At 39.5% G+C, this 61,228-nt stretch overlaps 2 protein-coding genes across 3 annotated transcripts; both read left to right on the top strand.

The window, feature by feature from the left end:
* Positions 1–533: 533 nt before the first annotated feature.
* On the top strand, positions 534–3,832 carry LOC123249799 (ribosomal biogenesis protein LAS1L-like). The gene has a single exon (XM_044678914.1). The coding sequence runs from the start codon at positions 534–536 to the stop codon at positions 3,111–3,113; it is 2,580 nt and encodes an 859-aa protein (XP_044534849.1). The 3' UTR covers positions 3,114–3,832.
* A 5,511-nt stretch (positions 3,833–9,343) lies between these two features.
* GTPBP10 (GTP binding protein 10) lies at positions 9,344–43,102 on the top strand. Of its 2 annotated transcripts, XM_044677938.1 has the most exons (10): positions 9,344–9,503; positions 13,122–13,315; positions 15,276–15,367; positions 19,597–19,741; positions 31,903–31,976; positions 33,687–33,739; positions 37,976–38,083; positions 38,950–39,027; positions 39,642–39,765; positions 42,783–43,102. In XM_044677938.1, the coding sequence occupies exons 1-10, from the start codon at positions 9,471–9,473 to the stop codon at positions 43,037–43,039; spliced, it is 1,158 nt and encodes a 385-aa protein (XP_044533873.1). In that variant the 5' UTR covers positions 9,344–9,470; the 3' UTR covers positions 43,040–43,102. The 2 variants fall into 2 exon arrangements, with proteins under 2 accessions (XP_044533873.1, XP_044533874.1); XM_044677939.1 differs by lacking the exons at positions 15,276–15,367; positions 19,597–19,741.
* The last annotated feature ends 18,126 nt before the right edge of the window (positions 43,103–61,228 follow it).

Here is a 61,228-nt window from a genome sequence, read left to right as displayed (position 1 = left end):
CTGCGGGAGCAGGCTGGGCGCCTTGGGCGGAGGGAGCGGGGACAGCAGCGGCGGCAGGTGGACCCCGGCCAGCGGCAGCCACGGCAGCGGGCGGACGGCCCCGGCAGCGGTGTTTGGAGGCGGCATTGGCGGAGACGGAGGCGGGTTCGGCCTCCCGGAGCAGGTGGCCGGCAGCGGCGGGCGGACCGCCGGGGCAGCGGCGGCGGTGTTGGCGGAGGCGGCGGCGGCAGTGGCGGCCGCGGCCGAACAGCTACCCTGCTAGCGGAATCTGGTACTGGCGGCGGCGGCTGAGGCGGCAGCGGGTGGAGGGCCCGGGCGGTAGTGGCGTGTGGCTTTGGCGGCGGCTGGACGGCCCGGGCAGCGGAGTGTGGCATTGGCGGCGGCGGCGGCCGAGGCGGCTGTGGGCTGACGGCCCGGGCGGAGGTGTGTGGCATTGGCGGCGGCGGCGGAGACGGTCCCCTTTGGCGGGCGGACCTCGGCGGCGGCGGCGGGTCAATAGTCCCCGGCGGGGGAACAGCCCCGGCCCCGGGCGGATGAATAGCCCCGGTGAAGGAGGTGGTGGCGGTAGCGGGGGCAGCGGCGGAGGCCCCCGGCAGCTGAACAGTCCCCGGCGAGGGAATAGCCCGGGCAGCAGCAGCAGTGGAGGCGCCGAGGGTGGTGGTGGTGGCAGCAGTAGCGGCAGCAGTGGCTCCCAGCGTGGACGAGCCAGGCAGCGGCCCCCCACTGTGCTGGCCAGCGGCCCTCGAGTAGGGCCACGCCCCCGAGCTTCGGCAGGTTCTCGGGCCGGGGTTCGCCCTAGGGAGGCAGCGGGCGCTACAGCGACTCGTCCTCGGCCAGCCCCTCGCCCTCGGCCCCCTGTGGTGACAGAAGCAGTTCCTCAGCAGACACCTCCTCGGGCAGCAGAGATTCCTCTTCCAGTTTCTTCCCAGGGGGCCAGTTTGCCAGCGACCAACTCACAGACCAGCATGGACGTAAAAGACGACTTCTGGGCCCAGGCACGCCGCCGCCGAAAGAAGGTGAGAACACCAGCTCCCTCGGCACCGGCCCCTCCACCACCAGCCCCACCCGCTCCAGCACTGGCACAGGCACAGGCACCGGCACCAGCGCCGGCACCGCCAGTACAAAGCCCGGCACCAGCCCCACCAGTACAGCCACAGGTGGCCCCAAAACCTGAACGGTCACCTACAGTGTCAGTTATCCGGTCAGCCACTGTGTCAGTTATTCGGTCAACTAAACAGACTCCTGCGAACACAGCCACAGCGCCGGCACCAGCACCAGCACCAACACCAGCACCAGCACCAAGGCCCCAGCCTAGGGAGCCTGAACCTGAGGCCACCAGGAGCCGCAGTGTGGTGCCCTGGCGCAGCAAAGCCGAGTGGGACCAGGTGATGGTCTACCTCTTCTGCTCTGACCCGAAGCTTCAACAGTATGCTCTGGACCGAGTGACAGCCTGGAAGAGCCGCTGCGGCAACAACCTTCCCCTGGCTGTGGCCTGCACAGCAGACCTGGTAAGATGCAAAGTCATGGAAGCCAACAACACTGTGGGCTCCCAAGAACTGGTCTTTCTCTATGGCATGGCCCTGGTCCGGTTTGTGAATCTCATAACCGAGCCCAAACAGAAGCTCATCAATATCCCCTTGAGACGCCTGGCACATGACATGGACATACCAGAATGGATCGTGAACCTTCGCCATGACTTCACACACAGGAAACTTCCCAGGCTGAATACTTGTCGAAGAGGCTGTGACTTTGTCTTGGACTGGCTTCGGCGAACCTATTGGTGCCGCCAATTAGGGAATGATCTCTCTGAGCCCTGGGACTCAGAAATGGATTTCCAGGAAACGGAGACGGATGGGGAAGAACGGGCAGTTGCAGAGCCTCACGTGGAGGACCATCTCTCTAAAGAGGCCAGGAGAGAAAGAGAACTTTATGAGAAGATACGGAGGGTGCTAGTATCCTATGAAGAAGAGCAATTTAGAGTGCTCCGAGAGGTGAGACAGCTGCCCAAGGCCATCAAGGCTTGGGGAAACTCATCCACCGAGGTGGAGTGGATGGTATCAAAAATGAAGAAGCTGACCCAGGACCATGGGCCTGTCGTGGTGGACATCCTGCTCAGTGATGGCTTCCTCATTCCCACAGCAGAGCAGCTGGAGGCTTTGCAGATTCAGCAAGCAAGAACAGTGAATCTGAACAACCTTACATTGCCCCGGTCCTTTTCCCACTTCTGGCAGCCTCTTTTGAAGGGCTTAGAATCCCAGCCCTTCACACAAGCTATCTTGGAGAAGATGCTGTCATTGCTTCCAGAATTTGGGGACACAGGGATCCGGCCAGCCTACCTCATCAGTTGGATAAATGAACTGCTAATGGTCTATGGTCCCTGTGTAGACCACTTCACTTCTAGCCAGCGTGCCATCAGAAAAACGTGGAAGGTTGTGTGTCACAACTTCTCCTTGGATTGGTCCCAAGTGCTCGATGTCTGCCTGGATTGTGCCTGCTGGGCTACTCTCCCCATCCTCCAACTGCTCCTCAAAACTATGGAGCCAGCCTTCCCCCTGGAAACCCAGGAGAACCTTATGTGTCTCTGTACCATCTACACCCAGGGCGGCAACCCCAATACCAACCCCAGGTCCAGGGATGGCTCTTTGCCTATGAGGAGGCCTGTCTACACTTTGGAAGATCTGCAGTGGCAAGTGAGGCAGACTATGCTGGCTGACCGGAGAAGCAGTTGCAAACCAGGGGAAGAGGAGGAGATAGAGACTGAATTGGAAGAGCTTTATGCCAAGACAGACTTTGACCCGAAATCTGTACGGAAGTTCCGCATGAGGGAGAGACCTGAGGTTCTAGCTGAAAAGCAGGCTGCATTGAAGGGCTCTGCTTGGCAGCTTTGCACAGATGATGTAGACTGGAGTAAATATCCACTGGGCAGGGTTCCAGGCCAGACAGATGACCCCAATGAACTCATGCTCGACAGCTACACTATGATGTCTGTTGTGGACCAACCTACAGTCCAAGAGAATGACAGTCTTAACTCTGGAGCAACCCACAACACAGATGGCTTACTGTGGACCCAGAGTGAACTACATCGCATTAAAAACAACATCAAGTTCTTCTAACTTTGGGGTGGGAAGGGTATTGTTCTCCTTTGTGTAAACACTCCCCCTCCCTTCTTCCCTTCTTCCCTTAAACATTGGAAACAAAGGTACCCCCTCAGTGGCTTTTGGTATAGCATCACGATGCTATCTAGTATTCCTGAGCCCTTTCCCACACCTTACCTAGCCTGAGGTCTCCCTTTAGACCCCAGGCAGCAGCCAAAACCTCCACTAGTTTATCCTAGTGACCCCTTACTCCAGAGCAAGTGTTATTCTGGCTCTGGTTGTTAACACTGAACCATGACTAGTGCCAACCACTTGGATAAAAAAATTTAACCTTTGATCCAGAGAAAAAAACAAATGAAAAAAGCTTGAAGTCATATGAGTGGCAATGACTGAAAGATGAAACAAATTTTAACTGTCTTATTTAAAACAAATTTGTCACTCAAAAAAATTTCCACTCCTTTGGAGCCACCATTCTTTTGTTGACAACCCTTCATACTTGGCTCCCTTCCTTTTTCCATCTTTTAATTACTTTTTAGTAGCCTTGGCATAATGCCACCTTCATAATTTCCACCTTTTGTCAACATTTTAAAAATATCATTCTGCCCAAATTCTTATTGCTGTCAATTGCTGACCTCTGGGCAATTAGGGAAGAATTCTCCCAACTTTCTCCATTTCCTTTTTTAAAAATTTTGTTTTAAATTCATTTTTATTTTCAGTTCTGAATTCTCTCCATCACCTACCCCTATTCATTAAGGAAAAAAAATTACAAATATATATATATATATATATAGTCATGCAAAATAAACTCCCACATTAGCCATGTTAAAAAAAAAAAAACAAAAAAAAACAAAAAAAAGAAAATGTGCTTTAGTCTTCATTGTGAGTCCATCAGCTCTTTATCTGGAGATGAATAGCATACTTTATCATGAGTCATTTGGAACTGTGGCTGATTATTGCATTGTTCAAAGTGCTTATGTCTTTAAAAGTTTGTCATTACAATATTGTTATTGTGTAAATTGTTTTAATTTTGCTCACTTCATTTTACCTCAGTTCATAAAGTCTTCTCAGGATTTTCTGAAACTATCCCTTTCATCAAGTGTGCCATCACATTCACCTATCATAACTTACTCAGCCATTCCCCAGATGATGGTTATCCTCTCAGTTTCCAATGCTTTGCCGCTACTGAAAGAACTATTATATGTATTCTTGTATGTTATGGACCCTTTGCCTCTTTCTTCCTAGTAGAGGAATTGCTGGGTTAAAGGATGAGCACAGTTTGATACCTTTGGGAGAATAGTTCCATTTTGCTTTGTAAAATATGTAATTGGGCAAGTTCATAGCTCCACCAACAATGCATTAGTGTGCTTCTTTTGCTGTAGCCCTTCCAACACATTATTTTTCCCTTTTTTGGTTATCTTAGGCAATCTCATGGGTGTAAGGAGGTGCCTCAGAGTTGCCTTAATTTGCATTTCTCTAGTTAGTGATTTAGAGCAGTTTTTTTTTTATATGGCTATTGATAGATTTCTTCCTCTGAAAACTGTATTCATATCTGACCATTATCAATTGGGGAATGGTTCCTTTTCTTGTAAACCTGACAGTTCTATTTTAGAAAAAAGATTTACCAGAGAAACTTGCTACAAAGATTTTTTTCCCCCAATTTTCTTGCTCTTCTAATTTAAATGCATTGGCTTTGTGCAAAATCTTTAATTTTATGTAATCAAAATTTTCCATTTTACCCTCCATGTACTTCTTGCCTGGTCATGAACTTTTCCCTTTTCCATAGATCTGACAGGAAATTTCTTCCATACTCTACTACTTGCTTATGATATCACTCTATATCTAAATCATATATCCATTTTGAGCTTATCTTGGTATATGATAAGAGATGTTGGTCTGTACCTAGTTTCTGCCATACTGTTTTCCATGTTTTCTAACAATTTTTTTTTGAATAGTGAGCCCTTGTCCCAATAGATGTGATCTTTTGATTTATTAAACACCAGGTAATTGTATTCATTTGTTTTTGTACTATATATTATATAATCTGTTCCACTGATCAACCCTTTATTCTTACCCAGTACCAAATTGTTTTGATGATTACATCTTTGTTGTGTAGTTTGAGATTTGATACTGGTAGGCCCTTTTCCTTCCCATTTTCTTTGATTCCCTTGATATTCTTAACTTTTTGTTCTTCAAGGTAAAGTTTGTTATTATTTTTTCCAGCTCTATAATTCTTTGGTAGTTTGGTATGGCATTGAAGAAGTTAATTTAGGTAATATAATTTTTATTATTTTGGCTCAGCCTACCCTTGAGCAATTAGTATTTTCCCCATTTATTTAGATCTGCCTTTATTTGTGTGAAGAATGTTTTGTAATTGTGTTCACATAGTTCTTGTGTGAGTCTTAATAGTAAGACTCCTAAATATTTATATGGTTGTTATATTAAATGGAATTTCTTTTTCTATATCTACCTGGATTTTGTTGGTAATATGCAGAAATGCTGATGATTTGTGTGTATATTTTATATCCTTCAACTTTGTTAAAGTTGTTAATTGTTTCAATTAGTTTTTAGTTGGTTCTCTAGGTAAACCATCAATATCATCTGCAAAGAGTGATAATTTTGTTTCTTCTTTTTGCCTATATGTATTTCTTTAATTTTTTTCTTGTCTTATTGGTATAGCTAGCATTTCTGGTACAATACTAAAAATAATAATGGTGAGAAGTCATCCTTGCTTCACCCTGATCTTATTGGAAAAGCTTCTAGCTTAACCTTATTACAGATAATGCTGGCTTATGATTTTAGGTAGATTCTATTTATCATTTTAAGGAAGACTCCATTTATTCCTGTGCTTTATAATATTTTTGACAGGAATGGGTGTTGTATTTTGTCAAACACTTTTTCTGCATCTATTGAAATAAATGTGATTTTTGTTTGTTTTGTTATTAATATGGTCAATTATGCCTATAGTTTTCCTAATATTGAACCAGCCCTACATTCCTGGTATAAATCTATACTGGTCATAGTGTATGATCTTTGTGATATATTGATGTAATCTTGCTGGTATTTTATTTAAAATTTTTGTATCACTATTCATTAGGGAAATTGGTCTATAGTTTTCTTTCTCTATTTTGACTCTTTAAGTATTGAGACCATATTTGTATTATAGAAGGAATTTGGTAGAACTCCTTCTTTACCTTTTTTTTTTCAAAAGTATATGTAGTATTGGAATTAATTGTTCTTTAAATGTTTGGTAGAATTCACTTGTAAGTCCATCTGGTCCTAGGGTTTTTGTCTTATGGAGTTCTTATTTAAGGCTTATTCAATATCTTTTTTCCAAGACAGGATTATTTAAGTATTCTGTTTCCTGTTCTGTTAATCTGGGCAATTTATAATGTTGCAAATATTCATCCATTTCATTTAGTTGATTTCTATCTGGGCAAAATAGTTCCTAATAATAATGTTTGAAGTCACCTTTTTCATTTTTGATACTGATAATTTGGTTACCTTTTTAAAATCAAATTAGCCAATGACTTATCTATTTTGTTTTCCAAGAAAACAGGTCCTAGTTTTATTTATTAGTTCCATTTTTTGTTTTTTTTTTTTACTCTAAAATTTGTTCATCTCTTTTGATTTTGGGAATTTCTATTTCATTTTTTAGGAAATTTTTTGTTTTTGTTTTTAACTTGTTCTTAGTTATATGCCCAATTACTAAATCTACTTTTTTTCTTTTATTTGAGCATTTACAGATACAAATTTTCCCTTAAGTACTGCTTTGACAAAATCTCACAAATTTTGCTGAATTATTTCATTGTTGTCATTTCCTTTAAAGAAAAATTTTTGTTTCTTTGCTTTGTTCTTTGACCCATCCATTTTTTAGGTTTAAGTTATTGTTTCCAATTAGTTTTCATCTATGCTTCAAAGGCCCTTTATTAAATGCATTTTTATTGCATCATTTCCAGAAAAAGGTGCACTTATTATTTTTGTTTTTCTCTTATTTGTGAGGTTTTCATGCCCTAATACAGAGTTATCAAATTCATGGCCTGCAAAACTCCTGAGTACAACCCTAGCCAGACTAAAATGTAATTGGGAAATGTCTAACAAAATAAATAAAAATACATACAACATAGATTATGTTAATTTGTGATTTTCTAAGTCAATATGCTATTTGGAGTTGTTTTTATTTTACTTTGACACCACTGCCCATATATATGATTAGATTTTGGAAGGTTCCATCCACAATCAAGAAACAGGCAGATTTCTTTCTCCTTAACTTGAAAATTAAGGTTCTCCACTTCAAGAGTTTTATTTTCTATTTCTTCCTGTAATTCACTTAGCTTTTTCTTTAAGAATCTAGATGTTAGGGGCAGCTAGATGGCTGAGTTAGATAAAGAGCCAGGCCTGGAGACAGGAGATCCTGGGTTCAAATATGGCCTCAGACACTATCTAGATTTGTGACTTTGGGCAAGTCACTCAAACCCCATTGCCTATCCCTTACTGCTCTTCTGCCTTGGAACCAATACACAGTAATGATTCTAAGATGTAAGTAAGGTAAGAGTTTGAAACAAGACAATATCTGAGAGGTAGTTTGGAAATCAGATTCCATGATCCACAGTTTAAAAAGTGAGAAACAAAAGCATCCTAGCATCCTTTCCTGCTAGGGTCCTGTTCTTTTGGCTTCTTGTTACTATGACCTGGTAGTTTTTTGCTGATTTGCCCAATCATTAATGTTCCACAATTACTTTGCATTTATTCCCTATCCATAATTGACATCAATAAATAGATTCTCTCCAGTAGAATATAAATTCTTGAAAGCAAGTTTTTTTTTTTTTTATTTTTGTCTTTGTAACTCCAGAACCTAGTATGGTACCCAGCACACAGTCAGTGAATACTGATGGATTGATAAATAACTATTAGCATAGAATATTATTGTATAAGTGCATTAAGAGTTTCAAAAGAAAGTGCCATGAAGGACATCAAGGGGAAAATGTTTTCAACTGAGGGGATCAGGGAAGACTTCATGGAGAAAATGGGATCCGAGTTGAGCTTTAGAAGATGAAAAGGGCAGCTAGGTGACTTAGTGAATTGAGAATTAGGCCAGGAGACAGGAGGTCATGTGTTCAAATGTGATCTCATATACTCCCTAGCTGTGTGACCCTGGGCAAGTCCCATAAACCCAGTTACCTAGTCCTTACTGCTCTTTTGCCTTGGAACCCAATTCTAAGACAAAGTAAGAGTTTAAGGAGAGGAAAAAAGAATCTAGATGTTGTGCCATTTAGTACATGTATGTATATATTCATTGTCTGGTACTTTCTAACAAAGTTTAGCTCCTCTGCCTCTCAGTTTTTGTTTTTTTTTTTCCATTTGCTTTATCTGAGATCATGATTGCTACCCCTGCCATTTTTAGATTTTGCTCTAGCCCCTGATTTTAACTGTTTCAATCCTGTTTCTTATAAATGACATTTTTGGATTCTAGTTTCTACTCCATTCCCTTATCCTCTGCCATTTTATGGGCATTTTACTGTTCCCTTGGTAAGAGTACTTTTTGCTTCTCACCACTGCCTCCATTAGTCTACCTTTTTTTTTTTTTTTAAACCCTTACCTTCCATCTTAGAATCAACACTAAAAAAACAGAAGAGCAGTAAGGACTAGGCAGTTGGGCTTAAAAGACTTGCCCAAAGTCACACAGTTAGAAAGTGAGCCATATTTGAACCTAGAACCTCCTATCTCCAAGCCTGGCTATCCATTGAGCCACTTAGCTATCCCCTTCCTTCCTTATTCTCATCTCCACCTCCTATTTTTCTCTTAACTTTTTTCAAATCAGCCCCAAGTCAGAGCGATGGACCGCCCAAAGAGGGGAATTATTTTGGAATTGAATATCAGTATATTCGAATTTTATGGTTTTTATGTTTCCAGCATTGGTAGTTACGGATACTAAAGCTTTAAACTGCACTGAGACTTTGGGGACACTGGTCAAAAAGGAATCTAGACTAGCACATAGAAGTAGGAGGTCTGGGGTGGGGTGGGGGTAGGGAACAAAAGCTCCGCGCAGGAGAGGGTTCTGGAAAGAGGACCCGAGGTGCAGGCGCGCCCGGGGGGCCACAGGGCCAGCTTTTAACCCCTCAGCGCCCCCGCAGTACTTCAGAAACCCGGACTCCAGGTTCACCGAGCCCCGCCCTCTGCTGAAAGAGGGCACGTGACCCGCTCAGGCTCTTCCGCGCCTGCGCCATGAAGGAACCAGCCAACCAGCCAGCCCGCCCGTAGAAACTTAGGAGAACCGAGTTCCGGGTAAGATTGGGCCGGGATTTGCCAGAGTTTAGCTGAGCCGCCCCTTCTCAGCCTTGGAGCCTGGAGCCGGGGACCCCAACCTCCGTCGCCACCATGGTACGCTGCAGCTGCTCGCTCCTGAGGAAGGTAGGTTCCTGGGCCCGCCGTGGTCCTCTTCCCCTTCCATCCCCCAGTTGGCTCCCCCTCCAGACCCCAGAACCTTTTCCCTCCAACTCACTTCCGCTCCCCTAGGCAGCCCTCTCCCCCTTTACTCCCCCTTTCTTTCCCTCCTTCCATTCCCCTTTGGACCTTTTCCCCCTCCCTGAACCTCCTAGAGAAGCGGAGGTTGTCTTCCCAGACTAGTTTAGCGGGAGGATTAAGGTTGTAGAGGGAAAGATTGGGCTTAGACAATGTTTGTGCCCATGTGATCTCCCTCCGTGCCTTGGGAGCTCCTTGAGGGACAGTTTCATTTTTGTCACTGGATACCCACAGGCCTGGCACACAGTAGATGATTAAGGAAATCTTATTGATTGAAAAACTAGGGGCTAGACATTTCTCACATTAAAACTTTGGAATTTGTCTTTTTAGTACTGAGTTTTTTGTTGTTGAGTCATTGCTCGCAACTCGATCTTGGTGACACCATTTGGGGTTTTCTTGGCAGAGATACTGGAGTGCTTTGCTATTTCCTTCTCCAGCTCATTTTACAGATGAAGAAACGGAGGCAAACAGGGTGAAATGACTTACCCAGCGAAACACTGTTAATAAGTCTCGGAGGTCACATTTGAACGCAGGTCTTTCTGACTAGGCTTGGTAACTATCACTGGCTGCCCTAAGGAGATTTTTTTCCCCCCCTGGAGCAAATGCTTTAGTCTAGGGTAACCCATTAACTGTTACTCCCAAGGTTATCTTGTCTGTGGTATTCTATCCTCCCAGTTGTAATTTTAGATTCTCCTCTAGGTCAGAGGGCTCTAAACATTTTGCTAGTTATTGCTAAAAATGTGCATTCTTAATTTACGTAGTAGGTTGATTTGGCTATATGAAGAAAAGTAGTCCAGTCTCATTTTTGCATAGTACCAGATTTAAAAATCACCACAGATGAAATCAACACTGCTTTAAAAAAAAAATCTAATGTATTAATGAAGAGATTTGTTTTGAAGATAATTCTGCCTTTTGGAAGTTGGGAGAACTGAATGCTAATTCTTATTTCTCCTGAACATGTGATCTGGAGCAAATCACTTCAGCTCTCTAAGCCTCAGTTTACCTCGTCTGTAAAGTGAAGGTTTTGGAGTAGATTGTCCTTAACAATCTCCAAAGTTCTTCCATCATCACCTTTTGAATATTACCTTGACTTTAAGGTCAAGCATAAAAATTTAGCTGTTGGTAGTGAGTTTTCTAATTCTGAATTTGTTGTACTACACAGACTAGCAAGATATTTTAATTTACGACTTTAAAAGGCAAGCACTTCTTTTACATAGGGAAAATTGAAATCAATGAATTTGTTAATGTCCCTAGAAGAGATTCTTTTCCCCAAGACCTCTAAACTCAATTTGAATCAACAGAGTAATGTGGTTATCAAAAATCAAAATTCAGTGTTGTAGAACATTAAAGAAGAAAACCTTTTACTGTCTTATTTTTGAACTTAGATTGCTTTCTTTTCATTTATGGCAGATCACAAGTATCCAAGCTGCCTTATTCTGTGATGTTCTTATCTGTGTCCTTCTCCCATGAATTCTCCACATAAATCCATAGACATCACTCAGTTTGTAGGTAGGAAGGAATAGTTTTCCTTTAGTTCTCTTGGCATTGCACTTTCATCAATGGAGCACACATACTGTCTTGGGTTATCTTCTGCTCTATGACCAGCCCATGTATTTTTCTTTTCATAAATAGCTCTGAAATTTTTTATGATGACTTTCATGCACAATATGTATTGGTAAATACTGCTCAAACCCTTCCATTTGCCCTTTGGAAGACTGTCAGCTTTAATTATTTTGAAACTACCATTTCATAATTAAGAGCCATATAGTGTAACTGAAAGAATATTGATGTTTAAAAGGCGGTTCTTTTGCTTGAGATTGAAGCTTGGTATTGGAGAGAAGTGACCAGAAAAAGAAGTGGTGGGGTATTTAAAAATAGACATGATATATATATTGAATCTTAAAGTGAAGGCATAAAGGAAAGCACACCTCCCCCTTTCTTCCCACCATACTGGGTTGATCCTCTCTGGAGAATTTATGGGAAACTATAGACTTCATAGGAAAAGGCTTGGGTAGGTAACTTAGAAGTACCTATGTAGAAAGTATCCACATGGATAAGATCAGATCCATCAAAGTATTAATGAAATATTTGGTATGTGAATATCTGGAGTGGGAATTTTGGGGGCATCTTGATATAGCAAGATGCATTCCCCTTAATCACTCAAATAATCCGAGAGGCCAGAATAAGATGCAGATATATGAGGCTTTATTGCTTATCATGCAAAGGATGGGGACATTGTGCTTAAGTCAGAGACCCAAAGGCAATGCCCAAAGATACAAATGAATTCCCCAATTTATAGGAAACTAATACAATATCCTCCACCTGTGCAAAAGAGTACCAATAAAGGTGTATATGAAAGACTGGGAAGGGGATGGGTAAAGGGAGGAGAGCAAAGCTCTACCTAATTAAGCTACTGATTTAAATTTAACCGCTACTTGGAGTTTCTATTGCTGGCCAGAAATACATTGAGAATAATACACTTAATTTTCACTCCATACGTCAGTAAGTGGGACATCCCTGTGAAGATACAGTATTATGGGCATTGGAAGATATGACCCTGGCATTGGGAGGAAAGGTCAAGCCAGGAGATAAAGAGATTTGTATTCTCATTTCTTCTGTAGACTTATAAGAACTGTTTTTAAAGATGTGCCCACACATGTTATGATAATCCATTGTTACCTATGATAACTAACTAAAATTTTTGCCTAACCTCTACCCTCAACACACTAAATGAGAAAAAAGATTTCAATGTGTTGTGATTTACTTCAGATCCACTTCTCTGAACCTTTGTTAGAAAGAAATGGATAGAATTTCTTTGAGAAAAACTATTTTACAAAGATGTATACACGTTAGATTTAAGAAATAATTGGGAAGAAATGAGATTTTAAAAAGAAGAAAGAGAACTTTCTTTCAGTATCCAATTTGTTCTTAGCATTCTTGTATGAAAGGAGAAAAAGATATTTCTCATGCAGGAGCTTACAGATCAGATAAACAGATATAATATGGTTTAGAGTTAATGATTGGAGCCAGAAGGTGCCTTAAAAATAATCTAATCCAAACTTCTTCATTTTATTGATAAGAAAACTAAGGTTCAGAGGGCAGCTGGGTAGCTCAGTGGATTGAGAGTCAGGCCTAAAGATAGTAGGTCCTAGGTTCAAATCCGGCCTCAGACACTTCCCAACTATGTGACCCTGGGCAAATCACTTGACCCCCATTGCACACCCTTACCACTCTTCCACCTAAGAGCCAATACACAGAAGTTAAGGGTTTAAAAAAAGAAAAGAAAAGAAAAAATACATATAAAAAAAGAAAACTAAGGTTCAGAGTGGATAAATGATGAACCTGAGATCACACTAGCTTTGTTATTAATTAGCAGAGACTAATCTGAACTGTGATCTTTTTTTCCACTACACTGTTATTTCTGTAAATTTGTTTCATATACAAATTTAGTATCCCAATTTGCAAAATCCTGTGTATCCAATAAATCCAAACTTTTTTTTTAACTAGTATGGAAACTTCATGGACAACCTAAGACTCTTTGCAAAAGGAGGAGCTGGTGGAATGGGTTATCCTCGATTAGGTGGAGAAGGAGGGAAAGGTGGTGATGTCTGGATTGTAGCCAAAAAGAAAATGAACTTAAAACAAATTAAGGATAAATATCCCCAGAAACGGTTTGTAGCAGGAGAGGGAGCAAATAGTCGGTAAGTACTTAATGCATGATTTGGACTTATATAATTGGACATCTATGCTTTTGACAAAAAATGTTACAACTTCTGTTTATCTTGTTTATCTGACTCAGTAGGACTTATCTTAGCAAAATTACACTCATAGAAGTTTGTTCTCAACTATATTCCTTAGCTTTTCCCCCCTCCAGGTAGGCCCATCTTTCCTCTTCCTGGAGGCCTTACTCTCCTCTATATCCCCTTCCCCTGAGAATAAGGGGAGAATGTTATAACAGCTCTTTACCCTTGATGACTTACTGAAAAATTATTTATATAAAGTCTTATTAAAGCTAGGCATTTTCATTTTAATTAATCCTATAATTAAGTAATGAAAGATTACTTCCTCAACTGAAGTTGAAGAAGCTCTCCCTTTGCTAGCCTCTCCTTAGTCATAGAGTGTCCACTTTCCTCTAGCACAAATTTGCTCCAAGAATATCTGTTCCAACACACTAATAGAGACCCAGGATTTAGAGAGCTGGAAAGGTTCTACCAAACTGTCAGAGGGGTCCATGACACAAAAAAAGGTCAGGATCATCTTCAAGGGCTTATCCTGCTCTTTACATTTGTTGTTGGTCCATTGGTTCAGTTGTGTCTAGACTCTGTGAGCTTCATGGGATTTTCATGACAAAGATACTGGAGTAGTTGACCATTTCCTTCTCTCCAGCTCATTTGACAGATGAAGAACTTTTTAGAGACCGAGTGCCCAAACTGCAATCCTCATGCCACATATGAACCCTCTGCCTTACCCCAGATCGTGCTCCCATTGGGCTGCTGGGCAGAGGGGTCCTCAGGTGCCTGTGGAGAGGGGGAGGGGAGCAGCTCCTCTGGCATATGTACCATAGGTTTGCCAACACAGATCTATAGTATCTTCATTCAGATCTGAGTGGATGTGTTTTAATCTACCTCCTTATTAGATCCTTCCAGCTTCGAGGAAGGCTGGCCGCCTAGACTGGCCAGACTTTGAACCAAGGGAGTCTTGGCTCAAAAATCCAGAACTTTTTTCCTATTATACTACAGTGCCATCTCCAAACATATGTTTTCTTTGCTCTTTCTCTCTTCTTCCAGTACCTGGGGAAATTACTGCCTTACCCCTCCAGCCCCCCAGACAAGAAAAATGGTAGCTGTTGAGATTTCATTAGAAACTTTTAAGTTCCTAAAAGAAACCCCATTGATATCAACCCCTACAATCCTTGAAAATATAGATGTCTCTAATTAAATTAACTTCTCAAGAGCCAGAATTTAAGCTAGATAAAAAACTATTCATTTTTTAAATTTTATTTAATTTTTAATAAGTGTATGTATGTGTAACTCATTGTAAGTGTTCAATATTTCAACTATATACATTGGAATGGGAATCAAATGACTATAACATTTGTTTCTCTTCAAATCAATTCAACAAAATTAAGTATTTACTGGCTGCAGAGAACTGTTCTGAGAGCTAAGGGGCATACAAAGATGTATAAAGCCATGTATTGCTTTCATGGAGCTTACAACCAGCAAGAGTATGTGCATTTCTCAAAGGGTAAGGACTATCTTGTTTTTATCTTTATATCCCCAGTTCCTGACATGAGTTGTTAAAGAAATGAATATTGAATTGAACTGATTGTACACAAGTAACTATAACACTAAAAAGAATGAGTATACAAGAGAGAAACAGTAGTCTTAAGAGCTCAGAAAAGATATTTTTAGCTTAGGGGGAATAGGAATCTAGAGAAAGCTGTTTGCCATAAGGAAATATATTCAGTTCAAATGACTGACTTAAAGTTCTTGGTAAAAATTTTAGATATCACTTCAAAAGTGCCTTCAGTAAAAATGAGCCTGAATAGATATGCATAATTAAATCTTGTTTGTAAACTAGAATGCCCACTTGAATTTAGTTTACTTGATCTGCTTTCATTTTTTAAAATTTGGGACATTTATATCTGTTTTTGCCTTTCAGAATCAGTGCCTTAAAGGGAGAAAAAGGCCTCGATTGTGAAATTTCTGCACCGGTGGGCATTATAGTAACCGATGAGAGAGGCAAAATTATAGGTGATTGTCCTAGTTTTAAGTTTTTGTAAATAGTCGAGGTATGAACATTTCCAAAAATGATTGTTATTTTTTCCCTTGTAGTCTCTGCCTCTTAGGGAGAAAAGAATCTAAAAACTTAGATTAAATGCACTGTCAAGGAATAGCTCTCTTCATTGATTTTGTTTGCATGCAGAAATGGGGAACATATTTAAGTACTAATTTCATTATGGCCTCTCTGTTGAATTCTGTCTTTTAAGTGTATGATATAGGTACAAATCAGATGTTGGATCCATAACTAAGAATCAACTTATAATGGACATACTTCCTACTATTCTCATCTCTAGTCACCTTTTCCATTTGGGAGCAAACAGTTCCTTTCGCCTTCATGCTACATACTGGATAATTGCTTATCCAGTCAATTCATTGATTCTCTTGCCTATTCACTGCACATTTTTCTTGACCTGTTGTATACTTAAGGACAGCTTTCAGCTCTTTAGCAGGCCCTCCTGTGGGTCAGTACCAAACATCTATCAGTCCTTCTCCAGTAACTATTTTTCAGGGGACATTCATCTTAGAATGTGACTGCACCCTGAAGGCTCCCTCTTTGGAGGAAACACCCACATGAACTCATCTCCATTTTCCTTTATTCCCTTTAGAAGTTACCTAAATTATAGACACAAAATATTCTTTCTAAGGCCTTTCCATGTCCAATAGTACCTAGATAATCTCAGCCTCCTCACCATTAGTCCTTGTATCTGTAATGTCATATACTCTGTTGGTTTCCATGCAAAATATGGTGTGTGGAGGGCTCCCAATGGAGCATGCCAAGCATCCCACCATCTAAGAAGGAAGCTCTTAACCATTATTGTGTTATGGACCTCTTTGGCAATCTAGTGAAACCTATATAACCCTTTTTAAGAGTAATAGTTTAGGGGGCAGCTGGGTGGCTCAGTGGATTGAGAGCCTTAGAGATGGGAGGTCCTAGGTTCAAATCTGGCCTCAGACATTTCCTAGCTTTGTGATCCTGGGAAAGTCACTTAAACCCCCTACCACCACCTCCCCCCATTGCCTAGCCCTTACCACTCTTCTGCCTTAGAAGCAATACTCAGATTCTAAGGTGGAAGGTAAGGATTTAAAAAAAAAAGAATAATAATCTAAAGAAATGCAAATTAATATAACTGAGGTTCTACCTCACACTTATCATATTGCCTAGTAAGACAAAAAGGAAAATGATAAATTTGGAAGGAATGGGAAAATTGGGACACTGATAAATGTCTTGAAAGACTTATGAACTGATTTAGGTATTCTGGAGAACAATTTGAAACTATGCAAAAATGCTGTAAACCTGCAACCCTTTGATCCAGCATTACCCTCTATTAGATCTTTATCTCAAAAAGACTTAAAGGAAAAGGACTCATGTGTACAAAACTAATTTATAATAGTTCTTTGTAGTCGCAAAGGTTGGAAATTGAGGCAATTCCCATCAATTGGGGAATGACTGAACAAGTTGTAGTATATGATTGTAATGGGATACTTTTGCACTATAAGAAATGACAAGCAGGATGTTTCAGAAAAGTGAAGTGAGCAGAACCAGGAAGGAGAACATTGTACACAGTAAACAACAATATTGTACATTGATCAATTATGAGCAACTTGGCTATTTTCAGCAATATAATGATCCAACGCAGTTTCAGAGGGCTTAATGATAAAAAATACTAACTGCCCTGCAAACAAAGAACTGATGGGATCTGAATGCAGATTGAAGCATACTTTTTAAAAACTTTGTTTTTCTTCTTTTTTTTCATTGTTTTTTTGCAACAAAATGTTTTGCATGAGTGCACATGTATAATCAAATTGCTTGCCTTCTCAATGTGGGAGAGGAAAGAGGGAGAGAATTGAATTGAGAACTCAAAATTGTAAAAATGAATGTTAAAAATTGTTATTACATATAATTGAGGGAAAAAAATTTAGTCCTCCCTCCAAAATAATATTTTTAAATGCATAAAATACATAGGATTAAAAATGAAACCAAATACTAGTGAAAGTAAAGATATAATTTTTTTTCCCTATCCAAATTCACAGCCCCCTTGATGTCTATCTATGGACTTGTGGAACTGAAGTAAAATATCTCTTGGGATGTCTTGACATTGCATAAATACCAGTAGAACACATGCTTCCTTTCTCTTGCAACACGACAGACCCCCAACTCTTTCTCTGTTCATATGCTTCTTTTATAGTACCATTGGTTTATTGGTACAATTCTGCAGCTCACTCATGTTAACCATGTGTCTCCATTGTCCTTTTGGTGATTTGTAATTATAATTCTTTGGAGGAGGTGGTATTCTATGCTTTATAGTCATATATCATGAGTAGAAGTATATTAGTGTTAGGAAATAGGCATTTGATTCAAAGATGAGCTTAGGGTCAAAATCTTCCTCACCTGTCCTTTTTAAATGATATGGGTAATATTGTTTACATGGAAGAGAAGAGAACAAATATTATTAAGCGCCTACTACGTTCTAGACACTGTTAAGGACATTACAAATTTTATCTTCTTTGAGTCTCTCAACCCTGAAGTAGGTGATATTTTTATCCCCATTTTAAATTGAGAGCACTGAAGTAGTTCAGAAGTGGAGTGACTTGCCGAAGGTCACTCAGCAAAAATCGGTCTAAACTTGGATTTGAACCAGGTGTTCCTGACTTCAGGCCCACCTCTATTTTCACTGCTATTTGCTGCATCGATAAATTTATTCTGCCTGTTGCCATAAATTTCATTGACATTCATAATCCTTTTAGCATCCTGATTTTGTATTATTTAACCACAGTTCCATTGACTTTCATTTTTACTTTACTTTTGTCATTCATAAGGACATTATCATCTTAGAAAAGTTCTGTGAACAAGGTTTCATTCGCCTTAGTCTAGTTTCAGCCATTCTACTTTTTTCACTCCTCTACTCTTACTAAAAAACGTTGTCCTAATCTACTAATACATCCCTTTACCTTTGACCTTTCCCTCTCATTTATTTCATTTCCTTCACTTTCCAGATTTCTAAAAGACATTGTCTACAACTTGTCCCTGCAATAGCCTCTTGACCATTTGACTGTTCCTTTTGCATTTTGATTTCTGTCTTCAATTCTCTCTCTGAAGTCATCACTGACCTTCTAGTCAGTCTTCATTCTTCTTGCCCTCACTGCTCTATTTGATATTTTGATTGTGCTATCTTCAAATTCCTTTCTCTCTTAGCACCCATGCCACTGCACTCTCTTGGTTTTTCTATCTCTACCTGTTTTTTTTCTATCTTTATTTCTGTTCCTGCAAAGTTCTCAGCTCTCTTTTTAATCCCTTAATAGTTTCTTCTTTTCCTCTACCATCCATTCTGGCTTGTATTTAACCTCCATGGTAGATAGCTTACAATCTGACTCTACTCTACTCATTTCAACCACCTGATGGATTTCTATAACTTAAAAATTCATCTAGGAGCCAAACTTCTAGTAATTTATATCTCCAGATTTGTCTGTATGCTGAGTTTGTCAACAACATTCATGCTAGAAGAGTAGCTTTAAATGCCTTGTCAAATCTTTGCTTCCCACTGGAATAGCCTTTAATACCAATGATTAGACACTTTAAGAATTAAGAATTTTATAGAGATTTTGCTGAACAAATATTTAAAATTAAATATATTCAATTTAGGTTATTTAATTCTTTTAATTAAAGCAGCTTCAGGTTTTACATGACCTAAGTTGCAGAAGAATTTCTTTTTTTTCCCCCCCCTTAGGTGTTTAGTCAAGGGCTTGTTAAAGTTTACTTTGTTTTGTTTATTGTTTGTTTGTTTAAACCCTACCTTCCATCTTGGAGTCAATACTGTGTATTGGCTCCAAGGCAGAAGAGTGGTAAGGGTAGGCAATGGGGGTCAAGTGACTTGTCTCTAGGCCTGACTCTCAGTCCACTGAGCTACCCAGGTGCCCCCTTAAGGTTTAGTTTGGACTATGTTGTTTTCACTTAGTTTTTTTAGCCTAAGCATATAACTGATATATTTATATGTGATCAAAATGTATATCAGCTTGGACGATTTTGTTATCCACATTTGTTTTCAAATTCTCCCTAAGAACCATATGCTGATAATAATTCCTTCAGTTCTAGGAATTGAGATTTATAGTTACAGATTTGTGGTAAATGAAAATATGTCATATTACTAGTAAAACTTACATATTGATCCTGACTGTAAAAATATATTTTGTTTTCTTTTTAGGAGAACTCAATAAAGAGGACGATAGAATTTTAATAGCACAAGGAGGACTTGGGGGTAATTTGCTTTCAAATTTCTTGCCATCTAAGGGCCAGAAAAGAATAATTCATCTTGATCTAAAACTTATAGCTGACATAGGCCTCGTAGGGTGAGTAACATTTATCTTTTAAAATATAAACCGGGGGGGAAATTGTGAGAATGAAAAATAATTGTGGATTCTTAGTTGGAATGAATATATTTAGTACTTTTCCATGACATAGATTGGAGTCTCACAAGGCATATTCTTTTATTGGGAAAGATAACACCTGGAATTAGAAGGTCATCAATAGTACAGTCTTAGTTTAGAAGAACAGGAGCAAATCATAATTCAGAATATAGACATAGGACCAGTGAAAGGTGAATTTGTTTCTTCTCTTGGTGATTCTTTGGTAAATCCAGAGTCCAAGAAGAGTCTGTGATGAAATGCATAATCATTATCAGGCAAGCATAAACGGTAATAAGAGCAAAGAAAGGAGGGAAACAAGCATGCAGTAAGGTTAGGTCCTATGCTTAGCACTTTATGTATATTATCTCATTTGATAATCACAAGAACCTAGTGAGACAAATGCTATTATCATCCTTATTTAACAAATGGGTTATGTGATTTGCCTACTGTCACCCAGCTAGTAAGTATCTGAGGCCAGATTTGAATTCAGATCTTCCTGCCTCCAGGCCCAGTGCTCCCTGTATTAAGCTGTCTAAGGACATATTTACAGTGTATTGGAGAGAGATGTGTTATACATAGAAAAGTGAGGTGCACATGCAGTATGATAAAAGCAAAGATCCAAAGGTATTTAGGAAAAATTCAATATTGGAGGAAATATACATTTCATCTGGGGAGATTGGAGAAGGCATCAGAGTCCAAAAATGGGAGAGCACTTAGACTAGGCCTTTAAAGGAAGAGAAAGATTTGGGAGAAGTTCATTTCAGATGGGAGGCAAAGACCAAAGAGGGACAATATGGGAAGAGATCAGGGAACAACTAACTAATAACCCAGTTTGTGGAGAACACAAACTGCTTGCAAGGGAATAAGAAAGGTTAGGAACATAAGTTGAACTCAGATTGTTGAGGGTTTTAAATGCCTCGCTAAGGAATTTATATTTTATTCTGCAAGTATTATTAGAGGGACATATTAAAAGGTTTACACGTGAACATCTAGAGAAGGAAACAAGGATCTAGCATCATTTTACATGTAAGAACACATCTTAAGAAACTAACCTTATTTACTTTTTTTGATAGGATTATTTAACTTATAGATTAAGTAAATGCCTTAGAGATAGTCTGCCTAGTTTTTTAGCAAAATATTTGATAAAGTCCCATCTGTTGTGCTTGTGGAAAGACATGAACTAGACACTAGTGCCCTATTCAGGAGTGACAGGCTTGACTGCACCCAGTGAGGAAGTGGAGGTCTTTGGTGAAGTGCCTCAAGTCCACCGCTCATGTAGAAAGTGTGGAGATCAGATGTTCTGATGTCACAGAGTTAGGCAGAGTGGCCGACGTGCTGAATAAAGGAACTAGGAGACCGACACTAGGATGGTAGACCAAATCGAGTCGTTTGAAATTGAAGATTTCATATCTATGTCTATTCACTTGCCTTCCAAAAGTCACATGTACAAGTGCAGGAAATTTGAAAAAGATCTTGAAATTCTAGTGTACCGCAAGTTGAATATTATAAAATTTAAATTAATATCAATAACGGTAACTCCAGGTTCTTATTTTTCCATAGAGTTTTATTAATAATCACTAAGATAGAGGAAGCAGATTAAAGCCCAATCTAACTTAACTGACCACTGCCTGGCTCTCAGCCAAGCTCTCCATCCATGTTCTGGGAAACAGAGAGGGGGTGCCGCACCAAAACTTTTATCCTCCATCCCCCCACACTCACCTCCATTCACATAGTGTAAGCACACAAATGGGATGCTGGGTAAGATGAGCTAGATCGGATGTGCTTTGGGGAGAGAATTCTATCTACACAGTATGAGGTTGAAAGAGCAGGCAATTAGGGGCTGCATCATGAGAGAGAGACCTGGAGGCCACCTAAAGCACACTTTTAAAGCACGTGTCCTGGAGAGAGTCTTGAGGGGTTGGGACAAGAAATATGGAAGCTCTGTTCCTTGCCATATGTGGGTTGATTGAACAAGCTGGAGGTGGTTAGTCTACAGAAAAGAAGTCTGATGTTAGGGGAGTTGTGATAGTTGTCAAATATCTGTCAGAAAAGAAGGACTAGACCTCATCCTAGGCCCAAAGGGGATAACTAGAAGCAGTGGGTGAAAGTTTCAGAAGCAGAGTTAGGTTTGACATAATAATAGTCATGTAAATAGATGACATTTATATAATGTTTTAAAGATGGTACTTAAATGTATTATGATGCTCAGTTGAGCCTCATAACTCTGTGAGGCAGGTGCTTCAGATAATAATATCTCCATTTTGGAGATAAGGAAAAACTTCCAAAGCAAGTAAAGCTAACCCAAAATAGAATGGGCATTCTAGGGACATAAGAATCTCCTTGCTAGAGCTCTTCTGGCAATAGCCATACTACAGTTTAGAGGGGATGCTTTTTCACAGATGGATTGGGTGAGAGGACCTTCAAAGACCCCTCCTTCCCTCAAAAGTTTTGAACTTGATAACATGAGCAGACTTGTGCCTCAGGTAGAGAAATGTGCCAGCTGTTTGACAGGGACCATTAGAGGTAATGAGGTCTGAATTAAAGCTCTGTGAGTAAAGATGAAGAATGGGGTGGTGTGAAGAGTGATGAAGAAGGAAAGTGAACAAATACTCTTTGGCTATAAGCCTTGGATGGCGGTGGGGGAAGTGGGGGTTGTGCCTCTGCTAGAGACAGGAAAGAGTAGGAGACACTAATATATTGTTGGTGGAACTGTGAACTGATCCAACTATTTTGGAGAGCAATCTGGAATTATGCCCAAAGAGTTATAAAACTATATACCTTTTGACCCTGCAGTACTGTAAGATTTAAAATTAAGTTTGACTCAATATCAGGGTTATACAAGTGAGATTTTAATCACTGTTTATAAAATATTAGCCTTAAGTAAAAAATGATTGTTGCAGCTTTTATTTACAACAAGGTAGAGATATTGAAAGTGGGAAATATAGGAAGGAAAAAGAACCTTGTCTAGCCTACTAGCCTAAGTGCTGCTCTGGTGAAGTCTGGCTCAGCCCTCAGCAGGGCCTCCCTTAAGTCCCAATCTCCACATGTCCTGGTGGTGTCTTCAGCCAGAAATCCACCAACACAAACCTCTTCCTTCAGCCCATCCAAGAAGAATCTCCCTTCAGATCAGCTCACTGACACAGCGTGTGTGAATCAGTCCTTGGGCTTGGTCTTTTATACCCCTTTTTCCCCACATCACTTCCTTTGTCTCCCCATCTTTACAGGAACCAATTGCAGTCTCCCATTTTGCCTAGCACTGCCCAAGGTGGGGCAGTGCTTGTGGCTTTGGGGAATGTGAATTAGTAAGTGACTTGTGAGCTCTCTTACCTAGTGACCTATCAAGTGCTAAGTATGGGCACTTCAAGTTCTTGATTTGATTAACTTAAAATAGACAAAGGAAGAGTTAATTCTATTTTCACAGTACCACTATTAGTTTTATTTCCCAAGGGGATCAAAGAAAAAGGAAAAAAAACCTATATGTACTAAAATATTTATAGCAGCTCTCTTGTGGTGACAAAGAACTAGACATTAAGGGAATGCCCATCAACTGGGGAATGACTGAACAAGTTGTGGTATGATTGTGATGGAATACTACTGTGCCATAAAGAAATGATGAGCAGATTCATTAAAAAAAACAGGAAAGACCCATATGAAATTATGAATAGTGAACTGAGCAGACCCAAGAGAATATTACACACAGCAACAGAAGTATTGTTTGAAGAATGGCTTGTGTATGTATGAGGATAAAGGAGATAAATTTTCTATGGAGATGGACACATCTCATATGATATGCCAGCATGCCTTTTGGGTAGAAATGACCAGCAGGGATGGGAAATGGAGTAAACTCAGATGAGAAATCAGGGTGGCAAATTGTTTCTGGAGTCATGTGCATTAAAGCAGTTGGTGGCATGGTACTCAAAGTGCTCACTGGGTCTGGAGTCAGGAAGACTCGATTTCAAATCTTGCCTCTGATGCTGACTGGCTGCATGACCCTGGGAAAATAATTTATTCTCTGCCTCAATTTCCTAATCTATAAAATAAGAATAATAATATCATAGGGCTATGGTAATACTCAAATGAGTTAACATGTAAAACTATCCTAGCTACTGTTCTTATTTATTATTGTTGTGGATGCAATAGATTATAACAGTTTAGAGAAGCAAGAGTGGTGTTAGAAAATTAGCCTTTTCTATCTAGAAGTTTGATAGTGAATAAGGAAAGAGATGGTAATAAAATGTGTCACAAACTTGAGGGAGGAGTTTTTGTTTTGTTTTTCAAAGAATAGAGAAGCCCTACCTATCCTAAAACCAGATCCACATACCCTGGTTTGGGGAGACCTCTTTTATTCAGAGAAATTTAGGAAGGAGCCTATTTTCAAAAGAAATTGAAGGCTAAAAGAGGTAAGATAGGGATGGACACAATTTGATCAGTTAGGTTTGGCAAGAGGTAGGGCCATGCCATACTTTTAGATGTGAGATGAGGCTGTTTAGATGGACTCAATAAGATCTGAGGTTTCAAAAATCAGAAACTAGGTAAATTATAAGGACAGGTTTCTGGAGAAAGATCAGTTCCATTTTGTGCATGAAGGAATAAAACATTTATTAAATACTGTGTGCAGAGCCCTGTGCTAAGTGCTGAGGATAGACCCTCCTCCCAAGGAGCTCATGTTCTCTTGGGTAAGGAAGATTTCAACTGCAGGAGTCAGGTGGAAATGACCTGTGGCCCTTAGGATTCCGTGGCAATGCAGAGATTAATGCTTTTCCTTTAATGTCATTATTTAGTGTCCCTATTCCCAGGGCCTGTGGGATCCAGTCCTTATCTATCTTTATTAGAGCAGTGGTGGGTGTGCCTGGTGGCCCATGCTGCCTCCTGGACTTTCCTTGCTGCTTTAGCTAGTCTGGTTGCTTGCATTGTCTCGGGCCAGGGTGCCTTAGAAGGTACAGATGGGTGACTGCTTCTCCCAGGAGCTGTTTCTGAGGGTGAAGGCAGTGGGGATTGGGCTGGAAGCAGGGCCAGGCATCTGGGGGTGCTCCCACTCCCAGAGCTGTTGGGCTTCTCTGCCTCTTGGGAGCAGTTGGTGGTGATGCTGATGAGGAAGAGGGGCTCCTTTTCCATGGTTTCTCCCTTTGATGATGGCTGTGAGGACTGAGCTGAAAGGTGAATCTACTGGTTTGGGGGCCCTGCTATTCTCAGGCCCTTTGAGTCAGGTCCTAGGCTGCCCTCATGGACATGGTAAACTTCAGTGCTGTTAGAATTCGAGAAAAAGATTCAGAAGGGAGTTGGATGGTGAGAGGGGTCAGGACTGGAGACTTAATTCAGCAAACATATTAAGTTCCTACTGTGTTTAACTCTTATCTGGTGCTGACAATAGACACCAAACAATCCCTGTGCTCTTCCCCTGGGAAGATCCTAGATGTGTACTGTAGTATAGAGAGAGGGGGTCATGTTAGTTTTTTCAAGCTTTGGCTGAGTTCTGTAATCAGTTAGGAGTTTGGAATCTTGAGGGAAAAAGTCAGTTGGTTTGGGAAATCTTGTGGAGAGGGTCAGACCAGCTGAGCTGCTTCCTTACCTATCTGTAGAATTGAAATTTAGCCTAGCTTTGAAATATTTATTTAAGAATTGTTAATTTAGAGAAACCTTTGTATTTCATTTCCTTTATTATTTCCTAACTTCCTTCCCTTACCTTATATGTCGGTGGAGTTAATAAGGAGGGTAAATTAGAGAGGAGTTCAAATCTGTGAAGGGTTTAACTATAATTTGTTGGTATTATATATATATATAGAAATTAGTCAGTCATCATTTATTCCCTTTAGATATCAAGAGCACCTTGTAAACTGAGTTAAGGCAGGTCCTTGCTCAGACTACATCTCTGTCTCCCTTCCCCCACCTGAGGTTCCTGAGACAACTGTTAGGGCTTCCTCGATCTACTTTCCTTACAAATCATCCTTTAAAGATAATAAACCCTTTTGTGTTTCAACAGACTTATTAGTATAATTTGTCAGTTATTAAGAGAGGGAAGAAGAGGGAAAGAACTAACATACTCTGGGCTTGAAGGGAAGCCAGGGTATTGTTATGAGTAAGATGAGATTAGCTAGTTATTAGGAATTAAGATGTACCTAGCCAGAAGGAGTTGGAGCTTGGAATTCCAGGTTGGAATGAAGGAGGAGGAAGTCTGTCTGTGCCCTGAGTGTGTGGACTCCATTAGTGGTGGGCAAAACTGTTGCCAGCCTGGGAGACCTCAGAGCAAAGGACACCCTGCTTCCTGTTTTCCCCTGGGATCCTGTGTGGTGTGGCATTTAAGGAAAGGACAAGATCTACAGAGCCAAGAGAAGAGGACAGTGCTTCAAGCAAACCCCTTTCTACTTGGTTCCTGAGACAACTTTAGCTCCTGGCATCCAGAGATCATCAGTGGATTGCAGTGAGAATCCCAAAGCCACAAAAACCCCAGCTGTACTCAAGCCTGGCAGGTTCCAGGTCTGAGGCAGAAACCCAGAGACTCCATTTATAGCTCCTTGGGCCCTGTTAGTTTAGATCACTTAGATAAGAGTAGAATAAATCCTCCCATTGCCCTGTGGTTTTATCCCTTAGATTTTAAGTATAGAAATCCTTTCCCACCTTTTAATCTAACATAATTAAAGCTGTTAAGTCCCTTTTACCTTGTTAGCCTGTTACTATACTCTGGTCTAGTGAAAGCTGGGTGACAGTTAAGATCAACTGCCATTCCTGTGGAGATCCAGTAAAACTCTGGTCTCTTCACCCTGATCCACTCTCTCATAAATCCTAAAGTGTGTTCCCACAACACTTAGTTTATTGTAATATCCCTGGTGACCCCATTACCTTACTTATATTTTCCTACAGTTTGGCACTACCCAGATGGGTGGATAGAGAGACAGACAGGAAGTGAACAGTTGGCCAGCTAGATTCATAAAGGAAGTAAGAGGGGCTTGAACATTCCAAGAGGGAGCTCAGTCATTGGGTGAGAGCTGAGAGTTCTCAACCAGTGGTGAGCTGCTTAGAACTTCTCAGCCCCCACCCCAGGCCATTCATAAATCTCTGTGGGTAGGGGAAAATACTATCAAGCTTGGTGCTGCCCCAGAGAAAGGGATTTTCTTCATTTCTTTTGTGGTTTTGGTGGTTTTGTTCTCGGTTGCTGTGTTTAATTGTATTTGTATTTAATTAGTTGTGTTAGTAATTGTTATTAGTCAGAATAGTTACTAATAATGCAATAGATTTTGTTGTTAGTTGGCCTGTTTGGGGAATGATGGGCACAATGGTGGTTGAAGATTGGATAGACTATGTGTTTGTGATATTATGGAAAGGTGTCTGGGCTATTCCTTACCTGTGGTTTAGAGTTATACCCAGGTATTTTAGAGGGATAATGGACTTGGAATTTGCAAAACCGATTTTAACAATGAACATATTGGATCTATTGTGTCACATGCCAGTTCTGATTCTGACTGGTTATTTTGTATACAAATTGAGGTGGATATTGTATCATATTGGGTATTGTATTAAAATCATTGTGACTTGGTGTTTCAGGGATTCTGAAACCAAAAAAATGTTAAGATTATTGCAAATTAAGTTAGATAATTTGGAATTATGTATGCAAAACGGTTCTTTCTCTGGTCAATCCTTTGGTACTTCCCACACTGGCAACATGACTGAATATATGAACATGGGCATTTCTGGCAAAGGTGTTCCAACAAAGGCTGAGCTAGAACAACAGGCTCAGAATAAGGGGTATCTGTCTTGAAGGAAGGTGTAACTTGAAAATAAGTCCCTTCCTGTGAAATTAACTAAAGCCTGTGGTCAATTTCAGTTCAGTCCATTTCTCTCAGTTTGTCTCTGAGTCTAAGTCCCAGTCTGTAAAACCTGCTGTCTTTGCCTGATTAGATTAATTCATCCTCTCCCTTGAAGATCTTTGTTTCCCTTCCAGTGTTATACTCCTGACTTCAGCCATATTATATCCTGAATCTCCTTATTCCAGCCTACCTGTAACCTAGATTTCCTACTTAGCAAGTCCCTGACAACCTCCTTTCAAAATCCCTTTTTACCACACACCTTTCCTCAATTATCCCCATTACAGTACCAACCTGTACAACATGAGGAAAACAGGAGGGACAGAGTGCTAACAAGCGGAGAGAACCAGGAAGGCTTTGTCCAAGAGGCAGTGCCACAAGGAAAACGAGGATTGGGAGAGGCAGGAGGGAAACTGGTCCTCGTTGTGGCCAGATGCTCATACCGGCACAAAAGACCAGAACGAATTGTCCTGAAAACAAGTAGTAGGCTGGTTTGTCTAGGACGGCAGGGCTCCGAGAGGAGCCATCTGAAGGAAGGCCAGGAGGGCCAGAGGGGCCTGATGGTCAGAGGCCTGAAGTGACAGGCCAAGCTTGGGAGAATCAGTGAGGCCCAGAGGCAGAGGTGTCTAGGGGTTGTGGAAGGGGAGATACTGAAAGCCAGGAAGGTGTTAAAGGGAGCAGGAAGTGATGGGAGAAACTGCCGAATGAGCAGAAAGGGCAGGCCAGAAGAGAGAATGGCTGCGGAGCGCACAGCTGGCCTGGGCTGCAGCAGGACTTGCCTATAACAATTAAAAATGATAAACGCTGATAATAAAAGGAAAACTAATATTTTATTTAGGCCCATGTTGATAGAATAAAATTGGACCACGCGCCTGGCTATTTCGAAATCCTGCCTCCGCCATTACATTCTGTACCTTCCCTCCTCCTCTCTGTGTTCCCCAGGGAGCACGCTCAGGTAGCAACAAGCCAGACTTCCCAATATTTAAAGCCAGCTTTACCTTGAAGACGTCATCCAAAACAGGAAACCCGATGGACCATGGAAAATGTAGTTTCCCAAGTGTCTACAGGAAGTTTGTCATATATCTACATATCTTGAGGCTCACATGAGCCCCAATACCTCTAAGTGGAACCCCAGAAATTCTAAATAACACACGACTCAGGAGCAGAGAAGTGGGGAAGAAGACCAGAAAGGTTTTTTCCAGCCTTGCAACCCTTCACCTCCTGGGCCTCACAGGCCTCCCTGCTCACTCTTACCTCTTAGAACCCCTCATTCCCTTTATAAAGCTCAGCTCAGACTCTTATCTCCTCTGAGGCCTTGACAGATTTTTCCTCAGGTGCTAGTGCTTCCCCCACACAATTCCTTTGTATTTATTCTGGGCACAAGCACCTTGTTATAGTGGATGGGCAGCCTTGATGTGAGGCTCTGCCCCTGACATTGCTGGCTGTGTGACCCCTTTGATGGTCTGGAAGAGGATGTTAAGAGAGAAAAAAAGTGAAAGAAATGAGGGGTTAATATTGGGAGACAAAGTGATGGAAGAGCCAAGAGAATGTGGTAGGATAGGAATGATGATCCAAGGGGTGGGGGCCGTGCTAAGTAGTCATACTAGCTCCAGAAGTTCAGGAGAGGACTGGGAAAAGCCATTACATTGGCAATTTGGAGGTCTTTGATCTGTGAGAAAGCAGTTTCAGTAGAAATAGTGGAAATGAGGCAAATTAGAAAGGATTGAAAAGTTGAATAAAAAGCAAGTAAGATAAGAAAAAGTCTTTTTGTCAGTCAGTGAGCATTCATTCTGGGTATGCCTGTTTGCCCAGCACTGTACTGACAAGAATGCAAATACAAAAAATTAAATCATCTCTAACCTCAGAGATTTAACATTTTATTGGTGGAGAAATGACAAATAATGGAAATATAAATAAGGGAAATATACAAAGAGAGGAAAAGAAAAGAGAATAAGAATACTACATACTATAATTACATGTTTTTAAAAAACAGCCAAAAAAATCAAGAGAAGGAAGTATCAAAAAATCCAAAAGAAACTCAAAAGCAGAGGACATTTTTATTAGTACACATATAGAATTCACATATTTTTAAACAAATTGTGAACAGTGTGGAGTTTGTAGTTTTTCACACTTTTTCGCATTTGTTTAAATGTTTTTTGTTGATGATCATTAAGTATATAATGAAATGTTTAAAAAAAACCCTTCTATTGTTGGAAACAACATTTCCACAAAAGTGTCTGCAAGGTAATTTCAGTGGATTTAGAATGGACCTCACAGAACTAGGAAGGACATGTAATAGTAGTGTTAAGTAGAACTACCACCTTGAATACTGGCAAAACTGCCAATCTTTAAATGATAGAAACATTCTATAGTTAGCAGAATCTTCTGATTTATGAAATCTGATCTATTTCAGCCACTAGTGCTTCAAAGTAGGTAGCTTTCTTTTTTCTCTTTAAAAAACTCTTATCTTCCTGATGCAGAGCAAAAGGAACAGAACCAGGAGAACATTGTGTACATTATGGCACAATCAAATGTAATAGACTTTTCTACAGTCAGCAATGCAATGGCTCAAGAGAATCGAGAGAAACTTATGAGAAAGAACGCTGTCCACATCCAGAAAAAGAACTGTGAAAACAAAAATGCAGAAGAAAAACATGTAATCGATCACGTAGTTTGAAAAACGACATGATTAGGGTTTTGATGTTAAAGGATCACTCTATTGCAAATATGAATAACATGGAAATAGGTTTTGAACAATGACCCAGTGGAAACTGCTTGTCAGCTTCTGGGGGGGGGGGGGGATCATGAATCATGTAACCTTGAAAAAATATTCTAAATTTTAAAAGGGGGAAAAAATATCCTTACCTTCCATCTTCAGATCAATGCTAAGTATTGGTTCCATGGCAGAAGAGAGATACTAGGCAGTTGGGGTTAAGTGACCTGCCTGGAGCCACGCAGCTAGGAAGTATAGCCACCTACCTGCCCCCAAACTAGGTAGCTTTCAAACAATTTCTTTCAACTGTCTACCTTAAATTTTTTTCTAAACTTTTCTCCAGTTAGTTAAAGAACAAATTAACCTGTACTTTGGTCTTAAGGGATATTATTATTTTTACTTTTCCTTTTGTATGACTTCTTGATCATTGAACATAAAAAACTTTAGTTTTTAAAACTAAAAACCTTGAGTAATAAAGTTATTTTAGAATGCTTTAAAGTTAAGCTGTTTACTGTGATATGCAAGAAAAGTTGTGATTCGATCTTCAGAGGTCATTGAACCTACATCAGACAATGGAATAAAATAATTCTTGGAGGAATAAAAAGTGGCTTGGAGAAAAATGTTTTTAGTACTTCTGCTTTCAACAGAAAAGATTTATTTTCTTCAGGATTGCAGAAAAGTTGAGAAATGACTAAATTTATTTATTTTTTAATTTTTATTTTGACTGTTTTCCCATAGTTACATATTTCATGTTCTTTCCCTCTCCCCCAAACCCCCCTAACCCGACACACAATTCCACTGGGATTTACATGTATCATTGATCAAGACCTAATTCCATATTATTGATAGTTGGACTAGAGTTATCGTTTAGTGTCTACATCCCCAATAATATCCCCATCAGCCCATGTGTTCAAGCAGTTGTTTTTCTTCTGTGTTTCTCCTCCCACAGTGAAATGACTAAATTTAAACCTGCAGAAATAAACTTTAGGATACCTTTCAGAAACCCAAATTAATATTACCTAAAACCTATAATTTGCTTTTTTTTTTTTTTTTTTTTACTATTAAAAATTCAGGGCTTTTCTGGATTTGAAGTGACTTTTAATTAGGAGGCAGTAAGTGGCTCTAAAGTTTGAAGTTCCAGGTTCAAATTCTGTCTCTGTTATCTACTCTGTTACCTTGGGCAAATCACATAACTTTTCTTGGCCTTCATTTAATCATTTCTAAAATGAAGGCGTTAAACAAAATGACAACTCGGGCTCCATCCATTGTAGATCTGTGATCCTAGAATTAATTTTGAAGGCCTGAACATTGCAGCTTAAATGACTAGACAAAAGATAGGGAGTTGATAAAATGTTCAGTTGTTAGTTTGTTTTCTGAATTCCTAAAATTCCAACATTTTCTAGCATGATTTAGAATACTCTGTGATTTTTGTTTCATCATTTTTATCTTATCACCAACTGTACTGTTGTCTAGTTTATGAGTAATGATCAAGAAGAAAAGCTTTTCTTCTTAAATCACTTAAAATTCATAATTAAGATAGTATTAATGAAGCTAACATATACTAAACTTGTAATTTTACTTTCCCATTTCAGATTTCCAAATGCTGGAAAATCTTCTTTACTAAGTAAAGTTTCTCATGCCAAACCTGAGATTGCAGATTATGCATGTAAGCATGTTTTCTTGTATTTTTTTTTACTATGTTTGAATTTAAATTTAAAATGAGTTAAAGGTCTGTGGGCTTGATAAATAAGCTATTGTCATATTTTTAATCTTTTCTCTGGGAAGATTTCCTGTGTTTAATTGACAAACTGCCATTGATAGGTTTTTCACTATCTAACCTCTGGGGAAAAAAATTAGCTCAGCTGTGGCTTAAGGGCAGAAGAATTGAGCCAGATAAGAGTACTTATCTCTAACCCCATGGTCTATTTCTAGTCATCTCTAACTTTGTCCAGGAAGTAATCCATCTGGAGAACTTAGAAGATAGTAGAATTCAAGAATAATTACTGGAGTTAATGGGAAGGAAACTGTTGGAAGAGTAGATAGAACAGAAGAAAAAAAATGGGGATGAAATGACTGAAAGGAAATGTAGAATCAACTACAAAAGGTTTCCAGTACAATGGATAAAATTCTCTGTAGCACATTTAATTTAAGCTTTTTTAATAGTTATTAGAGGGGGCAGCTGGATAGCTCAGTTGATGGAGAGCCAGGCCTAGAGACAGGAGGTCCTAGATTCAAATCTGACCTTAGACACTTCTCAGCTGTGTGACCCTGGGCAAGTCACTTGACCCCCATTGCCTAGCCCTTACCACTCTTCTGCCTTGGAGCCAATAACACTGTATTGACTCCAAGATGGAAGAGTAGGGTTTAAAAAAAAAAAATAGTAATTAGACCTTGATTGTATGTTAGCTTAAAATGTCATGGTTTCTTATAATAGCCAAATATTTCAGTGCAGAGTACTGCTCTCATTTGGGGACTGCTTCCCAACAGGCTATGTTGAAAACATTCTCCCTTCCCCCCCCCCCCAATATTGAATAAGTAGGGCACCGAATTATAATTAGGAGATAGGAGTAAATTATAGAACTGTAGAAGAAAGTAAAATGAAATAAAGTCAAGTCAAATATTAAGTTTAAAAATACCAAAGAGTTGTCCAGATTCTTTTGTTTAGCTCTTTTTTATTGTATCAAATATTGCTTGATTGAAATGCTTTGGAGCTTGGAGATCTCTTGTACTCTACAGACATTTTTGTTTTTAATGGGATTGAGATGAGAAAATGGAGGTGTTATATCATTTAGAGAAAGGAAGCAAAATTCAAGTCTCCAAGCAGTAGAACTTTACAGAAAGAGAGAATATAAATTGGATTTTGCTCTTCTTAACCTTTATTTGCTTTTAATTTTTAAATGAAATTGATATGTGTGTCTATTTGTGCTATTAGAAATTTTGCTGAAGATTTAGCTAATCTATATAAAGAGTGGCATATATAAAACATACATGTTGTATTTATTGTTGTCCTATAAGAAAATTCTAGACCTTCAATTTAGAGTTTAGAAAAGGGACTCTTTCAACCTAGTATTCCAGAATATTCTTGCTTAGAGACATCTGGGAGTATACTCCATTAGCTTAGGTGAAAATATACCTATTGCTACATAAATTACCAGTAGTCTCCTTTTGTCTTTGCTCCAAATGTTCATCAAATAGTAAATTATAAGAGTTTGCCTGTATAGTGTAAATAAAACCTTGTGAAATAAAAAACAAGTAAGAGTTAACCTGTTTATGAGAAATGGTCTTTGCTTTATTCAAAGACAAGTGAAAGAAAAAATTTCAGAATTAAAGCCTAAAATTCTTATTAATAATTTAAATTTACTTTTTCTTAATTTAGTTACAACAGTAAAACCTCAGTTGGGAAAGATTATGTATAATGATTTCAAGCAGGTGAGTATATGTAGAAAGATATATATTTAATGATTTCTAAATAACATATTTGGTTACCTATAGTTTCTTTGGGCATTTCTTCTATAAACACAGATCTGCAATTCTGGTAAATAGTATTTGAGAGTGTGTTAGTGGAAATTTTGGGTTCATTTGAGCCTTAAATATTTAGATATATGACAGACTTTCTGTGGACATTTAGGGGACTTTGAAACTACATTTCCCATGATTCAACGGGTTTCCTGTCTTACGTGGTGACATGAGCCAAGGTAAAGCGTAGCTTAAATAGAGAGGACTTGATTGGGTCACACTCTTTTGTCTGAGGCAGCCAGGTGGGCAGAAGGGCGATTTGAATTAGATCTTAGCAGGCATGTGGTCTTCTTAAATTTACCAACATGACTTTAATTAAAATATTAATACTTCTATCAATATTGATATCCATCTATATATACATTTTAATCATAACAAGAGTTGCTATGACTGTAAAAACCTGTCCTTGGACAGTCTGAGCCTGTAGTAGAAGTCTTTTCTGTTTTAATATAAACTATCAGAACTTAAATTTTTTTTGAGAATCCAGTGTTATTTTCATGCCACTGTAAAACATCAGAGTATGGTGGGGTCAATATCTTACATATAATAAAAAATATAAAACCAAAGGCAAGAGTATCCATATCTTAGAAGGAAATGATAAAATCTGAATGCCAATTGAAGCATACCATTCTTCATTTTATTTCCTTAGTGAATTTTTTTCTTGCGTGAGCAATATGTATCACATGAAATTATATATTGCATGATAGTACACATACAACCTGTATCATATGTTATTGGCGGTAGAGTGCTTCTGTGGGATAGGCCTGATGAAGGTGGCCCAAGATCCTTAGATGGTATATGGATCTAAGCTGAGTGAGGAATGGGATGCCTGAATGGCCACCAAGGCGTGCTGGTAACACCAGGGCTTATAAATGTTTGTTTGTCTCAGCTGAGCACCAGACCCTACCTACAGTGCCCAAGCCAAAGTGATGGAGTGAGAAGTTGTATATTGATCCACACAGCTCTTCTGGTTACTTGGCTTGGGGTTGAGTTAATTATAAGATAAGGGTTTATAATGAGATTAATTGATAGTAAAGTCTGATAATTCAGTTGACTGATTTAAACAAATATTCCCTTTTCCCCTTGGTTGTAGCCTTTAAGTTGCTCTTTAGAATGACACCAGTCTTCACTTGACTTAGTTCAAGGCTTTAATTCTAATAAGCTCTAAGAGGTAGGATCCAGGACAAGGAAAGTGGTGTTGGGGATGGCTATGCTAAACTATGGGTGCTAGAGTTGGCTAATCAATCACTGATCAAGTTGGCAACTGGCTAGAGAGGTTTCTCTCCCTCTCAGATCCTGGTCAGGCCCAGCCATGGCTTTGACCAGGTAAATGAGGGTTTGTGATATTCTTGATGATAGATATTAGCTGTATATTTCTCAGCCCTATTCAGTAACAGGTGAGTTGATATTTCAGGCAGTACGGTATAGGAGCTAGTGATGTAGGTCTATTGGCCTACCCACCCACCACCCGGGCTCTTCTCAAGAATGAGACTCTGAGAGGCTCAGCTCCTGGGTTTTTATAGCGGTGGCAGCAACTGTCTTTTGCCCCTGGCTCATGCCATCTGGGTAAGTTCTAAATTCTATAACTGTCAGTTGTCACTCCAGTTGGTCTCCATCTTCTTCCCAGAGGTTGCTATAACACATATTACCTGCTATCTCAGGGAGGAGAGTGGGGTGGGAAGGAGGGAAAGAACATGGATTACAAAATGTCAGAGGGTGATTTTAAAAATTGTATCTACATGTAATCTGGATAAAAATGTTAAAAAAACAAAAAAATTCATAACATCAAAACAAAAGGCAGCTGGGTGGTAGACCTGAAGATGGGAAAACTCATCGTCTTGTTGAAATCTGGCCTCAGACTCTCATTAGCTGCATGACCCTAGGCTAGTCAGTTAACTCTGTTTATCTTAATTTCCTCATCTGAAAATGAGCTGGAGAAGGAAATGGCAAACCACTCCAGTATCTCTGCCAAGAAAAACCAAAAGGGGGTCATGAAGAGTTAAACATGACTGAAACGAGTAAATAACATGAAAGAATGCTCCCAAATCACTTAATAATGAGAAAAATGCAAATTAAGACACTTTCATGGATTTTTTTTTCCCTCACATCCATCAAATTGGCAAATATGTGAAATAATGAAAATGGTAAATTTTGGCAAGGCCATGGAAGATAGGAGCACTAATTAACTGTAAGTGGAAATGAGCATTGATCTGATAACCATTCTATAAAACGATATGCAGTTCTCTTGAAGTCGCTATTGACATTCATCCAAAAAAAGTCAAAGACAAGACCCTATGTATAAAAAATACTTATAGTCACCCTTTTTGTAGCAGCAAAGAATTAGAAACAAAATGGATGACCATTGTTTGGAGACTGGGTGAACAACTTGTGGAATATGATCATATTGGACTATTACATTAGACAGAGTGACTGGAAATTCAGAGGAACTTGGAAAGATTTGAATAAACTAATGTGGAACTACAAGAAAAACGTAGATCATGACTACAATATGTAAGGAAACAGCATTGAAAGAAATCAAAACTCTAATCAATGAAGTCGACTTCTAAGCATTATTCCTCCCTCTTTTTGTCACAGATGATGGAATAGAGCTGTGAAATGAGTGGTCTACATTTTTGGCATAGCCATTTTATTGGTTTGATCTCCATGGTATTATGCTTCTTTCTTACGAGGGAGAACTGAGAGGTCAAAGAGCAAGCCATTAAACATGACAGTTATGTTAGGAAGAAATAAATGTCAATAAAATGTGTAAAAAGCAGAACCACCTTGAGTAATAAACCTAAAAGGGTTATATCTACTCTACTTTACTGACTATTGCAAAGAACAAATTTTTTGTTATTCAGTCGTTTTGTCATGTCCCCATGGACTATTGCTGTCAGTGGGGTTTTCTTGGCAAGGATACTGGAATGGTCTGCCATTACCTTTTCCAGTGGAGCTTTTTGTCAGGCAGTCTGAGGTTAAGTGATTTGCCCAAGGTCATAAAGCTAGGAAAGTGTCTGAGGCCAGATTTGAACTCATCTTTCTGCCTCCAGATCCAGCACTCTACACCATGAGCTTCTTACATATATATGAACAAAGAAGTTCATATATATGTAAATATTTTTTAAATTACCAAGTGTTATTTTACAAATATAAAATTGTTATTCTCCAAGAATACCTTGAGATCAGGTACTTGAAACCTACATAATAGTAGAAGTCTATCCCTCAGTGAGAATTTTTACTCCAAACTCTATTCATTTCTGCACATAAATCCAATTGTTTTGCACAGTTTTAATATTAGAGCATAAAGAGAATCAGCAAGAGGGCACCTGATCCAGTTCCTGATCTATATTTCTGCCTAACTGAAAGAAGCTTAGCTAAGAATGAGAGCAGGAGGCAGTGCCGACTAGCATAGAAAACACTGACTGTGGAGTCAGAGGGTATTAGTCATGCATGACTCTGCCATTTACTACCTTATCTCCCTGGGCTTCATTTTTCTCATTTGTCAAATGAGATTTAGACTAGTTGGCCTCTTGAGATCCTGTCCAGTTTTCAATCTGGGGGCCGTTGTGAGTCTCCTCCTGGGTGTTGTCCTCTGCACAAAAATCCATCCTTACAGTGTGCATTTGAAGAGTCAAAGTTATCATTCTGGGGCAGCTGGGTAGCTCAGTGGATTGAGAGTTAGGCCTAGAGACGGGAGGTCCTAGGTTCAAATCTGGCCTCAGACACTTCCCAGCTGTGTGATCCTGGGCAAGTCACTTGACCCCCATTGCCCACCCTTACCAATCTTCCACCTATGAGACAATACACAGAAGTTAAGGGTTTAAACAAACAAAAAAAAAAAGTTATCATTCTGTGTACTTAAAGAATATTAAAAGCATTTACTTGTCCTTCTTTTGTAGCATGGGCAGTGTATGAGAAGTGAAACCCACTAAGTGATAGCAAACCAAGTTATCATTCAGCTCAACAAATAGAATGTTAATATGATAAATTTGTATCCAATAATTTAATCTGCTAAATGAACATATTTTTATTCCTATCAAAAACTATAGAGGTCTGTGGTTTAAATTTCAAATGTTTTAAAGTTAGGTTATATGATAGAATTTATGATCATTGAAATCAAATTTATGGAATTATCTAAATTTTTATTAGGTATCTGTAGCTGATCTTCCAGGTTTAATAGAAGGAGCACATATGAACAAAGGAATGGGACATAAATTCCTCAAGCATATAGAAAGAACCAAACAGCTTCTTTTTGTCGTAAGTAGACACCTAATTTTAACTGGCTGTACAAACTTAGTGGTCAGGTAATATCTAAAATATGAAATCTTATGAAACTCATCTTCATAGAAGTTTCATCATGAAATTTAGGAAGCGTTAAATTGCAGGTTAGCAACCATTCTCTTTCTCTACAGATTCTAGATGACTTCTCATTTTCACTTTGCTAAACTGTTGAAGCTTTAAAGGAACAGTTTTGAAGCTTACTAAATCAGATGTTACCCTGAGATTTGCTTAGATAGAATTCATTAAGACATTTGGCATATTCTATTCCATTGAGTATTGTTTTTCTTCGTTGATTGCTTTAAGGAACATCTGAGACTTTCTATATTGAAAATTTTGTAAATTACTTTTCTATACTTTTGGTGGTTATGTGTTGGTTCCTGTTATTTTTTAAGGATTTTGTGTGTGTGTGTGTGTGTGTGTGTGTGTGTGTGTGTGTGTGTGTGTGTAATATCACATATTTAAAACCGTTGCTTTGGTTTTAAGGCAGATGAGCAATAAGGACTAATCGGTGGAGTATAAATGGCATGCCCAGGGTCACACAGTTAGGAAGTATCTGAGGTCAGATTTGAACCCAAGGCCTCCTGTCTCCAGGCTGGCTCTACCCACTGAGCCATCTAGATGCCCCCATGAAATTATAGGGTTTGTTTGTTTGTCATCATCATATTCCCCTCTTCTCCTGTACCCCCGGCTCCCCAAAAAGCAGCTATCATTGAATCCTAAAGTTCTCCATAGAATTTCTGCATTTACTTTTTTACTTCACCACAAAATAACTTGTTCAAAGCACCAGAGTTCTTCAGAAAGGCATATCTATAATTGTAAATGTCATTCCATTCCTTTTTTAGGTTGATGTTGCTGGATTTCAGCTTTCTTCAAAAACTAAATTCAGATCTGCCTTTGAAACTGTAATATTGCTTACAAAGGTAAGTTTGCTATCCTTTCCCTAAATTCCAAAAAGGAATATTAAAATAAAAAAATAGAACTTACTGTGTACTAATTAGGGTTTTTAGTATTTAGGTATGGTAGAAGACTAACTGAAATCAAGTTGTAGTTTACATTTATTACATAAACTACACTAACAAAATTAGTATTTCTGTAGTAAATTGTACATCTAGACTTCAGAAGTCTTTATGGAGGAATATATAATATAAATAATAACTGAGAAAAGACTGGAATATCTTTAGAAGTAGTAATATTGGTTAAATGCCCCAGGGTAGTTATGGTCCTTGGCAATGAGAGGGAACTTAGAGTAGATGATGGATAGCCCACTAGACTTGGAGTCAGGAAAACCAGGTTTGAATTCCACTCAAGAGACTTACTTAGTTTTATGATCCTAAATGAACACCTTAACCTCTCCCAGCCTCACCAACTTTATACCTGCCACACTAATTCTTATTAATGCTCCTAGATTTAAGCTTATAATAGGTTCAGCAATAATTTAACCAGTAATGTCAATGAGATTGTAATATAAATAGCGAATGGAACTTTTTAGAAAAAGTATTTTATAGAAGTAATCTTTCACTTCATTGTTGTAAAGGAACTAGAGCTATACAAAGAGGACCTTATGATGAAACCTTCACTACTTGCAGTTAATAAAATGGATTTACCAGAAGCAAAAGACAAATTCAGTGAACTTGTGAACCAACTACAGAATCCTAAAGGTAAATTAAATCAATTCATTATTCATCATGCATTTATTGAATGCCAATTCCATGCTTTTAATAAACAAAATGGAAATATAATAAGGCACGCTATCCTCAAAAGACTTATAATCCATTAAGGAGTTAAGATTTATCCAAATGAAACATATAAATTATGGAATAATGCAGTATATAACTAAAAAACAAAATGAATGATAGGGAAAAGTACTAATTTTGGGCTGAAAAGCTGTCCTTGGGAGATAGCTGATTCATCCAGTTTTGTAAGAGCACCTTGAGTTTAGAAGGGTTCCTGACTGCACAGTGAATTATAGCTTGAGGAATGGTAGAGAGTAGAGCTTTCCCAGAGAATCTCCTGTTTAAAGATTCAAGACAGGCCAGACATCCTGAAGATGTTCATCCTGAAGATATTTAACATGCTTTTATCTTTATCTGTCCTGGAGAGGGAGGAAACAGAAAGGAGGAAAGGGTTGTATGGAGATCTCTTGGTTTCTCTTACCCTCGTAATAATGGTTCATTCCATGTAGTTTGGTCACTATACTCTCAGACTATAGCATGGTGATAGGCCAAGTCCACATATCAGGAGATGGGAACATTAAGACAGTATACCGTTATGGGCAGATTGCACAATGGGAAGTCTGAGGATCTGTGCCCTATCTGGCCTTTGTTTTTGTGGGGTGAGGGGTAGGAATCGGAAGCCACTCAGAAGTTCTCTGATTGTTATAAGGGGTGTATGAGAGTGCAGAGGACACAGAGACTGATTATTTGGGCCTAAGGTGGCTCAGAAAAGGCTTCCTAGAAGAAGAGGGAGACAGAAGTATAGATCCATGTTTTGGAGATAGGAACTTGTTATTTGGTCAAAATTGCTGGGACAATTAGAAAGCAGTTTGGCAGAAACTAGGTAGAGACCAATATTTTATACCATTCACTAAGATAAGCTCAAAATGGATCCATGATCTAGAAATAAAAGGAGATATCATAAGCAAATTAGAAGAACAAGGAGCATATTACTCAACAGATTTATGGATAGAAGAGAAATTTATGCGTAAACACAAGATGGAGAGCATTGTTAGATATAAAATGGATAATTTTTATTAACATTAAATTTAAGGTTTTATGCAAATAAAACTATTGTAGCCAAGATTAGGAAAAAAAAAAAGCAGAAAATTGGAGGGGAATTTTTAGACAGTTTCTAGGAAAGAGGTCTCATATTTAAAATATAGAGAAACTTTTGTCCAACTTAATAGAATGAGAGCCCTCCCCCCCACCCCAATTGATGAAAGGGTGAAAGATAGGAACAATTTTTGGTTGAAGAAGTCAAAGCCAAATATGGGTATGTGAAAAAAATGAGTTAAATCACTAGTGATTAGAAAAATGCAAATCAAAACAATTCTGAGATATCTCACACCTATCAGATTGGTTAAAATGACAGTTGTTGGAGGAGATGTGGGAAAATGGAGACACTAATACACTGTTGGTGAAACTGAACTAATCCAACCATTTTAGAGAATAATTTGGAATTATCCCCAGAGAGCTATAAAACTGTCTATAGGAGATCAGGGAAAAAGGAAAAGAACTTATATGTTCCAGAATATTTATAGCAGGTCTCCTTTTGGTGACAAAAAACTAGAAATCGAGGAGATATCCATCATTTGGGGAATGGCTAAACAAATTATGGCATATGGTTGTGATGCAATACTACTGCACTATAAGAAATGAATAATTTTTTTTTAAACTAAGAAAGGATTGTATGGGATAAAGAAGAGTGAAACAAGTAGAACCAAAAGAACATTATATACAAGTACAGAAATATTGCTTGGAGAATGACTTGTGAATGTCTACCTCCAGAGAAAGAAAAATAAAAACAGAAACATGAAAGACACAATCTCTATATATATCTTTTTGTCAAGTGATACCTTCTATGATGCAGGCAGACAAGGAAGAGGCCAAGATATCTGGGAATAAATTTTTTAAATGAAGAAAAAGAGGAAGGATTTGAACTCCTTGATAGATGGTTAAGCTTTGGATAGATTTAAGAAGGCAACATTGTGATTTGTTACACTTTAACTCCACAGTATCCTGAGCTTCTCATTTTTCCTTTGCTTCCCGTTAATTAGGAAAGATTGAGAGACTATCTCAGATTACATAGATAGTAAGTAGCAGAATCAGGTTTCAGGCCTAGGCTCTCTGACTCTTTTCTATAGCACTAGACTTCCTTTTCTTACATCTAGTTTCCAAGGGCAGGAACCTTTAGACTCTCATCCATCACTTCATGGATCAGAGGTTTTTCCTTGACCAGTGCAGTTAGAGCCTATATAAATAAATGTTCATAAATCAGTATATCAGTTAGGATAAAGCTGAAACAATTTATACTTCGAGACTGCAGATTTTCTCCATGTTCTCCCACAAATCTTCTATAGCAGGATGTGTTGGAAACCCCCCTCTTCAAAGTCTTTTTATATTTTCTGTACATCTATACCAGATCTGCTCTGAGGCTGTGTACTTGTTCTTCCTCTCATTAAAATGAACATCCCAGATATTTTCCTGATTGTACATTTATTAATAATGTTTCTTATTTATAAGTCTTCATTAAAAATACACTATCCCACCCTGTGTTCTTCCATCAGATTAAGGGTCCCCTGCAATTTTGATTCATCAGAGATTGTGGTATTCTAGGAATTACAACCACACAGTATTGTGATTAAGAGATGGCTTTTTGTGTTAAAGAGCAAGGAAACTTACAGTTCACCAATTCCACCATAAGTAATAAGCCAGAAACTCTCAAATAATAAAATTTTATATGCTTCTTTTGAAAAGAATATTGAAAAAAGTATCGAAAACTGCATATAATTAAAATGGTGTCAATGACATCTTTCCATTATTGTTAGGAAAATAGAAACTAGCTACTTGGAGGCCTTTTGGGGGTATATTGAGAGGATTTTAAATGTTTGGTTCTGTAATTAAGTGTTCATAAATCAATGTATCAGGAACAGTGAAAACAAACTCTTTGTTCATTTCAGATTTTTCACATCTCTTTGAAAAAGATGAAATTCCAGGGAAAACTATGGAGTTTCACCATATCATCCCAATATCTGCACAAACAGGAGAAGGAATTGAAGAACTAAAGAACTGTCTAAGAATCTCTCTAGATGAACAATCCAATCAGGAAAAGGAAAAATTCTCTGAAAAACAATTGCTTAATTTACGAAATTCAAATTTGCCATATAGTGATCTATCATCAAAATATGCTAAAGTGGAAATAACTGAATGTCATTAAATATAATTAAAATATTATACTGTTAATTAGGTTAGATTAAACTGAAGATTCCTTCCCACTCAATATATGATAATTCTGTGATAATTATTTTTATGGTTGACACATGAAAGTGTCTTTCCAATACTTTGTTCCTTTCACATGTGATCTTTAAGAACCTTGCCTTTTATAGCACAACTTGCAATGACAAGAAATAAATTAAGCATTTACTTCTTAAGGTATTCAAGAAATGAAACATAAAGAAATACATGATCAGTCAGAAAATACTGAAGTGTATGTTAACATGCCACCATTATACACATTAGACAACCTCTCCAGATTGTAAAATCAAATATTTTAAATACTTTATTATAAATCATATTTTACAGTTTTATTATATCATGATTATATATTATATTTTATCATAAGATCATTAGTTGTTACTCTCTAGAGCAGGAGTTCTTAACCTGGAGTCCATGAACTTGATTTTAAAATATTTTATTAACTATATTTCAGAATAATATTCTGTATTCTATGTCTTTAAAATCAGTTCTAAGGGGCAGCTAGGTGCTCTGTGGATTGAGAGCCAGACCTAGAGGTAGCAGGTTCCCGGGTTCAAATCTGGCTTCAGACACTTCTTAGCTATGTGACCCTGGGCAAGTCACTTAACACCCCATGGCCTAACCTTTACTACTCTTCTGTCTTGGAACCAATACACAGTATTGATTCTTCTAAGATATAAAATAAAGGTTTAAAAAAGCAAACTACAACACTTCTGAGAAGGGCCCTTGGTCCATGGCACAAAAGTTAAGAAATCCTGTTCTAATTTTATGTAGTCAGCATACCAGGTGTTGATGCTCCTTGTCCTTGACAACCTTCGTAAATCTGGAATTGAACCTTTAAGTCATTATTGATAAACTTTTATAACCATATCAAAATTCTACATGGAAATTGAGTTTTTGTTTACAAGTAAGTGAATGATCATAGATCATTTTTTTTAGAGTAAAAGGGACCTGAGAAGTCACTGAGTCCAATCCTTTCATTTTATAGATGAGGAAACTAAAGCTTTCTTCATAGAGGCTAAGTAATAGGGTCTCCATGCAGAGTGTGAGGAAAATGAAGAAAAGAATGGGAATGAGGAAGAGTGACCAAGTCTATAGGACAGAGAATGGTAGGAGGTTGCCATTGACACCTCAAAAAAAACCAGTCCTTAACAGGTAGAGAGCTTTAAGATGAATGGTTTGGAGCTTCTGGCCTTACATCTACCCCCGAATGGTGGGTGGCACCCTCATCGTCCCTCTGATGTCCCTCTTCCATTAGAACTCTTCAGGTGAAGTCCTAAGCAGGACTGCCTCCACGGGTGTCTCTGATGACAAAGGCCCGTAAAAGGCCAAAGGCAAGGCTCTACCTTAAACCACTTTGTGGCACGTTATTTGAAATACTTGGACTCTAAAGCATGATAAAGGCAATAAAGCAAATCTTGTTTAATACCAAAAAATAACATTGATAGCCTTAAGATGTGTAAAGGGTTTTTACAGATATCTCATTTGATGCTCCTAAGAACCCTGGGAGGTAGGTGTTAATATTATCTTTTTTGGAGAGTTGAGGGAACTGAGCTAGAGAGGTAAGCAATTCTTCCAGTCACACAGCTACTAAGGGAGGTCAAATCTGAACTCGGGTCTTTCTAACTTTGAACCCAGCACTCAATCCACTGCACTCCCTAACTGACAACCTGACTGCCTTGTGTTATGTTACCAGTCTAAGGGCATTTAGGTCCACTGAAAGTTTTTAAAAGTTTCTATTACGGGGCCTTCTCTCCCCCAAATGACTAATGGTTACTGCCAGTGCTTTGTTTATTATTGGAACACTATAATTACTAATTCTTCTGTACCAAAACCCTAAAAAAAAAAACCATCGACTTCTTTTTCCAGTGGTTGAAAAAGTAATACTATAGAGCCCAAGACCTACCCTTGGCTTTGCATGCTCACAATCTGCTCCCAGGCAGAAGACATTTAGGTATGTGTGTGCCACTAAGGACAGAAACTGGCCACAAAAGCTTATGAGGCCGCATGACAGCGTGTAACCTCTGGACAACCGAAATTTAATGGAATAAGTCAAAGAACTATGGAATAAATCCATAGACCTGGTTGCTGAAAACAAATACTTTTCCTTGAACCCAGGCCATTCTTGGAACTATGAGACTGGCCTTTGGGGCTGGTGGGGAGGAGTGAAAAGCTTCTACTTCAAAGCACTACTAATGTCCTTTAAGGATCTCCTTGGGATGATATCAAAAGCCCAACCTAAAAAAAGGGAAATGGTTGTCTTCCTAAAGGAGTTTTAAAACCACTGGAGTGTGTGGAGCTTAGAGCAGGCCATTATTCTCTTGTAGACCAATTCTTTTGTTCTTTGTTATTCCTGGTGACTTTTAAAAACTGATTGAGAAAGAGGTGGGGCGGGTAGGTAGCACTTGGGAGAGAGCACCAGGTCTGGAGTCCTGAGAACCACCCGGATCAAATCCAGCCTCAGATACTGGCTGTGTGAACCTGGGCAAGTCACTTTAACTCCATTTGCCTAGTCTTTTACAGTTCTTCTGCCTTAGAATCGAAGGCCCAAGGTAAGGGTTAAACAAACTAGCAAAAAAAGTAAATGGAGAAAGGGAGAAACGAGCGTGTTTAAGCAAGGGTAGAGCAGATCCTGGAACAAGCTCTGCTAGTGCCAAGAATATGTATTAGGAAATTAGTAGAATGGAACAGGAATTCAGAGGGCTTAAGAAGCCAGACCAGTTAATTTTCCCTCCATGAATTCTGTGCTGCCAACCCACACTGAACAATTAAGTGCTGAACTCCTTTCAGTGGAGCAGCCCACGTCTTCCCTGCCAAGCCGTCACCTGGAGTGCCAGTCTTCACATCTGCCTCAAACCCTCTCTGATTTCCTTCCAGGACCCCCTGGGGCATCCCTGAAGCCTTCTCTGAGCCTCCCTGTGGTTACTGCCCTCTCCTTCCAGTTGTGCTTATTCCTATACTCCCTAGGTAACAGGGTCACGGGCAGCATGGGGTATTTCCAGTTTGGAGCCCCATTCCATTTAATAAATAATGGCTGAATTGCTGTAGCCACCTGGACCCAAATCTGCTTTTAAAAAGTCACCAGGAATAACAAGTAACAAAAGAATTGGTCTACCAGAGAATAATGGCCTGCTCTAAGCTCTTTCCACTCACGTGGTTTTAAAACTCTTTTACCATGACATCATTTCCCCTTTTTAAAGAGAAATCTACAGTAAGGTTGGATTGTGGTTGGGACCCGTCTCGGACGTGCCGAGCCCCCATGCTGGCTGCTTTCTGGGATACAAGGAATTGTTTCCTTGACTGTGAAGAAGGGAGGCTTAAAAAGACACATTTGCTTTGTCCCAAGCACCACCCACTCTTCATCTCCCTAGATTTGAAGCACTTTTTGCTTAGAAGTAACAATCCACTGGATGCATTATAAAATTTACTGCATGTAAATTTGGATTTACTGTATATAAAATAAATCGGTTATAAGATCCTGATAAACACAAAAACAGGAAGACTTCTTTTAAATGGAACTGGAACATATTACTAATGACCTGGCACATACCAATTTAATTTTTACATGATGTAATAATTTAAATTAATTTAATTCAAAGAGTTAACAGAGGAAATCTTTGTATTCTTCAATTGGTGAATGCCCAGAGTCTTAGCCAGCTGGTTTCCTCTAATGAATAACCCATGGCAAGGGATAAAGATAAGGATAAGGGATAAGAAGGATAAGGATAAGGATAAGAAGCTGTGAGCAGGGGGCAGCTAGTTAGAGGGTTCAGTGGATTTAGAGACAGGAGGTCCTGGTTTCAAATTTGATCTCAGATACTTCCCAGCCATGTGACTCTGGGCAAGTCACTTAACCCCTATTGCCTAGCCCTCACTGCTCTTCTGCCTTGGAACCAATAATATACTCAGCATTCTGAGGTGGAAAGAACCTAGTTCAAATCCTGCCTCTGAAACTGACCAGCCGTGTTACCATGGGCCAGTTACTTACCATCTCTGTGCCTTAATTTCCTCATCTGCAAGAGGAAGAGATTGGGCTCAATAGACCCATTATACAATATCAGAAAATGATGATTTTTTTCCCGAAAGAAATTAGATGAACAATGATTGAATATCATGCTTTGCGGCTTTCTCTTGACTGGGGGAACCTTCTATCTGCTTTACAGATGTTTGAACACTCTTATGGGCTATCCTCTCCTATCAGAATGTGTATTCTTGGAGCACAAGAATTGTCTTACCTGTCTTTTTGTATGCTTAGCACTTAGACCAGTGCTTTGCACAAAATAAGCACTTAATACATTTTTTTCTCTTCCTTCCCTCATTCTTTCCTCCCTTTCTTCCTTCCCATCGTTTCTTCCATGGCCATTCCTGCTCTAAATCTATGATCCTATGGTGCAAACATTCTCCATGCCTAGCATAAGTCAGTAAAGAAGAAATGACCTTAAAAATTAATAAAGGGGGCAGCTGAGTGATTCAGTGGATGGAGAACCAGGACTAGAGACGGGAGGTCCTAGGTTCAGATTTGGCCTTAGACACATCCTAGTTGTGTGAGCCTGGGCAAGTCCCTTAACCCCATTGTCTAGCCCAGTGATGGCAAACCTATGCCACAGGTACCAAAGACGCCATGCAGAGTGTCCCCCCCCCCCCCCCAATCCTTACTAGAAAGGCCGAGAGACTCCTTTGGAGCTGTTCCCCTCCCCCTTGGCTGATGACATGCCTCGACCAGCACTGTCCCTCTGCCCAGCAACCCAATGGAAGCACTTTCTCTCTCCCCTGTGTGGGGTAAGGGGGGGAGGGGCAAACCACGTGGTAGAGGAGGGTGGGGTGGGGCCTGGGCTAAGAAGGCTCTCCATCTCCAAAAGGTTTGCCCTCACAGGCCTAGCCCTTACCGCCCTTTTGCTTCTAATGGACACATAATATTGATTCTAAGGGGGAAGGGAAGGGTTTTAAAAATTAAGGATAAAAGCCATATTCTTTAAACTTGTGAGAAGTCTAATTTGTGTATGTATGTGTACCCCCCTACGGCTATGGCTATGGGTAGTATCGTACTTACCATGCACTGGGTGTGTACATAATCGTGTTATGGGTACTGTCTGTATGTCTTTAGTGCTATCTGACTCTTCAGGACCCCACTGGGGCTTTTCTTGGCTAGGATACCGGAGGTTTGCCATTTCCTTCTCGAGTTCATTTTACAAACCGGATTAAATGCCTAGCTCGGAATCACGCTGCTAGTGAGGCTGAATTTGAACTCGGGTCTTCCTGACTCCAAGCCCTGCCCTTCATCCGTATTGTGTATCCGTGTACTCAAACATGTGGGTGTTCCTGATCCTCGAATCAACCACCCCTCTGAAAGGGAATTAAAAAATATCAAATGAGAATTAATTTAAATTAGGCTGCTTTCAGTGTCCCTTCCACCAGTTTAAATAATGCCGTTTTTAGCCTTATTCACTCTTGCTGGGTTCGCTGCCTCCCCATCTTCTTTCTTCTTTGCTGACCTCTCGGAGGCATGGAGCTGTGCACCGTACGAGGGACTGTGCTTTCGGGGCAGGGAAACGCAGGCACTAGCCCAGGCACATCTACCCGGGGAACGAGCGCACCCCACGTAAAGGAGCTGTCCACTGGACTTATTCCGAACGTGGTGAGAGAGGAGCCAAAGGGAAAGCCGAGCCAAAGGAGGTCAGCCTTCCACCGGGGCATCCTGGGAATTGTAGTTCCCAGTGCGCCAGGGATTCCACGCCCCGGGAAGAACTTGACTACGGTCCCCAAAAGCCTCCAGGCTTTCAGCTGGTGGGAGCAGCACTTCCTGGAACAGCTCAGGCTCAGCGGGAACCGCCGCCGCAGCAACCCAGGCAGCAGCGGCAGAAACAGCAGCAGCTGCCCAGGACGATCTCCTCTCTTTGGGCCACTCCGGGACCCAGGCCGTGGGAGGCTCATTCGGGGGAAAGCCATTCCGACGCCCCGGATCTTTTGGGGTGAGTCGCTTTAACCCTTCTCTTCAGCCCCGGGTGGGGAATTGGGGGGATCTCGGCGGGATGTCTCCCTTAGGCTACTGGCCATGCCCTCGGCGGGATGCGGGCCCCGAGGCAACTCCCTGACTAAGGTGGGGAGGCAGGACATTCGCAGCCCCTTGGGATGGGGATGGGGGTAGGGGTGGGGGTAGGGGTCAGAGTCAGAGTCAGCCGCAGGTTACTCTTTCTGACCGAGCCGAGTAGGTCAGGATGCGCTCCCCACCCCCACCCCGGGCGAGCTCTCTCTATGCCAGGAGGGGACTCGCTGGTGGGTCTCAGCCCCGAGGCTGCAGCTTCCTTCCCTGCCCAGGAGTTTACCTTCTGTTGCTAGCTTATGAGGAGGGGGTGGCTTGCCCAGAAGGCGCCTGGTGTGGAATACCTGGCAGCCTTGGGATCTTGGTGACCCCCTTGGCAAAAAATGGTGCCCATTGTGTTACTTAATTGTGAAATTATCACTCTGGCTTGTTGGACTAGAACCACCGTGTCTGATAAGCATCTTTTTCAAATGCCATTCTCCTGGTTGGCCTGCCCGACCAATATCTGGTATAACAATGGTGCCATTAATGATAGTCATTTCATCTGAAAGCCCGTAATCTAGGGATCTCGGGTGCTTTACAGGCTTTTAATCCCAAAATACCTGTTTCAGGTGGGTATTAATTTACCTAACTAGAGCCTGGATTGGTCTTTGACATGGAGTACTCCCTTCACAACCCTCAACTTCCTTGTGTGGCTATAAATTTCATTAAAAAAATTTTTTTTAAACCCTACTTTCTGCTTTAGTAACTAAGTCAAAATAGCAAAGGCTAGGCAGACTGGGTTTAAGTGACTTTTTCTAGGGTCACACTTCTAGGAAGTATCTGAAGTTAGATTTGAACCCAGGTCCTTTCCCCTGTGTTTCCTAGCTGCCTCCTGTGGCTATACATTTCTGCATCCTGCTGCAGTGATGAAGGTAAGAAATAGTCTGGAATCCAAGAACCTGAGCTCAAGTGCCACCACTGATACTTTCTGTGTGACCTTTTGGCAAATCACTCAAATCCTTCTGTTTCTCTGTTCCTCATCAGTAAATTGGGAACATTGGACTAAATAATATCTGAACTTTGATATCCCTTTCCAGCCTTAGACCTAGGAGCCTGTCAATTGACTACCTTTTGGCAAGTCAGTTTTTCCAGACCCTGACCTAATTGGCCCTCCTCTGATGTTGCCAGGTCACTGGGACACCACAGTAAGCATTATGGGAGGTAGTATTTATAGATGACCAAAGGTCAGTGACTCTAAGGGTGCTGGGTGAATCTTGGGTGGCTAGGCCTGGGTGAGTCACTTAACTCCCATTCCCTAGCCCTTTACTGCTTTTCTGCCTTGGAACTAATATTGTGATAATTAAATTAAGTCTGCTCTGCCCATCTTTAGATTTAATCACCAAAGGTGGGAGCACCTTCCAATTCTGGGAGGTCCTAACCCACATGTGCTAGAGTGAGTAAGGAATCAGAATCAACCAGCCCGCCCCCTACGCTTTCTATGAGAAATTGTGATTGGACAGGAAGGTTAGGGGGAAGGCACTGGAAGTGATGCATGCCGGAGCCCTATAAAAGAGAGAGTTGAGTGAGTAAGGGCTGCTGGTTTGGTGAAGGGGACCTGAGGGAGCTTTGCTGGTTCCTGACTGGGACTGTTCCACGTGGCGAGTTTAAAGACTGAATCTTCCTGAACTTCTGTTAAGAAACTTCTTTTTATAGACTCTGTGAATGAAGTTTGCTCCATTCACCTCAGGCCCTTTAACCCTAGGCTGAGGGTTAAGATCTACCTGTACTAATCAGTAGGATAGATTTCTTATCTCCGTACTTCCTCTCTCTCTTCTTAGGTAAATAAATTTCCATAAAGGTCAATTTTGATTTGAGATTATTCTTAATTGAGGATTGATAATAGTTCAGTCCTCTGGTGACCATCTTTAATATATTGAACCTATAAAACCCCTTTTTCACCCTTACAATACTTACTATTAGTTCTAAGACAAAAGGAAAGGGTTTCCCCGCTTCTCCCCCCCCCCCCCCCCAATTATAAGCCCCTTTAAACTTATTGAGAAGTTGTATGGCTAATTATGTCAAGAGAAAATGAGGAACCAATAAACAATCTAGTTTATTTTATTAAAACAATTTAGTTACTAAAGTTTATTAAGCACATACTATGTGCTAGGCACTGAGGACATAAAAATAAAAATTAAATAGCTCCCTCTTCAAGGAGCCAGGAAGACCTGGGTTCAAACCCTGCCACTCACTGATCCATACTGGCTTCATGTTACTACCTTCCCTCTATTGCTTATCTTCACTTTATCCTATGTAGAACTTGTCTATACTCTGTTGTTTTCATGTTGTCTCTTCTATTAGACTCTAAGCTTCTTGAGAGCAGGGATTTGTCTTTTGCCTTTCTTTTTAGGTCCAGCACTCAATACAATGCCTTACACATAGTAGATGCTTTATAAATGCTCACTGACTTGCCTAGCTGTGTGATCCTGGTTAAGTAGCTTAACTTTCCAGTGCTTTAGATCAATGGGGTCAAACTGCAATAGAAAGAGGGACCCCAGGGGCAGCTAGGGAGCATAATGCATAAAGTACCAAGTTTGAAGGTTAAGAGGAATTGGATTCAAATCTGCTCTGTTTTACTTCATTTTTATTTTGTTAAATATTTCATTCAAAAGAATTTAATTTTATTTCATTAGACCATGCTTAGCAGGATTTTAATCTGGTTGGGCCCTCTTAGAGTGTGGGGAGTCCAAATCCAGGCTCAGTGCTGTGTCTGATACCTCTGCTCTGGGCTTCTCCCCAAATCACAGAGAAAATGATGACCTGCATTCAAAGCAAGAGTTCCCTGGTAGCAGTGAAATTATAGTTCTAGTCCCAACACTATGATTTTGGTAAATTCATTGCTACAGTAATTAATTCATAGTAGATGCTTAATAAATACTTTGGGACTGAGTGATATACCAGTTCTGTGACTCTGCCCAAAGTACTTCAACTTTCTGAGCCTCAGTATGTGTCCTTATCTATTAAACAAAGGATATCCTTTTTTGTTATTTTTCTGCTCTTCAGGTTTTTAGAACCTCTACCCTCACTAGGAAGCAAAGTAGATAGAGCACAGTGCCTGGAGTCAGAAAGATCTGAGTTCAAATTTGGCCTCAGACACTTACTAGCTGAGTGACCAAGTTATTTAACCTTGTTTGCCAGTTTCCTCAACTGTCAAACAAGTTGGAGAAGGAAATGGTAAATCACTCCTGTATCTTTCACCAAGAAAACCCCAAATGAAGTCATGAAAAGTGGCAGACCACTGAAATGAGTGAACAACAACCATTGCTTTTAGTGTGTTCTCCCTTTTTACTTGGATGAGAAAACTGGAACCATCCACCATGGAATCTACCCTTCTTTTCCTTAGAACCTTTTAGTTCTCCTAGGACTGAGCATGTAAGTTAATGAAAATGTCCTTCTCTTCATTTTACAGATAAGGAAAGCTAGCCTTCCAAGAGTAACTTGCCCAAGGTTATAATAGCAGAGCTTAGACTCCAATCTAAATTCTCTGTTTCTAAATCCATTTTGCAAGGGTGGGGTTTCAATTATTTTCCTGCCCCACTTAAAAATCCTTACCTTGGTTAGGTAAGAACACTGGATCTAGTCCTGTGAGCTGATCCACTTCCTTGAATCAGTCACAGCCATTGTTTGATTTGGGTGAGATTTGATCTAGCCCTGGAAAATGTGTATAAAAAACCAGCAGAGATGACAAAAATTGGCAACAGTCAGTGTTGGAGGGGGTAGTGTGGAATGATAGGCACACTAATACATTATTGGTAGAGCTATGAAATGATAACTACCATTTTGGAGTTATATTTTAGATGCCACTTCCTTTTGAACCAGAGACTCTACTACTGGAGTAACTTAATGGATGTTACTTATTCTTCAAGGAAGCTGATGAAAAGAGGAAAGTTTATACTTTCCTCTGTATACTGTACACTAATATATTGTATATACTGTACTCCAAAGTATTCATAACAACACTTTTTGTGATAACAAAGAATTGGCAAAAAAGGGGATGTGCATCAATTGGGGAATGGATAACAAATTGTAGTACATTATATGTGAATATTACTGTGCTGCAAGAAGTTATATTCTTATATAATGAATATAGAGAAGAATAGAAAGATTTCTATGAACTAATACAGATTAAGTTAGCAGATCCAAGAAACAATATATTCAGTCACTACAACAACATGAATGGAAATCAAAGCCACACACAAAGAAGAAAAAGTGAATAACAATGAAAATCAAGCATGATTTGAATGAAGAGATATGGGAGGCCACCCTAAATCCACTCCATTCAATATGTATTACACATATTGTTTCGTGTGTTTGGGGATTTTTTCAGTGTGTTGATTAGTTGTGCTGATTTTTTTTCCACCTTTAAAAAATATTGTAGCTCTCTTAAAAAGGGAGCCTAGGGAAAATTATCATGAGAGAAAAAACAAGACGCCAACAAAAACTTTTTTAAAAATAGAGATAAATGAAAGAGCAAAGAGTCAAATCTCTGCCTAAATGTTAGAAATCTTCTAACTAAGGTCTTGGAGCAATTGTGCTCTTATTCATTACTTTCTGTCAAAAATAAACTCCACCAGTCTACAGAGAAGGGAACCACAGGGATCTTAGGGGTTATCCTGTTACCCTAAGCCTATCTTGAGCTAATTTAAAAAATATATGTTTTTTAACAGTTGCATGTAAAAATAATTTTTAGCATTCTTTTTTTAAACTTTTAGGTTCCAAACACTTCCACTCTCTCCCTCTCTCCCCCCCCTCACTGAGAAGACAAACAATTTGATATAGATAATATAAATGCAATGATGTAAAACATTATTTCTGTATTAGTCATGTTGTGGAAGAAAACAGGAAAAAAATAAAGAAAGTGAAAAATAGTCTGTTTTGATCTGCACTCAGACTCTGAGTTTTTTATTTGGAGCTGGATAGTGTTTTTCATCTTGAGTCCTTTGAAGTTAGCCTGGATCACTGTATTGCTGAGAATGGCTCAGTCATTCTCAGATGATCATTGTACAGTATTGCCGTTACTGTGTACAGTATTCTCCTGGTTCTGAAATTGAGCTAATTTTTATAGCAATGTTTTATATATATGTTTACATGTATACTCTTTTCATTGTAAAGAAAACGATTTGGAAACTGAAACACTACATAAATGTGAGCTGCTCTTATTAATTACAACTTCACTTTCTGATTTGAAACTTTGTTATTATATGTGAAAAAATGAAGTTCCATATAAGGGAAAACACATAAACTAATTTTTTTCAGGCCCAGCTCATCTCATCTATTCCTGTAGATTTGCTACAATTTCTCCCCTTTTGACTAAGGCATTTTAAAACCTCCCAGGCAGACCTCCAACGGTAAGTACCAGGCTTCTTTGGTTATCTTTTATTGACCATTATTTTCTCTCCTAATCTGTGTCACCCGGTAGTAACCAATGACAGCCATTTTCTTTCTTTTGGAGTAAGAAGGAAATAAGACAGATTTCATTTTTGTGTGTAATTCATGCTTGACTTGCTATTTCTAAAAGCAGTCAAATTAAATCAACTGCTCCTGGAAGTTACTAAATTCTAGGTGAGGCAGGGGATAGAATGCCAGCCTTAAGTTCAAATATGACCTCACTTGCTGTGTGGTCCTGGAAAATCATTTAACCAGTTTGCCTAAGTTTTCTCATCTGTAAAATGAACTGGAGAGGGAAATGGCAAATCATTCCAATATTGATCTTTGCCAAGAAAACCCAAATGGAGTTGTAGAGTCAGATAGGACTGGACAAGTACAAAAATCAGTTACCAAACAGACAACAATGGCTGAATGCCCAGCTTAGTGTTGGGATAGGGTGTACCAAGTCTTCTGTGAACTATCTTCCTGAACTTCTATTGTATATTGTATATTGTATATTAAGGTGGGCCTCACCCAATACATTCACTGATGTCTCTAACCCATATTCTGACACGCCCACTTGCTACTTCAGTAAATCTCAGGAAGTTTGTTATACTGGAAAAAGGTATTAGATTTAGAGTGCGAGGAACTCAGGTTTGAATTCTGACTTTCCTACTGAGCTAACTCGGGAGCAGAGGGCAAACAGTATATGAACTTTGTTCCTCACCTGAAAATGAAGGGCTCGCTCGAGTAGTTAAGGTCCCAGAACTTTTTAAGTCCCAAGTCACTGTGTGGGCCTCAGTTTTCTCATCATTTAAAATGGCAGAGTTGGACTACATGATCTCTAAAATCCCCTCCATCCCCAAATCCGTGATCCCACCCATGGCACGTGGCATTCACTACAAGTTAGGTAAGATATGCCATTTTAAAAATTGACTTTTTGATTCAGAATATTTGGTCATCCCTCAACTCCTTGGACAGTCATCACAAAACAGACGAAAGATACTGAGACTTAGGTTGAGACAGATTCTTTATTTTGTTTGTGCAATAAGCACTCCAAATAGAGGGATAGTCTTTCAGAGTTGTATGACTGTAAATGGAAATTTAGTTCATTACTGATATTCCATAAGAAAAGATGCTTCTACGGAAGACAAAACTGATATAAACAGCCAAGGCAATTGGAAAAAAAAAAAAAGTATTCAAGGCAATATCAACCAGTTAGTAGATTTTCCCTTTATTGAAACTTGTTTCCAAACCAATATTTTTACATTTTGGGGCAGGTAGTATAATAATTAGATTAAGTCTACACTGCCCATCTTTAGATTTAATCACCAAAGGTGAGAGCACCTCCAATTCTGGGAGGTTTGTAACCCACGTGTGCTAGAGTCGGTGACGAATCAGAATTGACTGACCCACCCCCTAGGCAGTACTATGAGAATCACCTATTGTGATTGGACATACAAATTAGGAGGGAGGCACAGGAAATGATGCATAAGTGACCCCTTTAAAAAGAGGGAGTTGAGTGAGTGAGAGGTCTTCCATGGAAGGGAACAAGGTGGTGAGTTTAAAGACTGACTGAATCTTCCTGAACTTCTCTCAAGGAACTTCCTTAATAGAGGGCCTCTGGCCCTCTGACTCTCCGCTGAGGGTTAATTAAGATCTACCTGTATTAATTAGAGGATCATAGTAAAATTAAAATACCTACTGGGTTAGATTCTTATTTCCTTATTTCCTCTCTCCTTAATTGTAAATAAACTTCCATAAAAGTCAATTTTGACTTGAGATTATTCTTAATTGAGGATTGATAATAGTTCAATTCTCTGGTGACCATCTTTCATTATATTGAACCCAAAAAAACCCCTTTTCCCCCTTATAGTAGGTGGTATAGTGGATAAAGCTTTAGGCCTGAAGTCAGGATGACTCATCTCCCTGAATTCAAATCTGACCTCAGATGTTTATTAGCTGTGTGACCCTAGGCAAGTCACTTAACCTCGTTTCTCTCAGTTTCTCCTTGGTCAAATGAGCCAGAGAAGGAAATGGCAAACCACTCCAGTCAGTATCTTTTGCCAAGAAATCCCAAATGGGTCCAGGAAGAGTCAGATGGGACTGAAAATGACTTGACAACAACAAATAGTTTATTTTAAAATCCTAGGTCAGGAGCTCTTAATGCTCAAAAAGGTATTTCTTTTTACATTTTTTATCTTTTTTTATTTCTTTTTAAAAATTTTTATCTTTTTTAAACCCCTTACTTTTTGTCTCAGTGACAACTCTAAGACAGAAGGCAAGAGCTAGGCAAATAGGTTTTAAGTGACTTGCCCAGGGTCACACAGATAGAAAGTATCTGAAGCCAGAGTTAAACCGAGATCCTCCTGACTTGAGCCTGTTTTTAACTTAAAAAAGGAGCTTTGAAAACGAAAGAGTGAGCACAGATATAAATGGTTACTTTGTCAAGTAAACCAGTACTACCATTTCCATCTGAGAGTCTCACTGCTGAAGAGAAGAACCAATGGTTGAACAAAATGCAGGGGAGAAAAGAGGAATCGGCTCAGTCACAATCTCCCACTTTGCTAATGACAACTTCAGCCATGATATTTGTCTGGACAGTCACATACACGTCATCATGCACATATAGGCATTCTGGAATGACTTTCCTTTACCTGTTCTAAGTTTTAAAATAGAGACTGAGCTAGTCTTTGAAAGTCGTGAGAAACAGTATCACAAGGAACTATTACAAAAATTGCTTCCTTATTAGGACAATATTTCTGCCATTTTAAGAACATTTTAAGAAAATGGCAGAAAAGGGGGGAATAAGAAGAAGAGAGCATTTGGGAAATGGGTGCATACCTTTTTAAAAAAGCCTTCCATCTTAGAATCAATACTGTATATTCATTCCAAGGCAGAAGAGCCATAAGAGCTAGGCAATGGGGATTGAGTGACTTGTCTAGGATCACACAGTTAGGAAGTATCTGAGGTTAGATTTGAACCCCCGACCTCCCATCTCTAGATCTGACTCTCTTTCTACTGAGCCATAAGCCGTCCCCATGGAAGTACATCTTTAAAAAATTCTGACTAGCCTAGTTGTTAAATATTTACCAACAAATTCCTGTAAGCTCAGGAGATAAAGTCATCATCAGTATGAAGGTCTTAATAATAATTAGGCCAGTAATAACACTAACCAGCATTTATTTATTCTTTTAAAATCTATTTCTTTAATTAATTTAGAATATATTTTTATGGTTGCATGATTCATGATCTTTCCCTCTCCTTCTCCCTCCTGTAGCCAAGGAGCAAGTCAACTTCAACGAGCATTTATGCTTTAATGTTTACAATGTACTTTCCATCAGATGTGTCAAATACTCTATTGCTAACCCTGGCTGGGCCTGAACCAGATTAAAATGTAATTAGGAAATACTTTAAGAAAATATTTTTTCTAAATACATTTTCTAAATCAATATAATGTGTCTATATTAATAAAAATCTAAATTATTTTCTAAAAAAAAAAGAAAAGAAAGTTGTGAGAGAAAAGGAGGCATGGGGGACAGCTGAGAGGAATCCTGGTTGTGTCAACAGACTGGAGTGGACAGACCTAGTGCTGGGCGTCCCAAGCTGGTCAATGTCCTCCTCGGGGCCACTGGCAGTTTCCTGTGACTGTCACTTACCCATGATACTGCGTGCCAGGCACTAAGCCAATCATTGAAACATACTCTCCTTTCATCTTCATGATGCCTGAGAGGTGGATGCTGTTATTATCTCCATGTTACAGGTGAGGCAACTGAGGCAAGTAACTTGCCCAGATTACATAGCTAGGAAGTGTCTGAGGGCAGGTTTGAACTCGGGTCTTTCTGACTCTAGGCCAAGTGTTCTATTCACTGTGCCACCCTACTGCCTCATAGATATAATTGCTGTAGAATAGTTAAACATTGGCTTTCAGTTCAAATGAAGATGTTTTATCCCTCTTTATCACTTTCATTGTTCTCTTACTAAGAACGCAATTACAGACTTGTGTTCAGTGTTTATAATAAGCCACATTTGACAAGGGGTGAGAATTAGAGTATCTGGATCAATACAACATTTTGCTCTCCTTCAATCAAAAAAAGGCACTTGCCCCTCCCTAGAGTGGAATATCCCACCTACTGATTCCTCAGCTTCTAGAAAGGTGCAAGCAGAATTAAGAACAGGGTGTAAGGCTGGTGTCATTCAGAAAACTAGAATATAATTACCCTACTGGGGGTTGGAATTTGCCTAGAGAGCTGGGGTTAACAGCCTTTCTCCTGTGGAAGAGTTACCTTTCTTCCAGAAAGAGTTGCCTTAGGAACAGACTGACATGAGCATCTCCTTTCCTTTGGCCCCCTCTTTAAAAACTTTGCCCATCCCTGGGTTAGCCCATTCTCAATGAGTTTTCCCTAAACTAGTCACAGTAGAGAGGTTTACATGGGGATATTTTATGGGAAGTAGGGGTGGAGCAGAACTGACTTCTATTTGCTTTCATTTAGATTTCTTTCTTCTATAAAAATGAAGGGATTAGAGAAGATCATTGTTTCCTGACCTTTTTGAGAGCCAGGCCTAGAGACGGGAGGTCCTAGGTTCAAATCCGGCCTCAGACACTTCCCAGCTGTGTGACCCTGGGCAAGTCACTTGACCCCCATTGCCTACCCTTACCACTCTTCCACCTATAAGTCAATACACAGAAGTTAAGGGTTAAAAAAAAATTATTTGTATGGATTTATAGCTATCTGTCTTTATTAGAAATTAGTACATCATAGTATTACTATAAAATTGTTTTGACTTCACAGATTCCCCAAAAGCATCTTGGGGAGCCCAGGGATCCCTCAACCACACTTTGAGAATTGCTGGAGTAGATAAGCTCTAAAGTCATTCCTAACTCTAATGATCCTTTATTTTGGCATAATCTGTACCTGGGAAAAGTGACTCTTTTTAAGGCTCTGTGGTATAGAAGACAAGGTATTGACCTCGTCTGGAAGACCTGGGTTCAAATTCTGCTTCAGATGCTTCATTGACTAGTTGGGTGACTGAGTGAATCACTTGATTTCTGTGTTTTAGTTGCCATAACTATATAAGGGGATTGGGATCACCAGCCTCCAAAGGCCCTGCCAGCTTTGAGTCTGAGATAAAATACCAGCGATGCCTGTGTTCATTCACCAACCTTTGTGATCTAGGGCTAAAAGTTCTGACTAAGCTGTGCACCCATCTTATTTTAGGTATCTTGACTCCCTCTAGCACTAATTAGTCATGGAGGTATTAATTTATTCTGTTTCTGTTTCTTAAACATTCTGAATCCCAGAAATTATCTGTGTAGTAGAACATGCATGGGAACTATAAATGAAGCTTACAGTACAGGCCTTGCTTTGAAAATAGGGAGGAAAAGGGTAAGACAAAGGAGAGAGCACCAGACCTGGAATTGGGAAGTCCTGGATCCACATTTGACCTCAGATACTTTCTAGCTTTGTGATCCTAGGAAAATCCCTTAACCATTGATGGGCAAACTACGGCCTTTGCGCCAGAGGCGGCCCCCTGAAATGTTCTATCCAGCCCCATGATATTATTCCTAATCTGAAGAAGACAATGAGTAGGGTACAATACAATGAAACTTCCAAAGAGTTGCCTTAGAAACAGACTGACAGATGAGCATTTCCTTTCTTTTGGCCCCCTTTTTAGAAAGTTTGCCCATCACCGCCTTAGCCCAAATTGCCTGCCTAAACCACCCTTCTGCCTTACTGATACTCAGTAATAATTCTAAGACAGGAGGTAAGGGTTTTAAAAAGAAAAGAAAAAAAGCCCTGGCCTGGTAGTCAAGAGGACTTGTTTTCAGATCCCAGCTCTGAAACTCAGTAATTCTGGGGACAAATCATTTTAGCTTTGGTTTTCTCTTCAGCATCTGCATTTTACAAATAATATAAATTTTTATTGCTCTTTTCTCTATTGCATTTTTTTTTTGGCAGAGGTAGCTCAAATATTGCTTGGAACTAGAAAGGACAACAAGCCCACAGAATCACACTGTACTCTACCCAGAAATCAAAATATTTTCTCCCTCCATCCTCAGCATTATGTTCTTGATAGGAGAAAATAAGGGAAATGGACTGGTCGGTCATTTCTGACATGCTTTTCTCTTTTCCTGCTAATTGGTTATCCAAAGTCCATCAGTCATACATTTACTGAGTGCTGGCCATGTACCCACTATTACTGTAACTTGTTATGACAGAGTGCTGTGATCTGCTCAGCAATTAGATTTCCAGGGAATGGGACAGAGATAAGGTCTTTGATTTTGTCCTGCTTGTAAACTGCAAGTTCCTTTGAATAAATCTGGGTTATATGAAGTCCCGATTCTTTGTTGATATGTTTTCTACTACAGAAAATGTATTTAATTTGGGACGGGGAGAGAGGAACATGTTTTTCTTTTTGTTAGAACATCATTAATATAGCAGTTGGGATTGAAGTGATTGTTTACTACAAAAATGGCTGTTTTACCTATATGAATAAGTATTATTCATTTTTCCTCAAATTTCATTTGGAATATTTTGAATCACCCAAGAAGTTATCAGTAGTTGGTCATTAGCCTGTCTGTTCCTTTTTCTTTTTTAAGTTGTATTTTTTCCAGATTATCTGTAGAAACAATTTTAATAATCATTTTATCTGTCTTTTTTCTAATGAATTTAGGGGGAATCAACTTTTGACTGTCCCCCA

This window comes from Gracilinanus agilis, chromosome 5 (assembly GCF_016433145.1).
Source record: "Gracilinanus agilis isolate LMUSP501 chromosome 5, AgileGrace, whole genome shotgun sequence".
In the NCBI taxonomy this organism is placed as follows: domain Eukaryota; kingdom Metazoa; phylum Chordata; class Mammalia; order Didelphimorphia; family Didelphidae; genus Gracilinanus; species Gracilinanus agilis.
Note: the sequence above shows the minus strand (reverse complement) of the source record. Positions and strands in the feature narration are given on the sequence as shown.

Excerpts from the sequence above, each read along its gene's own strand:
- LOC123249799 (XM_044678914.1), top strand. The coding sequence starts at position 534 with ATGAATAGCCCCGGTGAAGGAGGTGGTGGCGGTAGCGGGGGCAGCGGC.
- GTPBP10 (XM_044677938.1), top strand. The coding sequence starts at position 9,471 with ATGGTACGCTGCAGCTGCTCGCTCCTGAGGAAG. Across the intron at positions 31,977-33,686 it reads TGAGATTGCAGATTATGCAT|TTACAACAGTAAAACCTCAG; the intron begins GTAAGCATGTTT and ends TTCTTAATTTAG. Across the intron at positions 33,740-37,975 it reads TGTATAATGATTTCAAGCAG|GTATCTGTAGCTGATCTTCC; the intron begins GTGAGTATATGT and ends AATTTTTATTAG.